The sequence below is a fragment of the Schistocerca piceifrons genome, chromosome 3 (genome assembly GCF_021461385.2).
Source record: "Schistocerca piceifrons isolate TAMUIC-IGC-003096 chromosome 3, iqSchPice1.1, whole genome shotgun sequence".
Taxonomy (NCBI): Eukaryota; Metazoa; Arthropoda; class Insecta; order Orthoptera; family Acrididae; genus Schistocerca; species Schistocerca piceifrons.
The window spans coordinates 59,116,289-59,188,377 of NC_060140.1; the positions used below are offsets into that span (position 1 = coordinate 59,116,289).

The 72,089-nt window shown below is 44.8% G+C and overlaps 1 protein-coding gene across 1 annotated transcript; it reads left to right on the forward strand.

The window, feature by feature from the left end:
- The first annotated feature begins 6,912 nt into the window (after window positions 1-6,912).
- LOC124788386 (caldesmon-like) lies at window positions 6,913-37,409 on the forward strand. Its single transcript, XM_047255652.1, has 5 exons — window positions 6,913-7,223; window positions 17,495-17,565; window positions 17,671-17,723; window positions 17,802-17,843; window positions 37,002-37,409. Exons 1-5 carry the CDS (start codon window positions 6,913-6,915, stop codon window positions 37,407-37,409), a joined length of 885 nt encoding a protein of 294 aa, XP_047111608.1.
- Window positions 37,410-72,089: the final 34,680 nt, after the last annotated feature.

The following is a 72,089-nucleotide window of genomic DNA, read 5'->3' on the forward strand; positions in this document are numbered from 1 at the left end:
GCTGAACATTTCCGTAATTTGGAGTGTTTGTTTAAAGTGTTGTCCCAGGCAGGCCTCCGTTGCAACATCGATAAATGTACATTTTTCCTTACGGAGCTGGAGTATCTGGGACATGTTATTAATGCTCAAGGCATTCATCCCTCCCAGTCACATTTAGTAGCTATTCGTGATTTGCCCGCCCCTCGCAATCTGAATGAATTGCAAGCAGTTCTTGGCAAATTGACATATTATATTAGGTTTATACCTAATGCATCACAGATTGCTGCACCGTTGCATCGTCTGCGCCGTAAGAATGTTCCGTTTGTGTGGTCAGCTGATTGCCAATCAGCCTTTCAGCAGCTTAAAGAGGCTTTATTGAATGATCGTTGTCTGGTCCATTACGACCCTAACAAGCCTCTGGTGTTAGCTTGTGATGCCTCTTCTTTCGGCCTCGGTTCTGTGTTGTCTCACCGAGTCGGTAACACCGAACGTCCTATTGCGTTCGCATCCAAATTGCTAAACAAAGCTCAGTGTAATTATAGCCAATTGGACAAGGAAGCGTTGGCTATTGTGTTCGGTGTCACAAAATTCCATCACTACCTCTATGGTAGATTATTCTATTTAGTAACAGATCACAAGCCCCTGACGTCACTGTTTCATCCGTCTAAACCAGTTCCTCAGCGGACAGCTCAGAGACTACAACGTTGGGCTCTTTTGTTATCACAATACCAGTATGAGATACTGTATCGCCCTACAGCTCAGCATGCAAACGCTGACGCGCTTTCTCGATTGCCGATTGCTGCGGATGATGTCTTCGATTCCTCTGAAGACTCTTGCCATCAGATTGACGCCGATGAGCATCAATCCCTCCGGGATTTTCCGATTGATTATCGTCAGGTGGCACGTGAGACAGCTACGGATCCTCATCTGAGTTTACTATTACGTTTTGTTCAACGTGGTTGGCCGTCCAAGGCAAAGGACATATCGGATCCTGTGGTTCGTCGCTATTATCCGCAACGTCATCTGTTGTCTGTTTCGCACGGAGTTTTGCTGTTACGCACCGAGAATGACCAGCTTCGTGTAGTGGTTCCCCAAGTGCTCCAATCCAAGGTCCTCGACTTGTTGCATCAAGGTCATTGGGGAGTGGTCCGCACCAAGCAGCTTGCCCGCCGTCATTGTACATGGATCGGCATTGATAAGCAGATTACGCAGATGTCTACAGATTGTTCGACGTGTGCCGAACACCAAGCTGCTCCGCCTCAACGCTATTTTGAGTGGGCACGCCCTGCCGGTCCCTGGCAGCGAGTACATATTGATTTCGCTGGCCCATATTGGAATTCTCGTTGGCTCATCGTGATAGATGCATTTAGTAATTTTCCGTTTGTTGTGCCCATGCAGACTACAACGTCTGCACACACTATACAGGCGTTGACTTCAATTTTTTGTATTGAGGGTTTTCCAGAAGTTTTAGTGTCTGACAATGGTCCACAATTTACCTCTGCTGAATTTGAAAGTTTTTGTTCTGCCAATGGCATTCGCCATGTTCTTACTCCGCCGGTCCACCCTCAATCGAATGGTGCAGCGGAACGTTTTGTACGCACATTCAAGGATCACATGGACCGCCTTCGTGCTACGCACTCTCGTCAGCAGGCCCTCATCACGTTCCTGTCGTCGTACCGGACCACGCCACGTGACGACCCTTCGCCTGCGGAGCTTCTCCACGGCCGTCGTCATCGCACCCTACTACGGTTGTTGCACCCCCCGGATCGACCCGCCGCTTCTGAGCATCGCACGCGTTTTCAGCGCGACGACGCCGTTTTTTTCAGAGATTATCACGGTCGCCGTCGTTGGGAACGTGGTACCGTGATAAGTGTCCAGGGTCGCGGTTTTTATACTGTTCAAGGTGCTACTGGGGTGCACAGGAGGCATCAGAACCAGTTGCGCCGCGCTGGCCGCCCGGATTCTGCCGCTCGTTCTTTGTCCACAGATTTGGTCCGCGGCGGGTTCCAGCCGCGCCTTCCGACTTCGCTGCCACCCCCAGGGCAGCAGCAGCAGCCGTCGCCGCTACCACGCCGACAGCCCGTCCCGTTGATGCCTCCCGCGCAGCTTCATCCGGGAGCGCCCCAGGTGGTCGCTAGGGCGCCTGCGGTCCCTCTTCAGTCGCCACCGCCTTCGGAGCTGATGGACGTCGACCCCTCAGCCGGGCCGCCGTCCCAAGCGGTGGCTGTGCAGCCGGTCCTGCAGCCGCTTTCCTTGGGCACCCCCAAGGAGTCTGACACCGCAGCGCCTTGTCCGGCGCCCACTCAGCAGCCGTCGACGCAGCGTCAGGAGACGCTGCCTCTCTCCGTGGGTCCCGACGCCCCGTCGCGTCCAGTACCAGAAGCTGCGCCCGTGGTCACAGGCGTGCGCCCTGACCTCGGTTTTCAGTCGATGTTTCCCGAGGCCCCTCGCAGCCAATGCTGGGGTGCGGACCGGGGACTGCCACCGACAACAGTCTCCGCCCCGGTCTCTTCTGCTACGCCTGCGGCCAGACCCCTCCCCCGCCGTCGACGCTCGCCACGTCATTATTCAACGACGGTGCGGCGATTTGGGGGGGAGGAGTGTTATGTCCTAGCCAGTAATGCCACCCGAGCCCGCTGCCAAATGGTTGGCAGCATCAAAGTTCGGACGCCGTCCGCATAAGCAGCGCCAGCGATACAGGAAATCGCCGCAAGTCTGCGCGCGCCACCGCTGGCTTCTGGCTTCTTAAGCGCTGGAGTCGCGAGCGCTAGGACAGTTCTGTATTCGCCGCTCAGTTGTATACTCGCCACCGAATTGTGTACTTGCTATTCAGTTGTGTGTTCATCGCAGCAGAGTTGTTGTTTGTTGTCAGCCGACGCTGACCTATCCGCTTCGACTCGAACTAGACAGATTTCCGTAGACACGGAGTTCACGACCTTGTTTCTGTATCTCGTGAATAAAGATAAGTACCGACTTTTATTTAATCTGAGTGTTTGGGCTTTCATCTTTCTGTTCACTGTTCCAGCGGACCGGTCGGCCTGCTATTAAAAGTGTGGCGGTGACTTCGTAAGCCATTTCTACAGCCAAGTGTTTGTCGCTACGAACACCGCCACAAAAGTACTGAGAGTCTGCCAGCTGCATTTAACATTGTCCAGTGTTCATAGTTTTCTGCTTTACGGTGTTGTGCACATCAGTGTCTGACTAAATACAACCCTTATTCCATAGTGTCAAAAAGTAAAACCGTACTATAAGTTAGGTAAGTATCTTATATTTGTAAACTAAAATGACTATCAATATGTTACAGCGACACTTTTGCAATACAATGATGTGGAGCAGTGTAATGCATATCAGTTTGATTATGGGGTTACTATGTTTTGTCTTAGGCCATTTATTACGATTCATGAGACAGGAACACAGTTCCCTGTGGACACTATTCACTGATGACATGGACAAAAGAAAAGCAAAATGTAACCACTATACAACATCAATAATTATTGCAGAAGGCTCTAATGGATATTAAATCCGGCATATGAAAACGAAACGCGCTTTGATCACAATAACGACTGAAAGAGAACCTCCGATAAGTTATGTAAACACACTTCAATCAAATCAAACGGTATCTGTGTCGAAGAATATTATTTCGGTAACAGATTCCCAACAATCATTGAACCAATACATTTGAACACCACCACCGGACCGGAAGGTTCAAGAATTACACTGATCACCGAGAACATTATGACAACCTGCCCAACAGCCGGTGTGCCCACCTTTGGCACGGAGAACTGCAGCAACGCGTCGTGGAGTGAAAGCAATGAGGCCTCGGTAGGTTGCTGGAGGGAGTTGGGACCACATCTCCATACACACAATTCACCAAATTCCCGGAAATTCCGGGGAGGGGGGCCATGAGCTCTGACGCCATATTCAATCACATCCCCGACGTTCTCCAAAGGGCTCAGATCTGGTGTGTTGTGGGGCCAGAACTTCAGTTGGGACTCGCCACTGTGTTCCTTGAACCACTCCATTCCACTCTTGGTTTTTTGACATGGCGCATTATCTTACTGAAAAACACCAGTGCCGTCATGATCGCCACGAAGGGGTTTACGTGGTCTGCTGCCAGTGTACGATACTCCTTGGTTGTCATGGTGCCACGCACGAGCTACACTGGACTCATGGATGCTCATGTTAGCGTCCATCAGAGCATAATGGAGCCACCGACAGCTCGTCTCCACCGCGCAGCAGAGTTGTTAAAGAGCTGTTCTCCTGGAAGACGACGTATTGACTCACTCCCAGCAGAAGGTGGTGGGATTCGTCACACCATGCAACGCTCTGCCACTGTGCCAACGTCCAGTGCCGATGTTCACGTGCCCATTTCAGTCGTAGTTGTCGATGTTGTGGTGTTAACACTCGCTGCGGAGGCCCATCGTTACCAGTGTTCGGTTCACTGTCTGTTCGGACACTCCTGTATTCTGCCCAGCATTGATGTTAGTTCCGACACAATCCGCCGCCTGTTGGTTGGTTGGTTGATTTGGGGAAGGAAACCAGACAGCGAGGTCATCGGTCTCATCGGATTAGGGAAGGACGGGGAAGGAAGTCGGCCGTGCCCTTTCAAAGGAACCATCCCGGCATTTGCCTGGAGCGATATAGGGAAATCACGGAAAACCTAAATCAGGATGGCCGGACGCGGGATTGAACCGTCGTCCTCCCGAATGCGAGTCATGTGACTAACCACTGCGCCACCCCGCTCGGTCCTGTTCCGTTTTACCAGTCTGTCCAGCATTCGACGTTCGACATCTGCATTGAGGGGTGGCCACCCAGCCCCACGCCGTCTGGAAGTGGTTTCACCTTGGTTTCGCCGCGTGTTGAAGAACTCACCACAGCACTCCTCGAACACTCCACAAGTCGGGAGTTTCAGAAATGCTAGTGCCGAGCCTCCGGGCCATCACATTCCGCCGTCGGTCAAACTCAGATAGAACGCGCGCCTTCCCGATTCTACACACGGACAGCACGCTGATCGATACTAAAAGCGCCGTACGTGTGTCTGACTAGCAGAAATTCTTTGACGCTGCTGTCGCCTGAACGAGTTTATCAATGCACACAGACAGCTTATCAAGATTATCGCTTAAGGGCATCACGCTCTACGAATAATGAAAAAATAAGGTTTTCAAAAACATGTAGAACAATTTTGTCGTTGCCCACGCTACAAACTTCAGTCAAGAAAAACTCTGCCAGAAAATTTAATGTCAAGCGTTCACAAAGAGATAGTGGATGAAGAACAAAACAAGATGCAAGCTGAATCTGCGTTATCTTTCAGTACTGATGGTTGGATGTGTAGGAATAAATAAAGCTCTATAGCTTTTCTAGCCCACTTTATAGATGAGGAGACTTAACTTCAGTAGGCATTACTTGATTGTAAATATTATAATGAGCGGCATACCAGCCAAAAGTTATGCAATTAAATGAAAGACGTTACAGCAGAGTGGCATATTTCGCAATAAGTTGCTGCCGTTGGAAGGGTCCTGTAGCCACTTTTCATTAGTCCTGTAGCCCATTTTCATTACCTTTTCTCTTTCTTTTACTTGTTTCTCTATTCTCTTTACTCTCATAGTAGTGTGATTGAAAGAATGTGGTTGTGTGTCACGTTGCTAGACGGTGGCGTAGTGTGCTGCAGAAAGTCTGCGATAGTCGTACAGATTCAGCAGCAGTTGCACAGAATAGCCAACTCTCGTAGTGGTCATGTCGGCAAAGAGGTTTCCGCTACTTGTGAGAAATCCACCTGCGTTAGGTTGGTGGCGGAAATGGCATCTTGGGGTTTTCCGGTCCACGCGGAGCGTGGAAGAGGCTGGAGAAGCGGGAGGCAGTCTGCCGCCGGTACGGGAAGCGTCCACAGCTGTGCTCCTGTCGAAGAAGGGTGAGTTAGACTGACCGCGTGGCGCGTTGTTACTTGGCGAGGGGAGAGCTGTTAGCCTTTGGTCTCGCTTTTCAAATCTGGAAGATTGCTTTGCCTTGTCGCAGCAAAGAATGCAAAACTTTGGCAGATTTTTCTTTTAACAAATTTCTGTAGCAGACTTGGATCCGCCGGAAGAGCGCCACACAAAGGTGTCGATAAGAAGTGCGCACTCGCTTCTGTATGAATGTCTGTTTGCCTTCAGCTGTGCCTGTATAAGCTTTCACCTTTCTAAATATTTAGAGCCTTGCCTTCTCGTAAGTTTTCCTTACTTTCCGTGTCTTTCGTCCGTGGGGAGCCAACCACGTGGTAGAACATTATAGTTTTTGGGCTACCGGCATCACTAACTGTCCGATCGCATGTTTGTTATAGAAAATGTTAACATGATTGTGTGATGTGATATTGTTGCAACTTGCCCACGATACCTCACGAATAGTTACTTATGGCTTACCCTGCAAGAAATTTCGGTAAACCAGAGATCTTCTGATGCGCAGTGAGGATTAGTTATTTTCGGTTGGATGTGCTAATTGGTATATTGTCTTTCTGTGATACAGAGTTTACGTGAATTTATGATATAGGTGTGTATTTTCTTACATGTTTTATCTTGTATATGTATTGCTGTATAGATATTGTGATTTAGTATTCAATTGTGTTACAAGTGTGGGTTGATTCTTGTCCTGTGGCGTGTATTGATGTCATATAGTAAATCTTGGGTGCTTTGTGGGGACTTTGAGTCCATTAGGAGATATTGGCATTATTCTTGTTCTATTTTGGAGCACGGAGTGACTATCCTTATGATGGAGACGCGTAGCTGTTCAGGGAGCCGCGATCGGAAAAACCTGCCAGACAATAACCCTGAACAAGGACGAGGTCAAAACGTCGAGTCCGACCAGGAACGAAACGCGGAAAACGCAAGTACAAGTGTTGTCCATCCAGAGCCCGCTGTAGTGATTTCGAATCATTCGATGGATGCAAATTCATTACAGACTATGCTACGACAGTTACTAGACAGTAATAGGAGACATATCGAGGAAGTGAATAAAAAGCAAGCGGAAGAAAATAGGAGACATAGCGAGGAAGTGAATAAAAAACAAGCGGAAGAAAACAGGAGACATATCGAGGAAGTGAATAAAATACAAGCAGAAGAAAATAGGAGGCATATCGAGGAAGCAAATAAAAGACTGACTAGTGAAATAGTACAGGGTGTTGGGGAGAAACTGGCGATCATTGACCAACGCATCTCTGCCTTAGAAGAGGGGCAGCAAGTCATTAGCAAGCAGGTGATGGAGCAAGAAGAAAGGTTCGCTGGGAATATACGTATGCTAGCAGAACAATGCCAGAGTGAACAAGCGGCTCTTGAGTCCCCAGTCGGACAAAATTCCGCCAGGGATCCCGCGCGTTAGCAGAACAATGCCAGAGTGACCACGCGGCTCTTGTGTCCCGAATAGAGGACACTGCGGCTAAGTGTTCGGTCCACCTTACCACGCAGGTAGAAACCCTCAGCCAGGCGATAATAGCTCTCGAGCGAGAGCAAGGGCTTATGCAAACACTACAAGACACGGCCCACCGAGAGATGCGAGAAGAAATAGCCAGGATCTCAGACGCAGTGGCGTGTAAGTCTGACAATAATAGGGAAACGATTACCTCGTCATCAGTGGATGGAGACGAAATACGGTCGATAACGAAATGTCCGCGTGGACAGTGTGAAATAAAAATACCACAAAGAGGGGTTACCGAGGGAATATGTGAGCGCATTGCCCGTTTAGAACTTCACCTAAAAGGGTTAAAGGCCCATGAAGTTGAAAGAAATGAACGAAAGGGCCATTATTCCGACGATGATTCCGGGAACGACGGCGAATTTGATCATCGTCATGATCACGGATCTCGTACCAGGTGGGAACGGCGCGGATCCCCTCAGGAACGTTCGCCAAGGGAAACTCACGGATTTGACTTTAAACATTTTCTGACGGTGAGGAAGTTTGAAGTCTTCCGTAACTCGGCTACGGGGATTCACCCGCGGGCCTGGTTACAGCAGTTCGAGTTCTCCCTTCCTCCTACGTGGCCCAGTGCGCACAAGATGGAGTATATGTGCGGCTACCTCGAAGGTGAGCCAGCGGCGCGGATGAGGTCAATTGCACGCAATTGCTACACTGTTGGGGAGTTTCGGCAACACTTCCTGTCGATCTATTGGTCAGTGGCAGCGCAAAGTCGTGTAAAATACGGACTCATTATGCTACCAGAGTTAAACAGGTCAAAATTCTCCAGCCCTGTGCAGATGTTCGAGCACATACTGCAGGCGAATGAACATCTTGACGATCCTCATGGACCTGCGGAAATTATTCGTATTTGCCTGGGAAAGTTTCCATTGCAGTTGCGGCACGTTATCCTTGCAGGGCGATGTAAGGATGACGTAGAGGGGTTTCGCAATTTCCCTTTAGAGCTTGAGTGCGATGCGAATGGCACCACGCAGAATTACGGTCAGAGCGCCTACGAGCAGCGGCCGCGCGAGCGAAGCCGCAGCCGTAGAGACAGGTGGCACTCCAGACGTAACAGGTCGCCTCAGAGTTACAGGGCGCACGAGCGTTGGCAGCGTCGCGACTCCTCACGGAACGCGGGCAGAACGAACGATGCCAATCGTCATCATTCGCCGAGAGTAAATCAAAGACACCCCCGGGAGTTTAGAAGATATGGTAATGAGCAGAGATATTGGAGTAATTATAGCGGACCTAGGAACGGTAGTCGTGACCGACCACAGAATAATTATCGAACAAACAACAACAGGGGGTGCTGTAAACAGTACGGGTGGTCCGCCAGTGGGTGTTGAAATTCGTCCCGCAAACCCACGGCACAATCCGACAAATGCCCCTAATCAAAGGGATCAATGACTATTGGATGACTCGGTTGGCGCAACTTAATGAGGACCCGTGCTATTGAAGATATTGACGTGCATTTGATAAAGGAAGACGTTATTATGGAAGATTTGTTGAGGGAGGGCCACAGTATTGGTGTGTCTGCGGTAAACCCAGTCGCATCTGTTTCGTAAAATTACAGTGCGTATTTTTCAATGTTTTGATTCACTCTGGTGTGATTAAAATTAACTTGTATATTTTCTATGAATTGTAAAGGGTCCCCCAATATGTGTGTAGTTATTTCTTCTTGTCAGCAGAAAGGAGCAGTGTTGTGCAGCTTCAAATCATCTGAATGTGAATGATTATGAGGCTCATATGAAGCGTTTCCTATTACAGTAAGATGGCTTTCGTTCTTCGATGACTAAAAAGGTATCGGGTGTGTTGGCGTGGCGAGTCAATGGTCGTAAGGTAATTCTTGATGATAAATTACAGTTTTAGTGTCCTTATTCCCCTTAGGTGAGCATGATTCAGTGAGATTTTTCAAATGTACTGCGATTTTAATGAAGCAACTTGGTGACTTGTAGGTGAAGGACTTGTGTATGAAGGGAGATTAATAGTGTTTGATATTCAGAGTTGCCATCTTATAAGATATTTGGAAAGTGTAACTTGCCGTCACATACTACTAGGTACGGTTGAGGACACCAGGATGTGAAACCCCAGAAGATGTATATGGAAACAGCTTATAAACTCAAGCAGCTTGATATTTAATAGAGAATCAATGCGACTACCTCCGAGCTAAAATAACATGACGGTAGGTGAGGACCCCTGGGGACATGTGGTGAGTAAGTGTGTAATCATTAGGAGTATCTTATGATAGCAGTAAGTTGGGTACTCATGGCCCTGGACAATGGATTTCTTTTGACAGTATTTTTTTATGTACATATAGGACGAAGTGTTTATGTGTTTGCTAATAGGATAGGATGATTTTTATTTCCATTTTTATGCTCACTGATCTTTTGCATTAGTCTGATGAATAGATGTTGAAACATTTACCATTCCAGATGTGACTTGAATGAACCTTCTGTGTCTCATTAATCGTAACTTTTATTATGCAATGTCCACAGAAAAGAAGTCTCGGAAATTTTTCACAGATCAGCAAACATGTTCTGCAAACCTTGGAGGAGCAGTCAATGAACAACGATATGGGTATTGGTGTTGAAAGGAATATTTTGTTTATATGTGGGAATTGTAGTCGGGCTATATGGTGATGGTGACTAGTACGAGCTGTGTAGATTGTGTGTGAGAGCGTAGTTAGGAGTAGGTAGAGTTTTGTGTCTTTAGCTAGCAGCGGCGCCAAATCCTATCCAAATCCTGACCAAACGTTGTACAAGATCTACCCTGAATGATTGACAGCAGATGTAATGCTGGAACTATATTTTATAAAAAGGATTTTTCGTTTGTTTGAATATTGGTTATTTAATTTTGTTCATTGTTTTTCTTATTAGTAATGTTAAGAAGGCCCTTTTTGTCAAGTTAATTTTGGGCACTATTCCATGTATTGATCAGGAGTGAGAAACTCCGAAGATTTTGTGGTAATCTTTACACATGATATTTTGTAACGATCTCTGTGAGCGCAGTTCTTAGGTGGGTGCAAGGCCGCCTAGGGAGCCTTCGCATCAGAAAGCACAGGGTTTGGTCCACCGGCAGGCGCTGCAGAACCCTGGTATCAACGGCGAAGCAGTGGTGCGGCGAGCGGTCACAGCTGTTTCCCCATCAGAGGGGAGGGGATGCTGGTCTTCCCCCAGGCGCAGGCTCAAACCGCAGGCGTGTCACCACAGCAGCGCCAGCTGATGGCCGGCGTTCCACCCCATGCGCTAGTCATCTGACAAGCGAAAGGGAAAGTATGACGCACACCAGGCGAGGCCGCCGATCCCCGAGCGCCGCTAGTCCAGACGGCTGCTGCGGTGAGGTAACGCCCACTGCCCGGAGGGACACGGGTCCCACCACTGACGCATCAGCTGAGACGGTGCAAAGAGGTGATAAGCGGGTCTCAAGCCCGACACCCGCACGAGTTTACGTCGACCTCGATGCGACGCAGAAGAGCGCGTGTCTCCCCATTGACTCGACAGGAGACGGGGGCGTGTGTCGGTAAAACACATTCCTCCACAACACACGGACGACGACCGCCAAGCCGCCGTCTCGCTGATGAGGCAGGGCCCACAAGCAGCGATGTCCTGCAAATCTGCAACGCCGAACCATCCCACAGTATGGACGCAGAGGGTGGAAACGGGCACGAGGCAACGTCGCAGGGTGCTGTCTGCGATGAACAACCTGGGTTACAACGGACGTTACAATCAACGCCGCTGCAAACTCCCCAGTTCAGTGTTGTGGTCCCCTAGTAGCTTATTCTCCAAGTCGCCTTTAGAAGAGACGCCCACCCCAGCACCTAAAGAGAATACCCAGTGAAAATACCATGTGACGAAACTGCAAAATGACAGCGTGTCAACGAGCTGGTTTCTGGGTGTGTTTTTGTACTCATGTCTTATTTTCCATAGGTGGTTATTTACCAGCTGTCATTCCATTGGGTTCCTTAATGATTTTGTATCACTGTATTTGTTGTGAAAATTGTATTTTGCACTTTCACTTACATGTTTTTATTTATGTCAGCACCAGCGGATACTGCTTTGGTTCGTGATAATGATTTTGCAACATTGAATTTGTTTATATATGTATATAATTTGTGTACCTGTTCATCTATGTCTCTATGTTAACTTTTGATAATAGGTTTAAGCAATTTTAAGATAATATCTCATGTTTGTTGTCGTTGTAGGTCAGATGACATGATGTTTGCGTACAGTATCACACTTAATTTAATTTGTTTTGTTAGCCTTGCGGACCGCATGAGGTCACAATTATTGACTAAGGTCAGATAGAGCTCACTTGGAAATAAGAGATCAATCAATTCTTTTGTGCTGCTGTTTGCCTGTTGCAATTGTTGCTCGTTAGGGTATGTTTGTTTTGAAGACTGTTGGCGAATCTCCTAGCATGGCGAGAAAATTCGCGGCACAGTCTTCTCCGGGACGTTTGGGGTGATGAAAGGGACCTGTAGCCACCTTTCATTAGTCCGGTAGCCCATTTTCATTACCATTTCTCTTTCTTTTCCTTGTTTCTCTGTTCTCTTTACTCTCATAGTAGTGTGATTGAATGAATGTGGTTGTGTGTCACGTTGCTAGACGGTGGCGTAGTCTGCTGCAGAAAGCCTGCGATAGTCGTACAGATTCAGCAGCAGTTGCACAGAATAGCCAACTCTCGTAGTGGTCAAGTCGGCAAAGAGGTTTCCGCTACTTGTGAGAAATCCACCTGCGTTAGGTTGGTGGCGGAAATGGCGTCTTAGGGTTTTCTGGTCCACGCGGAGCGTGGAAGAGGCTGGAGAAGCGGGAGGCAGTCTGCCGCCGGTACGGGAAGCGTCCACAGCTGTGCTCCTGTCGAAGAAGGGTGAGTTAGACTGACCGCGTGGCGCGTTGTTACTTGGCGAGGGGAGAGCTGTTAGCCTTTGGTCTCGCTTTTCAAATCTGGAAGATTGCTTTGCCTTGTCGCAGCAAAGAATGCAAAACTTTGGCAGATTTTCTTTTAGCAAATTTCTGTAGCAGACTTGGATCCGCCGGAAGAGCGCCACACAAAGGTGTCGATAAGAAGTGAGCACTCGCTTCTGTATGAATGTCTGTTTGCCTTCAGCTGTGCTTGTATAAGCTTTCACCTTTCTAAATATTTAGAGCCTTGCCTTCTCGTAAATTTTCCTTACTTTCCGTGTCTTTCGTCCGTGGGGAGCCAACCACGTGGTAGAACATTATAGTTGTTGGGCTACCGGCATCACTAACTGTCCGATCGCATGTTTGTTTTAGAAAACGTTAAAATGATTGTATAATGTGATATTGTTGGAATTTTGCACTATACCTAGAAATTGTGCTCCACAAACCACGTGTTATCAGGAATCGTGTACATGCCTCACATCCTTAGTTTAGGAATAAATGATTTTAGCTACAATTTTCTCTTGTGTTCCGAGATTACGTTTTTGCACCTAAGCCACTCACCTCGTAGCTTTCCCATTAGCACATCCAATGCGTTTCCTTATGCACAGGTCCAGTGATTAGTCTCCTCTTGTATTTTATAACAAATGCTTTAAATTAAGTCATATTTTCAGGTGTGTTGCTGGGAGCTGATCTTATGCAGTGTTCATGCGTTTTCTATTTTATTTTAAATGTTTGATTGTCGTGAACAGCGCACGGGCAATACTATTAATTACATCGTATCCGCTGTGAGCGACCTCACAACGTATGCATTTTTGTGAGTTTTTGGTCTGTGATCAAATTAATTTATTTTCCGACTCGACCAAATCTTTGATTAGTTGTATGGTTTGAGTCGGTGGCGACCCTATTCTTCTCACGTTCATTTCATAAGCAATAAGTATTTCCATTCCTGATAATAAGGAATAGCCCGTAGTAACGTGGTTAGTTACACCGTTGTAAGCGATAAAGCTGCAAATGTCTTATCTGCTGTCAGACATGTTGAATGGCGGTGAGTCTCATGTTTCATCCACATTCTAAATCTTGTACAAGAAGTTACGAATGAAATATCTAACATTTAAGTGCAATTAATAATACTGTCTAATTTTTCAATCGTAGAGAAAAGGACAAAAAAAATGCAGCTACACAACAGCAAATAAATTTGCCTGTCATGAGCTCAAACAGGATGTCCAGGCCCACTGTAATTCTGCTTCTGACATGCTCCACCGAATAGTGCCGATAGAAGATGCAGTGATGGCTGCATTGCACTTCAGCTCTCTGACCCAACTATCGAAAAAGGTGACTGGGAAATAATAGAAGTTTTATATTCCTTTAGACCATTATACGAAATAAGTGCGACTTTTCAAAAGCTAGTGTGTTTTGTAACTTGCATAATGATTTTCTGCAAAAAACTGCTTCCAACAATAAAAAGCAATTCCTGTACAATCAGTGCTGAGGGAAGGCATAAAAGACTGTTTAAAAGATACAGAGCTATATGCTGTATGTGCCTTTCTGGACCTCCTATTTAGATAGAGAGGATTTTTAAGGCAAAGCGCTTGTGAAGTTCAGTACATCGTCTCAGAAATATATTCGGCAGAGTCTAATTACTTCAGAGGGCGTGAAGTTCTAGTAGTAGCAGTAATGAAAGTGGAATGTATTTTCTGTGAGCAGATAACCAATTTGCTGCTGCTATTAGTGAACTCGATAAATACCTGCGTGAAGAGTATATAGAGCGAAATAAAATCCGCTTGATTTGTGGCACGAGCATCGTCAATTATATTCTCATGCTTATGTATATGTGTCACAGATACCTTGCATAATAGCAACATTAGTACCCTGTGAACGCGTTTTTTCAACGATGGGACAAATTCTAAATGAACAAAGAAAACTGTTACCAACGCACAAAGTATCGAAATTAATATTCGTACATAATACTACGTACAATTTTGTATCTAACTTGATAATTAGAAGACTAATTTTAGTAGTAGGTCAAAAAGAGTCCTGTTGCACTTTTGATATCAATTTTATTTCAATTCAACCACCCCCACTCTCCCTTATCCTGCTGTCCTCTTATGTGATTTGTGGCTCTCTGGGGGCTGATTTATGATCATCTGGAATAATATGCCTTTCTGAGAAACCTCCTTTTATCATCTGGGAAAAGGATCACTTTTTCTATTCTGAGACACCTGTCCCCCTCCTGGGAAATAATACAGCTCTCCTCCCTTCCCCCACTTTCCCCATCCCCTCCTCAATCTGGAAATTAGAGGAAAAATTACTCAGTCTGTGCTAGAGAGGAAGGATCTCATGACACAAAACTCAAATCAGTATCAACAATATATTGTTGCATCGTCTTTATTTAATCAGTTTGTGGAAGGCAAGGCGCCTTCCTGGTGTAAATAACTCAGTTGCTGTACCTCCACTTTTATGATGTAATCTCACATCCTACTGGTAGATACTGTGGCATTTAGGTCAAAATCCTTACAGCATCGAACCCACAATCCATCGATTCTCCAAAGATATTGACGCACTTTTGTTTGATCACCTGTATATTTGGCGGGATGTACTCATCACAACGACTGACTTTGTGGAATACTGCAATTTGCCAGTAAACCACTCGTCACATATCGAAGGTCTTGTATGCACTAACACATGCTTACACGAGCACCATCCTGCACCTACAGTACCCATACTCTGACAAAAAGCTTCTGATCGTATCCTTACACCTATCGCAAGGCAGACTTGGTGGGAACCACAGCTGTGTCAGCCACCTTCCGTATTCCCACACATTCAAATCAGGAGGCAGGCCTGCGCACAGGGCTGGCTCATATGCTGTGCAGAGGGAGGTCATGCAAATCTCCGAAGAAAGCATTAGGTGACGGCAACCATTTGCATGGTTGTGTAACAGGTGAGAGGTGATAGGAAGCAACAACTTCCAGCTGCCACAGATATCAGATGTGATGTCATACTCCGATTACAGTGCTGAAGATTGGTGGTGGGAATAACATATCACTAATAAAACGTCACTAATGAGGACCTAAACATTCCACAAAGATCACAGATAAAGCCCGCCTAACATACATACCACAAATAAACTCTACAAATCACCTACTCCCGGTAATAGCTCTAAGCAGATGCACAGCAGTAGAAAAATATCTCCTTTATTGCACTCCGCCAGCACAATCAAGATGGTATACGTCAGTAAGAATTCACTGGTTCAATCTTCACAATAGTTTAGTTAATTTACAAATAAAAGTTCCTTGTAGGCACAGAATTCAGCATTTATTTCTCTTCAAAGTATGGGTGTTCCTTTAGCTTCTACTTTTGACACCATACTGGAGCAGTATGCATGCCTACTATAGGGACAAAGGTAGTTCACAATGTCATTATACAGAGTTTGAACACGTGGCAGCCCATACTTCAGTATTTCCAAACCCAAGGATAGCACCATCTGTAGGCTCAACAGTTCTGTAATGGTGGAGTGTTTCAGTTAACTGGACTGACCTCCAGATCTCACCATGAGTGTCACGTCATCATGCAGTGATTTTATAAATTGCATCAGGCCACCACAGTAAATGTCTGGAGATGGAGAATGCTTGCCAGCCGAGGTGGCCGAGTGATTCTAGGCGCTACAGGCTGGAACCACGCGACCGCTACAGTCGGAGGTTCGAGTCCTGCCTCGGGCATGGATGTGTGTGATGTCCTTAGATTAGTTAGGTTTAAATAGTTCTAAGTGTAGGGGACTGATGACCTCAGAAGTTAAGTTCCACAGTGCTCAGAGCAATTTCAACCATTTATTTGTTAAATTATAAGTGAAAAACATTAGAGCACTGAGAGAAATAAGCAGTTTCTCATCCGAAGTATCAGCACTCTGGTCTTGCAGTAACATCTGAATGTTCTGGGGTGGTGCGTATGTCGGACGTGCACCATGTGATATAGGGCCCCCAGCACAGTTCTTCTGACACTTTGGGGCTGGCTGAATGTCTTTATCAACGAGGGGATTGATAATAGCAGCTCGTTGTCCTTCTCGAACATGATGGTCATGTTCACTATAGGATCCCATGGTGCTGCTGCCACTGCTGGCTGTAACAGGCCGGAGGTCACTACTGCTGGTGGTGGCTGCTTCTGGCCCAGAGACATGGGAGGTCGCCGCAAGTCTGTACACACTGGAGGGTGCTGCCAGTCAGGAAACGCTGTAAGCTATTGAACAAAGAAGAAGAACCAACACATCTGCTTCCCACGGCGTCTGGAAGCTTTGTGCCCAGGCCCACGGGCAACTCCCTAGTTGATCCCATCACCCGATGCTACATCGGAGGGAACTTCTGACTGGCGATGACAGTAGAAAGAGCAATGTCATCCATCCCCCCATCCATACACATATGAAAGCAAATCAGGTAATTAAATTTCGAAAACACTCGCCATATATCGGGGGTACTGTATACAGAGCCATTTGAGAACACAGGCAGCTTCCTCAACAAGTTGCCTATAATCTGTGTGTTTACGAAGGGAGCAAAATGTGTATTGAGCAGTAGTTTGCTATTCACAGACCCGACGGCGCCTGTGACTGCGGATCAGCAGTCAGCGTCCTTTGACATTTATTACCTGGGAAACAACCTCAGCTCTTCCTCAATTGGGAACCAAAGTGTTCAAACACGCAGATGGAGGTTTTCATCCCTCCTCACAATACTGCAATCCTATTGGCTAACACTAATTCAGTGGAGGTATACGAAGTCTACCCCTTCCACTTTCATTCTCATTCTGCTGTCGTTCACAGTTGGGGTAGTTTAATCGCCAGTTTGCCTGTTTCCATGTTATTTTCTTGCAAGACGAAGTGTTTTTCAAGCAGCACCAGCAGCAGCACCGGTGGCAGTGCCAAACTGCCGAGGCAAGGTGAACTAACAGGTAAGCACATATTTAATTTCATAGAATGAGATCGTATCTCCTACTGTATATTCATGTAAAAGAGTGTAGCATTTCGGTATTGTAGTATTTGTTCAGATTTAGATTTCATACATGGAGGTCGTATTTCGCAGAGCATATTTTCGTAAAACTATGTTGTAGTATCAAAACCCCGTGCGTTCAGATTTCGAAGTTAAAAAATTTTGTAGCATTTGTTCAGATTTCACTGCATTTGTTCAGAATTTTATTTCTTGTTGTTTCAGCTTACATCCACTAAACTGTGGATCAGCTGGAATTGAGAACAATCAACAGCAGCAGCAGCAGTATCAATACCGTAAGCAAATATGTTCTTCATAGACCAGTGTATATGTAATACGTTGCTGTTCATCTTACACATAATATGATGTTCTCTGAGGTATATTCCTTGCTGTTGTTGTAGGTGATTCCGAGGAGCAGGAGCAGGAAAGGGCACAGGTCCCGTTGAGCTATAATGTAAGTGTATATTCTAAAAAAAATTCTTATTTTTGAGTGTTTGTACTTTTTTATTGAATCAGTATGTTTCTGTTGTAGGCGATGAAGGGAAGCTGGATCGATGGAACCATGGTGATGCAGGTAAGGAGATGCCCGAGTAGCTGAACGGAATGGAGAGGGAGCTGCGTCACCGTGAGGAAATGCCAGGTGACCTCAAGAACATCGCAAGGACCCAGAAAGGTACAGTTAATTAATACTCAATCTGCTTATAAATAACCAGTGTTCTTTCTCTCATTGCAGCAGCTGGCGATGTCTGGAACGATGTACTTATTTCTCATTTTTATTTCTCTACAGCAACACCAACCATGCAGTAAGCAGTGGCTCAGGTACTGTGTCGGTGAAGATAGAACCTTGTGTAGAAGGTCCTCTGCTGCAAGCTCCGCCATGTAAGACGCCACTTGTCGCTGCGTGGGAAGCCACAGCCGCGCAAGGAGCCGCAGTTTCCGCCCCCCCCCCCCCCCGCCCCCTCACCAGCTTCTACCTAGTGTCTATCAGTCAGCCTCCCTCTGGTAACCCACTCAGAGTTGTGGGATCAGGAACCATCTTTTCAGCAGCAGCCACAACCTGGCTAGTCACACTGGGGCAACGCAGGATCTCCTTCCCCACGTTTTCGCGCGAACTACCAACACAAGAAAGGTACTTGCACCTCCCTGCTTCTCGTCGCAGCCGGCGGCAGCAGCATCTTCGTCAACTGGCTGTAGTTACAATAATAGAAGTAATTATCCTGTTTCTAGAGACAGTTCCCTTCCCCATCCTTCTAGGGAAGGTTATCGGGTTAGTTAACACCAAAGCGCAATTAGGATACTCGATAATTAGGGACACTTTTCAGGAGCGAATAACTTTCGGTGGGATCTAGAATCCAGCGGAAGGGTACCGTGACCCTGTAGGATTTCTGAAAGCGTGCCTCCCTGTTCCGAAAACGGAGCTCCTCAAGGTCACTGATGATCCGTGATATCCCGCCATTAAATTCAGCGCTGTGCTTTCCACTGTACTGTCGCACTCCCCCAATCAGGGAGGGAAAATGTCGCGATATCGCGGAGCACATCAATCGCCGAGTGGTCTCGTGTGTCCACCTTCAGTGCTAAACTGAACCAGTTTCCCGAGATGGAAGCTAGAGGGTCAACTAAAGCACTTTGCCGAATACTAAACCTCTACATCCATATGTAAGATCTAGTAAATGGAGGATCCAGCTATAACCAGCTTCCTAAGGATATAGCTGATAAGAAGGCGTGTAGTAATGTCAACAACAAAACCGACTAGGCTTGTTTTTGATGATCAATGCTGGCTTGCGAAAGAAATTACACGAAAGGTCGGCAGCGCACATCTCGATACGGCATAAGCACTGACGTTCGTAAGTGTTATAAATTTGATGACCCAGAGCATACCTAAATTTGAGGTGCAGAATATTGGAATATCGGTTCATGTTTGTGACCTGGAGAAACGCAAGTCAGAAGAGCAGGACCAGTAGGATAAACGTACAACCGTCGGACCATTCCATTCATCAAATTTTGCCGGTGAGCATAACATGTATGTAAACTTGCTCCTACTCTCCAATGAGGAAAATAAGACATGTTCCGACTCGTTCCATTCCAGCTGAGTATACACAAAAAGCACATTTAGCTTAAGGTGCCTCAATGGTTGTTCCTCAGACAAGTTATTAGCAAAGCATCTAGAAGAGTGCTCCTCCAAGAGCTCCGTGCGTGTTATTATGCCTAATGAGGAAACAAATTCATAATGTTTAATACCGCTCAGCGCCAGGAGCGATGCCCGTGCGTGGTGTATGCCGACTCTGAATGCCTTCTCGCTCCTGTGACCCGCTGTGATTGTGATTCTACAGCCTCAAAAAATATCTTCACAGATAAACACGTACTATATGCGGCACCGTACCAAGTTGCATCATCCCATGGTTCGAGTCTTAACCGATACGCGTCTTACGTTAGAGGGGTAGGCCGGTTTGGCTTCTTACTGAGCTTGAAAAAATTTCATGGGAGATTGATAAGCCTTACATCGACATCTTTCACGTGACGAAATCGAAGGAGAATGAAGACCTGTACACTAACACGGTTGATGGCCATATTTGTGGTTTTCCGTTAGATATAAAAGCGGAAATTCTCGTAGGGACCATTGCCATCATGCGGGGAAACTCGGTGGCGGAGCTTACAGTAAATGCAGTTTAACATTTACCGCAACAAATATCCGTTTCCTTTCATAATTTAAGCGAGTGTGATGCTCACTTTCGTGTTGAACGGTTGGATGATTTCGGCTGGGAGAAAAAAACAGGTTAGTATCCTGCTTGAGATTGTTGACAAATGTGTTTCCTCTCCAAACGAATTCCACTCCCTCGGCTCGCTCCGTTTTATGCAGGCACCATTCCACAAAATTGTTGAATTTTTGCATGAGGAAGATATGCTCATCACTGGAGTTCTGTTTCCTGACAAGGAAATGTTTCCAGAATGAGATTTTCACTCTGCAGCGGAGTGTGCGCTGATATGAAACTTCCTGGCAGATTAAAACTGTGTGCCCGACCGAGACTCGAACTCGGGACCTTTGTCTTTCGCGGGCAAGTGCTCTACCATCTGAGCTACCGAAGCACGACTCACGCCCGGTCCTCACAGCTTTACTTCTGCCAGTATCTCGTCTCCTACCTTCCAAAACGCAGGAGAGCTTCTGTAAAGTTTGGAAGGTAGGAGATGAGATACTGGCAGAAGTAAAGCTGTGAGGACCGGGCGTGAGTCGTGCTTCGGTAGCTCAGATGGCAGAGCACTTGCCCGCGAAAGGCAAAGGTCCCGAGTTCGAGTCTCGGTCGGGCACACAGTTTTTATCTTCCAGGAATTTTGACAAGGAAATGTTTCAACTCGTGACTAGAAAAGGGTTTCTCCCATACGAATATGTGGACAGTATGTAAAAACTCAACGAAATCATTCTACCCAACATAACTGCCCCCTCCAGCAACCCTACAGGCGAAGCTATAATGGATGCAGAGTACGAGCATGCTGTGAACGTCTCCACTTTAAGAGAGTAAATACAGCTTTACATAGACATAGACATGCCCTTGCTTGTGGACGCTTCCGGAATAATTCCAGAGTCTATGTATGACGACATATTCCCTGGATCCCACATATTGTTACACACCATATGGGTTGTATTGGGGTGCTGCGCTCAAGGTAATGAAGAGAAGCATCGAACTATTGACCAATGCAGACATGCTTCTTTTCTTTGGGCGAGGGATCTGTGGAGGACTTTGTCAATGTGTCCACAGGCATGCCAAGGCAAACAACCTATGTATGGGTGAGAGGTTCAACGCATCCTTTGATTAGAGTTACATCATACACTTGGATGTCAAAGCCTTATATAGGCACGCCATGCAGCAGCCACTGCCGACTGAGAAGTTTCGATGAGTGCCGAAATACTAATGCGAGGGATTAGGTGGAAAAATTGAGTGTGAAGACGGCTGATTCTCATATGCGGTATGTGGTGGAGCCAGAACTCACATACCCTGTCAATTTGCGTGATGCGCACGCCAATTTGCTGCTGTGTCCAGAAAAACTAGTTCTGCGACGAGGCTCCTCCACAAAACTAATCATAGTGCTGGGGTACAAGTGGAGACAGGCTATTCACTATCTTAATCTCCAGTAATTTCTCAGATTTGGCATGAAACTGGTCATAATCAACCATACTATCTCATTGAAGCAATCCCTATCGATGAAAGAGTATATTGAATTGAATAAGATACTGAGGGCTTCTGGAATGTGTGACATCAAGAAAAAAATTTGTAACTTAATAAATAATGCCGTTTTTGGTAAAAGAATTCGAATTTAAGAGGATGTCATGTAATTTTGTTTAGAACCGAATGGGATTGGCGCTATGGCATAAGAAAATGCATCGGCAGACTAAATTTTAAGCGGGTCACAATATCCAATGTGAATTCGGTTGCTGTGGAGATGGCAAAGTTTGCAGTATAGCTCACGAACCTACCTATGTCGGGACTTGCATAACAGACCAATCCTAACTCCACATTTATCGCTTTCATTATGTGTTTCAGAAAACTTATTTTGCTGATCCTAAATTACATTACATGGATACAGATAGCTTCATCTACTGGGTGAACAAAGAGGTCCCTCAGTGAAGAATTCGACACGTCTACATACACAGCCAATAATTCTTACAGAACTTTATTGGCCTAAAAAAAGACGAGGCGAATGGGTCACTGAATGTGGAGTTTGTAGGTCTACAAGCAAATATGTATTCATATAGCACACTGGAGTGTACCACCCAGACGTTGCTTAAAGGTGTGAACTGGATGGCATCGATGGACCTCTGTATCGAAGACTATCTGCTGTGTGTGCTCAGTGGTGTTCACGGTGCTCCAGTGAAGACGCAGCATATGGTGCAACAAAGTTGACTAAGAGCACCCATGGGCTACACTGTGCTCCAATTGGAGCATCACCTCATGACAACATAAGAGTCATCTGTGATGACAGGGGTGAAATTCTTCTGTACTCACTGTGTTCACTTGTTGAGAAATGGGTTGGTGGACCGGACTATGACTGAGTGAGCAGGAGAGAATGAGACTGGGTGTAAAAATTACAGAATAGTATAACGCTTTTGTCATGGTATAAGTAACTATGTGTGTGTGTGTGTGTGTGTGTGTGTGTGTGATGTACTTATTTATTTATGTCTGCCGTGTGTGTGACGAATGTGTACTGTTTACGCTTGTGAATATGTACACATTTTGTAACAAAAAATCTACACACCATGTTCATCCACAAGAACTGTAAAATATCTGTGTACCAATAGCATCAACAATAGCTGAACTTGTGATGAAATATCTTCACAATGTGTATCACCAAAAAAGTGTGTGCCAGAAATACTTATAATAACCTTGCATGTCGTATGAATAGGACACCTTTTTTTTAAGTTTCACCTGCTGCTAGGCATCCAACTCTGATCAGTTTTTAAGTGTAGGTATATACACTCCTGGAAATGGAAAAAAGAACACATTGACACCGGTGTGTCAGACCCACCATACTTGCTCCGGACACTGCGAGAGGGCTGTACAAGCAATGATCACACGCACGGCACAGCGGACACACCAGGAACTGCGGTGTTGGCCCTCGAATGGCGTTAGCTGCGCAGCATTTGTGCACCGCCGCCGTCAGTGTCAGCCAGTTTGCCGTGGCATACGGTGCTCCATCGCAGTCTTTAACACTGGTAGCATGCCGCGACAGCGTGGACGTGAACTGTATGTGCAGTTGACGGACTTTGAGCGAGGGCGTATAGTGGGCATGCGGGAGGCCGGGTGGACGTACCGCCGAATTGTTCAACACGTGGGGCGTGAGGTCTCCACAGTACATCGATGTTGTCGCCAGTGGTCGGCGGAAGGTGCACGTGGCCGTCGACCTGGGACTGGACCGCAGCGACGCACGGATGCACGCCAAGACCGTAGGATCCTACGCAGTGCCGTAGGGGACCGCACCGCCACTTCCCAGCAAATTAGGGACACTGTTGCTCCTGGGGTATCGGCGAGGACCATTCGCAACCGTCTCCATGAAGCTGGGCTACGGTCCCGCACACCGTTAGGCCGTCTTCCGCTCACGCCCCAACGTCGTGCAGCCCGCTTCCAGTGGTGTCGCGACAGGCGTGAATGGAGGGACGAATGGAGACGTGTCGTCTTCAGCGATGAGAGTCGCTTCTGCCTTGGTGCCAATGATGGTCGTATGCGTGTTTGGCGCCGTGCAGGTGAGCGCCACAATCAGGACTGCATACGACCGAGGCACACAGGGCCAACACCCGGCATCATGGTGTGGGGAGCGATCTCCTACACTGGCCGTACACCACTGGTGATCGTCGAGGGGACACTGAATAGTGCACGGTACATCCAAACCGTCATCGAACCCATCGTTCTACCATTCCTAGACCGGCAAGGGAACTTGCTGTTCCAACAGGACAATGCACGTCCGCATGTATCCCGTGCCACCCAACGTGCTCTAGAAGGTGTAAGTCAACTACCCTGGCCAGCAAGATCTCCGGATCTGTCCCCCATTGAGCATGTTTGGGACTGGATGAAGCGTCGTCTCACGCTGTCTGCACGTCCAGCACGAGCGCTGGTCCAACTGAGGCGCCAGGTGGAAATAACATGGCAAGCCGTTCCACAGCACTACATCCAGCATCTCTACGATCGTCTCCATGGGAGAATAGCAGCCTGCATTGCTGCGAAAGGTGGATATACACTGTACTAGTGCCGACATTGTGCATGCTCTGTTGCCTGTGTCTATGTGCCTGTGGTTCTGTCAGTGTGATCATGTGATGTATCTGACCCCAGGAATGTGTCAATAAAGTTTCCCCTTCCTGGGAAAATGAATTCACAGTGTTCTTATTTCAATTTCCAGGAGTGTATGTGCATAGTTCACAGTCCATCAAACCTGTTGTTGTGTAACAACCACATAATTGCTAAAATAGGGACACTTGTAAGAAGATAAGTATCTCCACATTAGTCTTAGCATAGATTTATACTTCTGAAAGCTGTGCATATATCAACTGGTGAACTTATTTTTTCTTATTGTGTGGGAGAAACTATCTTTGTATTGAATATAACAACCAAATAGTACCTCAAAAATCAAATTGTAATTTTACGTCACACACACACACACACACACACACACACACACACACACACACAAACACACACATACGCAATTACTTATACCATAACACCAAAAAAGAGCTACACTAATATTCCTGGTATCTCAACTGCAGATTTCTCAGCGTTTATTTAACTTTAGGACTGTACCTCAGAATGAACAAAAATGGACTTTTACCGCTATTGCAATGAGTCCTTCATATGATCTGATGTAGTGTTCCATTGATCCTATTGGCTCCAATCAGTTTTCGGGTGGAGGAGAGTTTGAATCCTATGTTCCTGTTTATTCTTGAGAGAAGTGACGAGGGGGAAAACATAACCGTTTCAAGTGAACTCTGTGGCAGTTTTGTGAAATAGCTCGGTCAAGGCCCATACAAGCTGAAACCTCTGGTTCATTCTGCCTGGAGTAGTGGAACAGGATGAAGCTGTCTCCTGCAATGTGGACCAGCCCTGTGTACAAGCCTGCCCCTTGATGTGCGTGTTTCGGAACATCCAAGGTGGCCAGTGTGGCTCCGGGTTCGTACCATGTCTGTACTGTGGTCAGTGGAAAGACTCGATTAGAAGGCTTTTTTTCACTGAATATGGGTTTGGTGATGGAGGAGGGTGCTTTTGTAATCACACATCAGTGCATACAAGATCTCAGATGTGCGATGACTGTTTCTCCAGTATATTGCAATATTCCACACAGTCAGTCAATTTGATGAGATATTTCCCGAAAAAGTTACAAGCGATCAGTCAACAGAGCCTCAATGTTTCAGGAGAACTCTGGGTTTTGTGACTGACACAGGATTTTGACCTGCCTGCAGCAGTATCCACCATCAGGACATGGGCTGATGTCACACGAGTGGAAGGAACGCAGTTGAGTTGCTTCCCAGTACGAAAGAGCCTTGTATCCTGCAAACTGATTAAATACAGACTTACTCGCAATGGCTGATTATCCTCAGGGGGTCATAAATCAATTAGCAGGACAATAGTGTAAGGGGGAGTGGGATGGTTTAATTTATCAATTTCATTAATTAGAATATCAGTTTGGTACCAAAAGTGCAACGGAACTCTCTTTGCCCTACAACTAATGTTTAAAGAATGATAACGAAGTACAAAAAATATGATTTGGAATATGATCTGACTTTTTGGAAATGAAATTACACAACGTATATACAGCCACTTCGGCTGCACCAAATTTTGTCAGTTGACCTCGGTTTCGATTGAAGTCTTTATTAGAATAAAAGATTACATACGATAAATACATGTAATCAAACTATGGTTTAAGACATTGGAGCATGTATTCCATGTAACCTTTTATTCTGATGAAGACTGCCTTAGTACAGTCGAAACCGTGGTCAATTGACAAAATTTTGTGCAATTGAAGTGGCTGTATATACAATCTGTAATTAATATCGTACAGTTGCTGTTTAAAATTTCTTTGGTAATGGTTGTTTTTTCTATGTACAGTAGTTAAATTATAAATTACAAATGACATGTTTCTTTCGTCAGTAATATATGTATTATTGTATGTGCCATAAAGCACTCAACCTGTATCTAATAGTAGAAGCATTTTTTTATTATTCCTAAAGCTTTATAAAGATTAAAAGTGGATTGTTTATGAAAGGGTATTTTTATTCACCAAAATAACCACACTTAGCATATTTTGTAAGTAGATTTCTGCAAACAACTAATAAATAAACGAATAAATAAATTAAGAAATCCATTTAATAATTAAAATACAACGAGTACGCTGTATGTAAAATAGTTGAATATCCCATTTACCTGTTTGTGTAAATAACTACTTTATTTGCCCATTTGATCTATAATTATCTAAACTACAGCTAATTACACAGTCATTGGCCACACTGATCAATGTAGAAAAGGCTATCGACAGAAAAATAGCGTGTGCAGTAGCGGTAGCAGGCGAACTAACGATCCATGTTACTGGAAATCAAGGTGAGAGTTAACGAACTAAAAGAGCGACCTAGTTGGCCACAAACTGCATACTAAACTGAACGCTAACAGTCATGAACCATTACGCGCAACAGACTCTGCACTGATTCATGATTGCCCCAGTGTTATCCTGTGTCCGTACACATACCGACCTTGGACAACTACGTTCACGCTGCGGCGCCATCCATCCCTCCCGAATCCTCTTGCGGGCGCACCGAGCAATGAGCTGGCTCTCTGCTCGAGCACCCCACTCCTGCGTTCAGCTATCCGACCAAGCCTCTCGCAATGTCACAACACCATGCATCATCAGTGGTATTCCATTCATTTACTGAAGTAACGTTTCGCAGGAAAGACAGGTTCTTTGTGCTGGAAGAATAAAATTCAGAGCTTTCTTCTTGTGAAGTAGACGACTGGATGCAATTAACGAAAATATTCTATCAAATCTTCGATGGCTGTTCCTATCCACACTAAACAAAATATTTTATGTTTCTGTAGAGACGACTACTGTACGACCTGTATCGAGTCAATGACTCCCCTCTCCGTCCGTCTCTCACTCCCTCTCTGTCTCCGCAACATTTATTTTTGAATCATCAGTCTTCTGACTGGTTTGATGCTGCCTGCCACGAATTCCCCTCGTGCGCCAATCTCTTTATCTCGGAGCAGCACTTGCAACCTACATCCTCAATTATTTGCTGGATGAATTCCAATCTCTGTCTTTCTCTACCGTTTTTTTTCCCTCTACAGCTCCTTCTAGTACCATAGATGCCATTCAGTGGTGCCTTAAGAGATGATCTCTCATCCTGTCTCTTCTCCATGTCAGTGTTTTCCACATATTCCTTTCCTCTCCGATTCTGCGCAAAACCTCCTGGTTTTTTCCGATATCAGTCTACCTAATTTTCGCCTGTAGCACCACATCTTAAGCGTTTCGATTCTTTTCTGTTCCGGTTTTCCCACAATCCATGTTTCACTACCGTACAATGCTGTGCTTTAAACATACATTCTCACAAACTTCTTCCTCAAATTAAGGTATATGTTTGATGCTAGTAGACTTCTCTTGGCCAGAAATCTGCTTTTCTCCCATGCTAGTCTGCTTCTGATGTCCTCCTTGCTCAGCCCGTCATAGGTTATTTTGCTGCTTAGGTCACAGAATTCCTTAACTTCAACTATTTCATGATCAACAATCCTGATGTTAAGTATCTCGCTGTTCTCATTTCTGCTTCTTCTCATTATTTCCGTCGTTCTTCGATTTATTCTCAGTCAACATTCTGTACTCATTAGACTGTTTATTCCATTCAGCAGATCATGTAATTCTCCACCACTTTCACTGAGGATAACAATGTTATCACCGAATTGTATCACTAATAGTCTCTCACCTTGAAATTTAAATCCACTCCTGAACCTCTCTTTTATTTCCATCATTGCTTCTATGATTTAGATTGAACAGTTAGGGTGAAAGACTACAGCCCTGTCTAACACTCTTTTTAATCCCAGCACTTCGTGTTGAGTTGTCCACTATCATTATTGGCTCTTGTCCCTTGTACATGTTGTATATTAACCGTCTTTCCCTGTAGCTTGCCCCTTTTCTCTCAGAATTTCGAAGATCTTCCACCATTTTACAAAGTCTAATGCTTTTTCTAGGTCGACAAATCCTATGAACGTGTCATGATTTTTCTTTAGTCGTATTTCCATTATCAAACATAACTTTAGAATTGCCTCTCTTGTGCCTTTACCTTTTCTAAAGCGAAACTGATCGTTATTTAACACATTCTCAATTTTCTTTCTCATTAGTCTGTACATTGTTCTTGTCAGTGTCACCAACTTGGATGCATGAGTTGTTAAGCTGATTATACGATAATTCTCGCACCTGCCAACCCCTCCAGTCTTCGGATTTGGATATTTTTCCGAAAGTCAGATGGTATGACGCCAGACTCATACATTCTACACACCAACATGAATAGTCGTTTTGTGGCCTCTTCATCCAATCATTTTAGAAATTCTGTTGGAATATTATCGATCCATTCTGCCTTATTTGATCTTAAGTCCTCCAAACCTTTCTATAATTCTGAATCTAATCCTGGATCCCATGTCTCTTCTAAATCGACAACAGATTCTTCTTAAATCACATCCGACAAATCTTCCCTCTAGTAGAGGCCATCAGTGTACTCTTTCCACCTATCCGCTCTCTCTCTCTTCTACTCTTAGTGATGGGATTCCCATTGAAGTCTTAATCTTACCACCCTTGCTTTTAATCTTTCCGAAGTCCTTCCTACAACCATTTCTTCTTCAATTTCTTCACATTTTTCATGCAGTTATTTCATGTTAGCTTCCTTGCACTTCCTATTTCTTTCAGTGCTCACTGACTGTATTTCAGTATTCTTGAATTTCCTGGAATGTTTTGTGCTTCCTTCTTTCATCTATTAACTGCAGTATTTCTACTGTTACCTATGTTTTCTTCCCAGTTACATTCTTTTCACCTAGTTTTTCTTTCCAGCTTCTGTTATTGCCCTTTTTAGAGATGTCCATTCTTCTTCAACTGTGCTGCCTACTGAGCTATTCCTTATTACTGTATCTATAGCCTTAGAGAACTTCATGCGTACCTCGTCATGCCTTAGTACTTCCGTATCCCACTTCATTGCTTATTGATTCTTCCTGACTAATCTCTTAAACTTCAGCCTGCTCTTTATCACTACTACATTGTGATCTGAGTCTATATCTGCTCCTTGGTACTCCTTACAATTTTGGAATCTCTGTCTGACAATGTAGTAATCTAACTGGTATCTTTCTGTATCACACGGCATTTTCCAAGTATACCTCCTCCTCTTCTGATTCTTGTACAGAGTATTCGCTATTACTAGCTGAAATTTATTACAGAGCTTAATTAATCTATTTCCTCTCTCATTAATTTTGTGGAGCCCAAATCGGTACCATTTTTCCGATGGGCAGTACCAAGCTATTTCATGGATGTCTTACTACGATGCTCCCGGAAGCATCCACCATATGAGCACCAACAGTGTGGTCACATTCAAATTCATTTAGCTCCTACATAACGCTCGCATAGCTACGAAGAACACTGATGACTGACACTCATAGCGTACTGACTATATTGTTCGTCGTCAAATACCACATTGCGGCGTGTAGGCTTATCTAGCATCTCCGTCTACGTTCGCGATGTTTCCGTATTTTTGCCGAAACCCTGTACATTCCACACATTAATTTGGAACAGTCTAATAATTTAAAGTAACGTTTTGCAGGAAGGCCAGTGGTCTCCAGTTTCTTCATGGAGTATTTCGAAGGACAGGTGATGGACTTGGCACCTTGTAAACCTAAGATGCGCTACGGTTATATCGACAAGTCATGTGCAGTTTCAATACCAACACAAGATTTTGTATGGGGGTAGAAAAGGGCTACCAGTTACACTTCCTAGAGGTGTGCGTTACCAGGAACTGAGGACCTGTGCCACAGCGTGCCTAGAGAACCAACTTACACGGACTGATACCTGCACGAACTGTCAGATCGTCACCTTAGCCAGAAAAGAGGAATGATCAGCACGATCGTAAAGCATAGAAGACGAACATCTGAGTCGCAGCACGTCGGACGCGATATGCAGTTCCTAGAACGAGTTGTGAGGAGCAGTAAGTACTCCACAATTGCAAAAGAAATGTCGCGAAATACACCACTTAGCGAAGTGATACGACGGAAGAATGGTCAGTATAGTCTCTCCGCTATACATCCTCAGATTGACAGAGAGATACGGCCATATTTTGAAAAATAAGGGCGACAAGACTATTTTGTAAACCAACCAAGTCGGTCAAAGAGTGCTTCAGATCGGGAAAGGGCAAAAAGAACTCACTGACAATGCCGGCATCTTTTTCTTAGGATGACTGTACGATGATCCATCTATACCAAGATCATCGAATATAAACGATATTGCAGGCTGGGTTGTTGGAGATATAGTGCGTAGTGGAGCACGTGTTGTGTGCGACCGATCACATAACAAAACGCGGCGACAATTAGGTTCTCCGATTGCTCAGAGAAGCAAGAGAAACTCACAAGCATGAAATCAGCGTCAACGAGAAAGAGAAAAGCCTCATGGTAATCGAATTCTTCATCCCCGTGCCGCTACGATTGACTGTTGCAGGTAGCAAGGGGAGAAGCACAGCAGTAATGACCAACTAAAAGCATTCAGACGTCGGTGCGACGGGAATATATACCATTGTATTAAAGGTAGCCGGACAGCCCTATTTAATGCGGAATTGGCTACTATATATCGCAAGAATCGGACCAGCCAGTATAAAAGGACGCTTGGAGTATTCTGGCCTCAGCAGGGAAGGAGTACCAGCAGAATGGTTCGATCAGGAGTGCACAGTGACTTCGAATTTGCGCGAATGGTTGGATGACACATGAGTAGGATATGTATTAGAGACATTTCAACCCATCCAGGGCTGCCCAAGCCGGCCTTTGGTCATGTGATTGTGAAGTGGAAACGCGAAAGGAAAGCCGCAGCTAAAAGAAATTAGGTAGGCATAGTGTGCTGGCGGAAACAAACTGAGGAGCACGGCGGAGGTTTTATTTTTTTTTTGTTCATCAGTCTACTGACTGGTTTGATGCGGCCTGCCACGAATTCCTTTCCTGTGCTAACCTCTTCATCTCAGTGTAGCTCTTGCAACCTACGTCCTCAATTATTTGCTTGACGTATTCCAATCTCTGTCTTCCTCTACAGTTTTTGCCCTCTACAGCTCCCTCTAGTACCATGGAAGTCATTCCCTCATGTCTTAGCAGATGTCCTATCATCCTTTCCCTTCTCCTTATCAGTGTTTTCCACATATTCCTTTCCTCTCCGAATCTGCGTAGAACCTCCTCATTCCTTACCTTATCAGTCCACCTAATTTTCAACATTCGTCTATAGCACCACATCTCAAATGCTTCGATTCTCTTCTGTTCCGGTTTTCCCACAGTCCATGTTTCACTACCATACAATGCTGTGCTCCAGACGTACATCCTCAGAAATTTCTCCCTCAAATCAAGGCCGGTATTTGATATTAGTAGACTTCTCTTGGCCAGAACTGCCATTTTTGCCATAGCGAGTCTGCTTTTGATGGCCTCCTTGCTCCGTCCGTCATTGGTTATTTTACTGCCTAGGTAGCAGAATTCCTTAACTTCATTGACTTCGTGACCATCAATCCTGATGTTAAGTTTCTCGCTGTTCTCATTTCTACTACTTCTCATTACCTTCGTCTTTCTCCGATTTACTCTCCAACCATACTGTGTACTCATTATACTGTTCATTCCGTTCAGCAGATCATTTAATTCTTCTTCACTTTCACTCAGGATAGCAATGTCATCAGCGAATCGTATCATTGATATCCTTTCACCTTGTATTTTAATTCCACTCTTGAACCTTTCTTTTATTTCCATCATTGCTTGCTCGATGTACAGATTGAAGAGTAGGGGCGAAAGGCTACAGCCTTGTCTTACACCCTTCTTAATACGTTCTTGATCGTCCACTCTTATTATTCCCTCTTGGTTGTTGTACATATTGTATATGACCCGTCGCTCCCTGTAGCTTAGCCCTACTTCTTTCAGAATCTCGAACAGCTTGCACCATTATATATTGTCGAACGCTTTTTCCAGTTCGACAGATCTTATGAAAGTGTCTTGATATTTCTTTAGCCTTGCTTCCATTATTAGCCGTAACGTAGGAATTGCCTCTCTCGTCCCTTTACTTTTCCTAAAGCCAAACTGATCGCCACCTAGCGCATTCTCAAGTTTCTTTCCCATTCTTCTGTATATTATTCTTGTAAGCAGCTTCGATGCATGAGCTGTAAAGCTGACTGTGCGATAATTCTCACACTTGTCAGCTCTTGCCGTCTTCGGAATTGTGTGGGTAATGCTTTCCGAAAGTCAGAAGGTATATCACCAGACTCATATATTCTACACACCAACGTGAATAGTCGTTTTGTTGCCACTTCCCCCAATGATTTTAGAAATTCTGATGGAATGTTATCTATCCCTTCTGCCTTATATGACCGTGAGTCCTCCAAAGCTCTTTTAAATTCCGATTCTAATACTGGATCCCCTATCTCTTCTAAATCGACTCCTGTTTCTTCTTCTATCACATCAGACAAATTTTCACCCTCATAGAGGCTTTCAATGTATTCTTTCTACCTATCTGCTCTCTCCTCTGCATTTAACAATGGAATTCCCGTTGCACTCTTAATGTTACCACCGTTGCTTTTAATGGCACCAAAGGTTGTTTTGACTTTCCTGTATGCCGAGTCTGTCCTTCCGACAATCATATCTTTTTCGATGTCTTCACATTTTTCCTGCAGCCATTTCGTCTTAGCTTCCCTGCACTTCCTATTTATTTCATTTCTCAGCGGCTTGTATTTCTGTATTCCTGATTTTCCCGGAACATGTTTGTACTTCCTCCTTTCATCAATCAACTGAAGTATTTCTTCTGTTACCCATGGTTTCTTCGCAGCTACCTTCTTTGTACCTATGTTTTCCTTCCCAACTTCTGTGATGGTCCTTTTTAGAGATTTACATTCTTCTTCAACTGTACTGCCTACTGTGCTATTCCTTATTGCTGTATCTATAGCGTAGGAGGACTCCAAACGTATCTCGTCATTCCTTAGTACTTCCGTATCCCACTTCTTTGCGTATTGATTCTTCCTGACTAATGTCTTGAACATCAGCCTACTCTTCATCACTACTATATTGTGATCTGAGTCTATATCTGCTCCTGGGTACGCCTTACAATCCACTATCTGATTTCGGAATCTCTGTCTGACCATGATGTAATCTAATTGAAATCTTCCCGTATCTCCCGGCCTTTTCCAAGTATACCTCCTCCTCTTGTGATTCTTGAACAGGGTATTCGCTATTACTAGCTGAAACTTGTTACAAAACTCAATTAGTCTTTCTCCTCTTTCATTCCTTGTCCGAAGCCCATATTTCCCTGTAACCTTTTCTTCTACTCCTTCCCCTACAACTACATTCCATTCGCCCATGACTATTAGGTTTTCGTCCCCCATTACATACTGCATTACCATTTCAATATCCTCATACACTTTGCTTGCGACGTCGGCATGTATACCTGAACTATCGTTGTCGGTGTTCGGCTGCTGTCGATTCTGATTAGAACAACCCGGTCACTGAACTGTTCACAGTAACACACCCTGTACCCTACCTTCCTATTCATAACGAATCCTACACCTGTTATACCATTTTTTGCTGCTGTTGATAAAACCCTTGTCTTCCTTCCACTTCACTTCACTGACCCCTACTATATCTAGATTGAGCCTTTGCATTTCCCTTTTCAGATTTTCTAGTTTCCCTACCACGTTCAAGCTTCTGACATTCTACGCCCCGTCTCGTAGAACGTTATTCAATCTTTTTCTCATGGTAACCTCCCCCTTGGCAGTCTCCTCCAGGAGATCCGAATGGGGGACTAATCCCGAATCATTTGCCAATGGAGATATCATCATGACATTTCTTCAATTACAGGCCACATGACCTGTGGATACACGTTACGTGTCTTTAATGCAGTGGTTTCCATTGCCTTCTGCATCCTCATGTCGTTGATCATTGCTGATTCTTCCGCCTTTAGGGGCAATTTCCCACCACTAGGGCAAGGGAGTGCCCTGAACCTCTATCCGCTTCTCCGGCTTCTTTGACAAGGCCGTTGGCAGAATGAGGCTGACTTCTTATGCCGGAAGTCTTCGGCCGCCAATGCTGATTATTTATCAAAATTTAGGCAGTGGCGGGTATCAAACCCGGGACCAAAGAGGATTTGATTATGAATCAAAGACGCTACCCCTAGACCACCAGGGTAGCTGTTAAAAATCGCATGAAATCAGCGGCAGGAATCACTCATGAGTTTCAAACCGCTAACACAATTCCAATTAGGACAATGACTGTGTGTCAGCCGCAGGGATTTAAAGTGATTAAGGTACAATAGTTGAATCGCTTCTCATAAGGGTGCGATGCTTGAGATGGGGTAAAGAGTAACGCCAGTAGACAGTGGATAAGTGAAAAAGAGTAATTTGGAGTGATGAATCACTCTATACGCTGTGGTAATTCTATGGAAGGGTGTGGGTGGAGTGAATGCCTTGAAAATATTACCTGCCCTCGTGCCACAGCGAACTACGTAGGTAGTGGTGTTACGATATGGGAGAGTTTTTCGTTGTTAGGTTATGGTCCCCTTATTACGCTCAAGAAAACGCAAAATGTGTAACGAAGGATACGAAAACATTTTACAGAACTATGTACTGTGTATAGTACACAAACAGTTTGGAGAAGGTTTCCTGCCCTTTCCCGACCTGAACCCGAATCTAACATCTTCGGATGAGCTACAACATCGACATCGCTACAAACCCCAACGTCCAGCAACACTGCCATCTCTGGTTTCGGCTCTTACACAGACCCTCAGACACATCATTGAAAATGTCCTCAGCAGAGTTCAGTTCCGTAGTAAAAGCGGAGGATGGACACATACTATCTAAATGTCCACTAATACGTATCCCGATACTTTGAACAAATAGTACATAATCTCCAGTCACATGCTCGACTCCAGTAAGTCACTAGGAATAGAGGATGAAGCTTTGACAATGCCAGCCAATCATGCTGGTGGAACGTCAGGAAAGCAGTCAGACAATCGTCGGTTGAAGAGCCAGATACAGAGGCCGACAGGCAGTAGGTTAGTAAATGCCCACGAAAGCCTCAACAATTTTGTAGTACTGTTACTGTTCAGCCTGAAATGTTTTTGAAAGAATGACGGAGCTTTAAATGTAGTAATGTGGTGTGATTTGATATATTTAAGCTACTTTCAGAAACACTGCCCTTACAAAGCAGGAGGCAGGCAAAACTAATTGTTTCAACGCGCTCTTTCAGCGTATCGCAAGCGGTCACGACTTGAGCGCAGTAAATTTCCTAGTCGGTACTGTCGTTCCCTGTGCTTTCAGAACATGTGAATATTTCTGTGAATGTGAATATTTCTGTTTGCTGTCAAGCTGACGCTCCACCAGATTAGTGAACGTTCTAAATATGGCAGCGATGAGAGATTTTCTTCTTATGTCGAGTCTGCTGTCTGTGGTAGACACTTAAGCGTATTGTGGTAAACGCTTATGTCCATAGCTTCCCATAGTAACAGAGTGAAGTTACGTTATGTCTGACTGATAAACATTTCAGAAGGTAAGTATTAACAAACATTTGTTTCTCTGTTGGGCTTTTGTGGAAACTCCCTCAGGTATTAAATCTGTAAACGCATATAAAACTCTCACCCTTTCATGTGAAGGTTCGTTTGATGCGCAGAAGGCAGATACATGTGTTGCAATCAACGAAAACCACTGACATAAACCGACAACTTAATATACACTGACAGGCCAAAACATCATGCCCATCGCGAAGTTGGATGCCGCCTAAGTGAGGTTGCGGGCACCCGACGCGGCAGCAAAAGTATGTAAGCGCAACAGACACAGACGGGGGTTCACCCTAGCGAAGATACAGAGAGCAGATGGGGAAATTTAATGTGATAAGCGTCTTCCACAAAGGATAGACTATTATTACACAGAACCTGTGAAATACTATCTCCGAAACGGCGAAGCTGTTCGAATGTTCACATGTTGCTGCCGTGAGAGTCTACGGAAAGGGGTAGAAGTTCAGTTAAACTATCACTAAGCGCTAAGTGGTTGGACGTCCACCATTCTTCAGAGAACGTGGGGTTCGGAGACTTGTCCGCTCTGTCAAGTGGTGTAGATGGCAATCTGTAGCATCTCTGCCGGGAAAGAACAATGCTGATCCACGCACACCGTTCATCGTACATTGTTGAACACAGACCACCGCACCAGACCACGCCTACATGTTCACATGTTGACACAACGACACCTTCAAGTTTCGAACGCTTCGCGTATTTTTTGATTTAACTAAGGCATTTGATTGTGTTGATCATAAAATATTTCTCCAGAAGTTGGACCATTACGGAATACGGGGAGTAGCTCATAATTGGATCACCTCTTACATTAGCAACAGGCAGCAAAAGTTCTTTATTCACAATGTTGATAACGGCTGTGATGTGGGATCTGAGTGGGGTACAGTCAAGTGGTGGATGCCCCAGGGATCAGAGTTGGGGCCCCTTCTATTCCTCATTCATATAAATGATATTCCCTCTAGTATTACAGGTAACTCTAAAATATTTCTGTTTGCTGATGACACTAGCTTGATAGTAAAGGATGTTGTGTGCAACATTGGCTCGGTTTCAAATAGTGCAGTACATGAACTCAGTTCAGGGCTTGTAGAAAATAAACAAACGTTAAATCACAGTAAGGCTCAGTTTTTACAGTTTCTAACACAATTCAACAAAACCTGACGGTTTAATTTCACAGAATGGGCATATGATTAGTGAAACTGAACAGCTCAGATTTATAGGTGTTCAGATTGATAGTAAGCTGTTGTGGAAAACCTATGTTCAGGCTCTTGTCCAAAGACTTAATACTGCCATGTTTACTATTCGAACGGTATCAGAGGTGAGTGATACTTCGACACAAAAATTAGTCGACTTTGCTTATTTTCATTCGTTTGTGTAGTATGGTATTATATTTAGGAGTAACTCTTCCCCATGTCAAAGTGAAATACGAGTAATCAAGAACAAATGGTGGCAACAGAAAGCCACAGAACTCCAAAATCTTTCTGATGCAAGGAACCTGCGTGGCTTTTACGCTGGTATTAAAGAGCTGTATGGACCTATCCGCTCCTCATCAGGAGCACTGAAAGCTGCTGACAACTCCACCATTCTTACTGAAAGTCAGGACATCTTAAATCGTTGGAAAGAGTACTTCAGCTCACTGTTAAAAAGCCCTTCTACTGCCGCTGGAGATTTTCTCAAAAATGCCCCACAGCACCCTCCAAAATCCTGGCTGGCTGATCCTCCAACTTTTCAAGAATTTTGCAAGGCACTCAAGAGTGTGAAACCTGGGAAGGCTCCTGGACCTGACAGCATCCCGATGGAGCTTATTGAGGGTGGCGGCTTGCCTCTAAAAACTAGACTCTTCTCACTTATTATATTAATGTGAGAAACCCGCAAGGTACCAGCTGACTTGAAGAACTCCACAATTGTCACCATCTTCAAAAAGGGCGACAGAAGCGTCTGTGGTAACTACCGGGGAATATCTCTACTCTCTGTCACTGGAAAAATTTTTGCAAGAATCCTTTTAAATCGCCTCCAGACACTTTCAGAGACTATACTACCTGAGTCTCAATACGGGTTTCGACCTTCAAGAGGGACAATTGACATGATCTTCTGTGCACGACAACTACAGGAGAAGTGCAGAGAACAGCAAAAGCCTTTACTACTTGTTTTCTACGATCTAGAAAAGGCCGTTGATGCAGTTCCCAGAGAAGCCATGTGGATGGTCTTAAAACGCTTCGGCTGCCCTGAGCATTTTGTTGACCTGATTGAAGCTCTCCACGTTGATATGACTGCACAGGTCCTCTGCCAGAATGAAATGACTGGTGAATTCCCAATAACAAGTGGGCTTAAACAAGGATGCGTTCTTGCACCAACATTATTTGCATTGTATCTGGCAGCTATGCTTTACGAGACAACCGTAAACAATGCAGGAATAGAACTAAAGTACAGGTTTGATGGAGGATTATTCAACCAGTCCAGACTCCATTCAAAAAGGTTCACCAGTACCACTCGTGTGACAGAGCTGCAGTATGCTGATGACAATCCCTCTCCAGCTCATTCACCTGCAGAGTTGCAGCTGTCAGTTGATTCCTTCAGCAGGACGTACGAACGATTTGGTCTCTCCATCAATATTCCAAAGACAAAGGTGATGGCGCAGCCAACTCCTGGCTCCTCCGTTCCTGACTTCAGCATATCCATCTATGATACACGCTTGGAACAAGTGGACCATTTCCTCTACCTGGGAAGCATACTGTCATCCAACTGCTCATCTGTAAAAGATGTGGAGAATAGATTACGTGCTGCACATAAAGCATTTGGTCGTCTTACAAAGCGTGTCTTCCTGAATAAAAACCTAACACTGTACACCAAACTGATGGTGTACAAAGCTGTAGTCATTTCCACCCTGCTATATGGTTGCGAAACCTGGAAGTTATATCGCTGCGATCTGAAGAAACTAGAACGCTTCAACCAACAGAAGCTAAGACATATCATGAACCTGAAATGGGATGACTTCATATCCAACACGGCTGTTCTAGAGAAAGCAAAAATGCATAGCATGGAAGCTCTTATCATTGGGCATCAACTCAGATGGGTCGGACATGTCCAGCGGATGAAAAATGACAGACTTCCACGCCAAATGCTGTACAGCGAAGTGAGCATAGGTAAAAGGCCACGAGGTGCCCCTCTCAAACGTTATAAGGATCGGTACAAGAAAACTCTGAAAAACTTGAACATCGATCCGAGTAACTGGTCCACAATAGCAGAAGACCGAAGTCGCTGGCGCTCAGTTACCTCAAATGCTCTTCAAAACTTTGAGCTGGAACGTCGAAGAATGGAGAATGACAAACGCCAGAGACGTAAACTCCTCCAGGCTCAGCCACGTCCTCCACCTTCCATCAGCTGTAATGTCTGTGGCCGCCTGTTCCACGCTAGGATTGGATTGCTAAGCCATCAACGACACTTCCATGCCTGAACCGTGATAAAGGAAATCTCAGGAGAGAAATGAAAACTCGGATACGAGTATCAGCCGACGACGACGACGACGAACTCTTCCCATTCTACACTCCTGGAAATTGAAATAAGAACACCGTGAATTCATTGTCCCAGGAAGGGGAAACTTTATTGACACATTCCTGGGGTCAGATACATCACATGATCACAACGACAGAACCACAGGCGCATAGACATAGGCAACAGAGCATGCACAATGTCGGCGCTAGTACAGTGTATATCCACCTTTCGCAGCAATGCAGGCTGCTATTCTCCCATGGAGACGATCGTAGAGATGCTGGATGTAGTCCTGTGGAACGGCTTGCCATGCCATTTCCACCTGGCGCCTCAGTTGGACCAGCGTTCGTGCTGGACGTGCAGACCGCGTGAGACGACGCTTCATCCAGTCCCAAACATGCTCTATGGGGGACAGATCCGGAGATCTTGCTGGCCAGGGTAGTTGACTTACACCTTCCAGAGCACGTTGGGTGTCACGGGACACATGCGGACGTGCATTGTCCTGTTGGAACAGCAAGTTCCCTTGCCGGTCTAGGAATGGTAGAACGATGGGTTCGATGACGGTTTGGATGTACCGTGCACTATTCAGTGTCCCCTCGACGATCACCAGTGGTGTACGGCCAGTGTAGGAGATCGCTCCCCACACCATGATGCCGGGTGTTGGCCCTGTGTGCCTCGGTCGTATGCAGTCCTGATTGTGGCGCTCACCTGCACGGCGCCAAACACGCATACGACCATCTTTGGCACCAAGGCAGAAGCTACTCTCATCGCTGAAGACGACACGTCTCCATTCGTCCCTCCATTCACGCCTGTCGCGACACCACTGGAGGCGGGCGGCACGATGTTGGGGAGTGAGCGGAAGACGGCCTAACGGTGTGCGGGACCGTAGCCCAGCTTCATGGAGACGGTTGCGAATGGTCCTCGCCGATACCCCAGGAGCAACAGTGTCCCTAATTTGCTGGGAAGTGGCGGTGCGGTCCCCTACGGGACTGTGTAGTATCCTACGGTCTTGGCGTGCATCCGTGCGTCGCTGCGGTCCGGTCCCAGGTTGACGGGCACGTGCACCTTCCGCCGACCACTGACGACAACATCGATGTACCGTGGAGACCTCACGCCCCACGTGTTGAGCAATTCGGCGGTACGTCCACCCGGCCTCCCGCATGCCCACTATACGCCCTCGCTCAAAGTCCGTCAACTGCACATACGGTTCACGTCCACGCTGTCGCAGCATGCTACGAGTGTTAAAAGACTGCGATGGAGCTCCGTATGCCACGGCAAACTGGCTGACACTGACGGCGGCGGTGCACAAATGCTGCGCAGCTAGCGCCATTCGACGGCCAACACCGCGGTTCCTGGTGTGTCCGCTGTGCCGTGCGTGTGATCATTGCTTGTACAGCCCTCTCGCAGTGTCCGGAGCAAGTATGGTGGGTCTGACACACCGGTGTCAATGTGTTCTTTTTTCCATTTCCAGGAGTGTATAAGGACATTTATGGCTCAGAAACGGGCGGTTCGCGCAATAAGTGGTGTGAGTTCACTAACCTCTTGTCGACCTCTGTTGACGAGTTTGGGTATTTTGACATTGGCCTCTCAATATGTATATTCCATATTGCCGTTTCATGTTACCATTATCAGTTTATTCCCAAGAAAAAGCAGCTTTCACTCAGTTAATACTCGGCAGAAATCGATCCTGCATTTGGATCGGACTTCCTGAACTCTCGTACAAAAAGGTGTGCAGTATACTGCAGCATCCACTTTCAATAAGCTGCCACTCGAATTCAAAAATCTTAGCAGCAATCCACGCGCTTTCAAATTGACACTGAAGGGTTTCCTCGTAGGTCATTCCTTCTATTCTGTCGAGGAGCTTCTTGAAAAATTAAGCTGATTCTTATTGTATTACTGATAGCGTTTACTTAAACTTACGGACTGACGTTTTTCTGGTTAATGAAATTTATGTTTATCAGTTATCACTTTTATGTTGTAATTTCATGTACTGACACGTTCCGTGACCTTGGAGAGTTGCTCCTCAATTTGGTCCTACGGAACTTGACGTGTAAATAAATGGGTTGGCTCTGAGCACTATGGGACTCAACATCTTAGGTCATAAGTCCCCTAGAACTTAGAACTACTTAAACCTAACTAACCTAAGGACATCACATACACCCATGCCCGAGGCAGGATTCGAACCTGCGACCGTAGCAGTCCCGCGGTTCCGGACTGCAGCGCCAGAACCGCATGGCCACCGCGGCCGGCCTTGTACATAAATAAATTACAATTGCACTGGGCACGAGGCCATCAGGATACGTCCCTCGGGTAATGGTAACGTGTCGGCTCTTCGGGAGAATCAAATTTTTGCTACACTAGGCCTCTCATCGTCTCCAAAAACGCCGTCATCGAGGTAAAAGGCGACTCTAAATGTGCAGCGCGCCACAGACGCAGGCTGGTAGCAGTAGTATTATTTTATGGTAGACATTCTCCACCGATTACATGGGACCTGTGGCAGTAATTGAAGACTCGCTGGCACCTGTGAATGACCTGTATCCAATCATGCTTGAAGTTTTTGAATGTCAATCCTTGTCTTCCCCGACAGCGATGTCACCTTTAAACAGTGTAATTGTTCGTGTCTGTGTGCCAGAACAGTGCAACAATGATTTGAGGAGCATTACAATCAACTAACGTTGATGTCTCGGCGGCCAAATTCGCCTGATTTAAATCCTATGGAGCCTATCTGGGGCGCTATCGGACGGTTATTTTCGGGAGTTGCTTGACCTGTGCTTAGGCATCCAATGATACATACTTCCACAAATATACCAACAAAGTGTCCTATCCCTGATACGTAGATTTCGTACCAAAGGCAGAGAAGCAAGCTATTAAGCAGGTGGGCACAATGTTTTCGCTCATGATTGTATATGTCCTCTCCAGAAGGGACTGAAATTTGACCCAGGAAACGAGTGAGCCTTTTGGCTCAACTATCCGAAGCATCTCCTCCACTGCATTCCTAGTATTCATACACTTACCGTTATTAGCAGGCTGTAACTGCCTGCAAAAGTATTATCAACGAAATGGACTAACAAGGGGAAGGCATCAGAAACGGCCAACCGATTCGGCTCAAATTTGGCAGATCGCTTGTGTACAACCTAAAACGAAGGAATCTAAGGTATTTTGGGCCAACACACCCGCGTTTGAGAAAATCGCCCCTAAAGGTTATGACGAGCAACCGACTCAAAATTGGCGGGATCGATAGATAATTGTAAAGAGAGCATTTTTCATCATCAGGCATGGGGTCCGAAAACACATACTTTTCCAAAAATCGAGGTAAGAAACTTTTACAACTGCCGCTTCTGTACCCACATGGTAAACGCTTTTCGCCGACAGCACCGATAGCGCAGCGGCTAAGGTAACTGACTGGGCAGAGGAAAACGTGGTATCGAAACTCAAAGAATCCTAGCGGATGTTCTTTTCTTTTGTATTTTGCCATATCTCAGATGGTAAGGATAGGAGGGTTAATAAGGTAAGTAAATCAATAAGGAATGATAGTAATAAGGTGGGCAAATAAATTTCTCAAACCTCTTGGGATAGTAAACAACTAAAATGCTACTCCAGGTCACTTTACAATGGCTCTTCCAGTCACTGTTTCGTGTCCTCACTTTTCTCACAAATAGGTGGATGGTACTTGTCATATAAACATTCGAAACAAATGTACTCACGGCACCAAGAACATCTAATGAATGCTATCTTTCGACAGCTACACTGCTCCTTCCGAAGAGTAGGCGGAAAACAAACTTCGATTCCATTTAAAAATATGTCTTTTTCGGAAATTAATTTTGATGCATACAACGCATACGATATCATTGCCTAAAAAATCGGTGTTGAAAGTTAGTTATGAATTATTCTGTGAATAGTTATTGCATCCGTGCGAGTGTGCAATTCTCGCTAGGTTTCCAGAAGGACACTGCAATTCTGAAGCCTGGAAATAAAGTTTTTAACCTGGCGATAGAAATAAACATCACACGACTGGCACACAGATATGCAGTTTGGCGGTATTACTTTTACTGTGCACGTCGTTTGACCCTCGCCATCTATAAACATTGTGTCATATACTCTAGTATTAATTTGTCCACTCCAAGAATCCAATATTAGATAAAACATGTTATCAGAAACGTATGGTTTAAAACATTCTCAAGAAATGTTCTGCAAATCGCATTCGTCAGTTTCCCGGATTTGGAGCAGGTAATGTAAACATTCTTCATCGAGTCGGTTAAACGATTGACCTCTTCTATAACCCGAGGACCAAATATAACATTCGTTTCTTGTAAACACAGGAAAACCTTAGGTAACACTTTTCCAGGGGCTGTGATGGCATATGGCGCCGTGTAGGCATGTGTTAGTTTGTTTTTATTACCAGCTACGACAAGGGTTCGTTTTTCTCCCTTATGCGATAACGTGCGTCGAATGTTCACCCGATATTCGCATCCTGTTTCATCGGAGTTGATCACGTAATCACAATTAAAACCGGTGATAAGTGAAACCGTTTACGTGCTGAAAAGAGCCGCCACTTTCTGTATATCTTCTGTACTTTGTACATCCTTATGACGCAAGTATTTAGTGACGTGCCGTTGACGAATTTTACGCTCCGATTTGAAATTTCTTGCCCAAGATAATGATGCAGCAAACGTAAAATCCTTATTGGCCGTATATTGAAGCGCTGCATCTGCAGCCCACTCCTTAAGTATTCTCGTTGTTGCATTCTCATTACGTCAACGAGATTAGACAAATCGGTCGTACGTCCACTTATTTATCGCCTGGTATTTGTCGGTTCTTGTCCCTCCTTTAACGATCTCACTTTCCCACAATTTCAAGTCCTTCTTCCTTTACAGCGCTGTTGTTGCTTTCATTTGTTTTCGGTTTTTGTAAGTTCCAACTTGGATGATTCCTGGCTAGCGCTACCGCCTTTACTTTTACTTCAAGGGGTATAGCGCCGTTGTTCAATCGTTTAGTAACCGGTTCGTAATACTCATTGGGAACAGATGAAGCAGATATTCCCAGTGACGTGGAGATTTCCAAAGTGTTATGGCCATTTTGCGATTCACTAGTCGGGATATCTTCCACTGAATCACCTTCTGCTTCGTCTTCATGGTATAGTACTTCATTATCAACTAAAGTCATTTCGTTCGTCAGCTCCAAAAATCGCTCGACGATAGCCGCTCCTATCAAACTGGAACGCCAAGAAACAGAGCTGCCTGCTTCCGGTAGTGCATTGATAATGCATCTGTCTTGCAACACTTTTACAAACCAATACACAGCGTCGGTAACTTCCCGCTTGCCATCGCCTGTGACAGGCTCCCAACTACATATTACAGCGCTAGTCGAAGGGTGTACATCCTTCATTATTCAGATTATGCACCTGAAAGATATGACATGACAAACAATAGCTAGTTACAACGGCATAAACAGACGAGCTAATTACTACAAACTACATAATACTTGTCATGTTACTTACGGAAGAACGTTGTATTCATACACAAAACGTATTTCATTCGGCGCATTAACGATGGAAAAATCACTACATGTGTCGGCGAAGTTCGCGGCAGCCTAATGACGGAAAACAACTCTTTCCGATTGACTTCTTTAAGGCTCGTGCTGGACATCTTCACTCTTCCAGGTTCACAAGTATGATATGACGAAGTGGCAACCGGGACAAAATAACTCTCTCCGCGTGCGTTCCGCCCCGTGTCTCGCTGTAAACAAGCGTCGCGCGGTTGGCTATCTGGCATTTGGAAAATTAGTTTGCCTACCTTATTATTATCGTTCCTTATTGATTTACTTACCTTATTAACCCTCCTATCCCTATCAATTGAGATATGGAAAAATACAAACGAAGAGAATAACAGCCGCTGGATTTATTCGAGATCCGTACGCGGTTTTTCCGATTCCCAGCCAGTTACCTAGACCGTTGCGGTGTCGTCGCTGTCGACGAAAAGCGTTTACCATGCGGGTACAGAAGCGGCAGCTGTAAAAGTCTCTTTCCTCGATTTCTGGAAATGTTTGAGTTTTCGGACCCCATACCTGACGAAGAAATATGCTCAACTTACAATTATCAATCGATCCATCCGATTTCGTGTTGATTGCTCGTCATAACATTTAGGGGTGATTTTCTCAAAAACGCTGGGGTGTTGACCCAAAATATCTTAGATTCCTCCGTTTTAGGTTGTACACAAGAGACCTGACAAATCTGAGCCGAATCGGTGGGCCGTGTCTGAGGCCTTCCCCTTGTAAGATGACATTATAATGTCTTGGAATGTGGAGTCCTTGGCGCGTTGTGTTAGAGGAAAGGTGCGTTACAGAGGAAACATCTAAACGCTCTAAAACAAATTTGTCAATAAAATCAGCTTCATGGAAGGGTCACCACTGAAATACATACCAGAATGAGAATATGCTCTGCAATAAACACATTTTATGAGATGAGCATTAATGAAATTTTACATTACATAAATAATCATGACTGTACAGCAAAGACACTCTTAAACTGGAAAAAAGGTTTATTGAACATGCTAAAGGTGGTACTTATTAGCATACTATGTCGTTTAATGAAAACACATCCAGACATAAAAAAACCATCAGCATTTACATTCCAAAAATAACTATCTCAGAGCCAATAATTTACCCTTTGTCATCAGCATGAAGCTCATCGTTTTTCATCCAGAGCAGCAAGCCCAGTGATCCTTCCTGCGGTTCAAAAGCCTCCTTCTTCGTTTCCAAAGAACTGGTCAATCACGGGCTTCTATTCCTCCACCAAAACATTTAACTACTGTTTGCTTTTAACTGTTATTTTCAGTATTTAGTTGAGGCACTTGCTATAAGTTCTGGGTTTAGCTTTGCAGCCTTTGTACACGATCCTTTCTCCTTAATAACGTTTTTTTTCTGACTTGTTCTATAGCAACCGCCACGAATTCTTCTCTTGTGCAAACTCTTCATCTCAAAGTATAACTTGCAGTCTTCATTCGCGATTTTTTGTTTTATAAATGGTGTAACTGAATTCCCTTTACGGTCCTTACGGACAGGTTCCTTATACCAAAACAACAAAAAAGTCTAGTAATCATGGGCTCTAAAATTCATTCCTTAAGAGCAACACGTACCTTTTCATCTTCAATACAATGAAACACATCTCTTCTACTGCAGGCTCTTTGCTTTCCATACTTTGGGAGGAGGTAGTAGGGGTCAAAACAAGAAAAAACATGTAGTAAAGCTGGGCTCTAAAATGCATACATTGATATCTGTAAGAACTTACTCATCTTTGTTACTGTCAAGCGCATTTTATTCTATTGAAAAACTGCTCACAGGCTTCCCGGAATGCATTTCAGCGACCGTCCTTAATGGACATTTTTTCTTTATTTTGGTCCGTACTGCATCCTCCAAAAATACACAACACAAAGAGCTTGTAGTAGAAGTGTTCTCAAAGTAAGATGAGAGAATGCTCGTAGCTCCTAAGGCAGGCATATTAGACTCACCGGTTTATTAGACATTGTTCTTGTTTTGGGGTATGGGACTTGTTCTCAAAGTCTGTAAAGGAAATTTAGTTACACACTGTATATTCCATGAAAGATCTTGCTTGACGTCGTAATGGATGTCCTATTATCCTGGTACTTCTTGTTTTCCGTATGTTCTTTTCTTCCCCCATTATGAGGAGAACATCCTCAACATTCGTCTGTAGCACCACATCACAAACGCTTCGATTGATGTAAATTTCTGTCTTCCCAGAGTCCATGATTCACTACTATAGAATTCTGTGCACTTAGCATGCATTCTGGAGAAAATTTATTCCACGGATTAAATTCTATATTTGATAGCAGCAGACTTCTCTTGGGCGGAAATGCTGTAACTGTCTGTGCTAATCTACTTTTCTATTCTCCTCGCTTGATCCGTAATATGCTATTTTGCTTCCAAGGTAGCAGAATACCTTCGCTTCCTTTGTAGTCCCCAGATATAATGTTAAGTTTCATGTTAATCTCATTCCTTTTTCTAGGCAATGTTTCGTCTTTCTTCGATGTACTCTCAATCCATATTCTTAGCTAATCAGAATGTTCGTTCCATTCAACTCGTCCTGTAATTCTTCTTCATTTTCACTGCGGGTAGCAGTGTCATTGGCGAATGTTATCATTGATATCTTTTGACTCTGAATTTTGATCCCATTCTTAAACCTTTCTTTTGTTTCCTTCATTGCTTCTTCGATGTATAGATCGAAGAGTAGAGTTGGAACGCGAGATCGCTGGTTTAGACCATTTTTAATCTGAGCACTTCGTTGTTTGTCCTCCATTGTTATTGTTCCCTACTTCACCTATAGGTAACTTTCATTTTTATCAGAATTTCGACCACCCTGCACTGTTTTAAATTCTAGATTGCTTTTTACTGGTCGACCAGTTCAATGAACGTGTGATGATTTTTCTTAACTTTCTCATCTATTATCAAGGTCCATGACAGAACCAACTGTCTGATGCCAGTACTGTTCCGAAAGCCAAACTGATCGTTCTCTAACCAAAATTTTCTTTATCGTTCTTCTGTATACCGATGATTGAATTACAGTTTTGCTCATAATACCGTATCGAAAAACAGGTCATAGAAGGCAGTAGCATATATGGCATTCCCCAGTGGCTGATGTGGTGTCACCGCCAGACACCACACTTGCCAGGTGGTAGCCTTTAAATCGGCCGCGGTCCGTTAGTATACGTCGGACCAGCGTGTCGCCACTATCAGTGACTGCAGACCGAGCGCCGCCACACGGCAGTTCTAGAGAGACTTCCTAGCACTCGCCCCAGTTGTACAGCCGACTTTGCTAGCGATGGTTCACTGACAAATTACGCTCTCATTTGCCGAGACGATAGTTAGCATAGCCTTCAGCTACGTCATTTGCTACGACCTAGCAGGGCGCCATTAGCAGTTACTATTGATTCTGTAAAACATGTACCGTCAAGAGCGATGTTCACCAATTATGGATTAAAGTTAAGTATCCCGGCAGCTACGTACGTTCTTTGCTACTACAACTTCCTTGTCCTGTTCCAGACCTCGCGCCAGCCTGCGTGAGCTTAAACGCGTGCCTTTCGGCTTCCTCATAGTGGCTTGGCTGTCTTGCCAAGCCACAACAGCTGACCTCCCACATCGGTTGTAAAGATCACCCGCGCTGCAGTAGGGTACCGTCAACTCTGTGGTGCACCGATTCCAATGCAGTGGGCGACTGTCAGCGGCCACTTATTTGTCGTTTTCAGTCTGTCCTGAGTCTGAAAAAGTACGCAGGGCACAGTACTCATAGGGAGTGCCGAGTGCAGTCGATTTCGTGCATTTGCAGCCAGAGAACTGAAAAGGCCGAAGTAGCGATCATTCAGAGCCGTCCGCCACTGTGTACACGGCGCAGCACAAGGTTCTGGGTCCCAAAAACGACCGACGGATCGCAGCGGTCCGTTGCAAGTGCGACTGATGGCTTCGCAGATCCGAGATGTGTGGGCAACTCTCAGTGATCGGTCACTGATAGCTGATCCCATGGAAATCGCACGCAGTCTGACGGGTTGCACAGGCGATTCGGTCCTGTAGTGTGGCTGCTTGGGCCGCACCGTTTGATCATACAACGTAAGCTTTCACGGCTGGTAGCGACGTCACTTAAGAGTTCAGGGCTAACGGGCTATGATCGACGTATAAAACTCTCTTCTAACGTTTCCTCTCAGACTGCAGAGGTAAAGTGGCGAACTGGAACAGGAACTCGAGGCAGCGGCGAGTACATGGGCAGTGTAGAGGGCAGCACAGTGCACAACGTGAGGTCGGCTACGAGATTATCTCTGGTAGTGCCATTCTCGACTGAAAGTAATCGATCGTCATTCTTGAGTTGCAATGTCGACATCCAAATTTTATCTAATTTAACACCTTCCCCTTTACTGTTAAAATCATTAAGTTGTTTATAAACCTCAATTGCCTCTCTATACATATGGGCAAGGACGTCGTATATCTTTTGCCAATTTTAAAAAACCTTTTATGCTCCTGGTGGGTCTGAAGTTAGTTTCTGCACCATATTTGTTCAACACTCTCCAAATGCGATCTGTAATCGTATTGATGAACGGGAGGAAACCTGTCCCTCTGGGCGGCCGCCGTTCGCCGTCGATCCTGATTCTCTCCCCACGGCGAAGTTCTCTATCTCCGTGTTAGAGTGACCATTCTTCTCGAATGTCTACTGTAGATTTTCGAGCTCACCTTTTAAATAATTGGTTCAGAAATATTGTGTGCCCTGTTCACCAAGGTTTTAGTCACATATTGTTTTGTCTGGGCCGTGGTTAGATCTTTGTGCAGATAACGATCCGTATGGTTGGGTCTTCTGAATACCCTATGGCCCAACGTCCCGTCCTCTCGCTTGATAACAGACACTTCCAATAATTTTAGATGGCCATTATTCCCCGTCTCCGTAGAAATTGTATTTCAAGATTGATACTGTTGAAATGTACCAGGATGGCATCCAGTTCCTCTCCACCGTGAGGGAACGGTAGGAGAAAACTTTATGCACTCATGTTCAGAAAAAAAAAAAAAAACAGAGCGCATTCACCGACCAGAGATAGGACGTTCATACTCACAGGACACATACAGTAGCGTGTTCTCCAGAAATCATTAGCATATCAATCACCTCGGTTCAGCATGTGTCCTGTTGCCGACTAGGCACAAGGTCCGCCATGGCCCCTGATAACCTGATCCATGTGTGACGGTATCGACGCGTATAACGCGCGAATAGCGTCCTGTGGTATAGCAACCCATTGTGCAGTCACCTGGTTCCGTAGCTCATTTGTGGTGCTTGGCACAGTGCTGCACTTGTCGTTTCAGCATATCCCACACTTTTTCCATTGGCAGCAAGTCTGGTGATCTGGCTGGACCAGGGAAAAAGGCTTACATCCTGTGACACCAAGAAGGCACGCGTTCATGCAGTAACGCATGGTCGTGCATTGTTTCTAAAAGATGGCGTCTGGGATGTTGTGCAGAAAGGGTGTGGCTATAAGTCTCAGGATGTCGTTCACGTAGGTCGCACTGGTCACAGTGTTCTGGAGGGCACCAACTGTGGATTCAGACCATTTTGATGCCGTTCCCCCGTCTGTGGCGAACGAAAATGCTGTCACCGTCTTCAATCAGACAGAACCTGGATTGTCCGAAAACAATGATGCCATTCCTGACGCTAGCGACATCATTCCATACATCATTCCCGTGTACCATGTTTCTGAACATCCCTCAAAGGTAGACGGAGAAGTGGACGACGCGCACGTAACCCGTGCCATGATATACTGCAACATACTGTCACCCTTGATAGTATGCGACGTGTTTCACTGTTTCTCTGTTGTGCCAGAGCCGAGGAGGACGCAGGTCTGTCCTGCAGTGCCATTTGGATGGCGTGTCAGTCTTCTCGTGAGATGGACTGGGTAGTGCGACCTGGCGCACCTCATCGTCACCTTCCGCCTTCCGTGAACCATTCTGCACACATCGGTTGCATTGCCGAAACACTTTGTCCAACAATTTTCCAGATGGATGCATCAAATTCTCTCTTGCCAGTAATGCGCCGCCTTTCAATCTCACTGATTTGACGCTACGGTTTGCGCATACGTCTGCGAGGTATCTTACACGTCTGCTCAAATGACACTGACTCTTTGCTTTCGGTTTACAGCGACAACGAGAGGTGCAGTCGGGAGACACAGAGAGAATGCAAGTAACTGTTGAGTAGAAAGAAAGCAATCGCCAAAATGAGAGGAAACGCGCAACAAAGAGCAGCGTGCAGCCGAATTAGCAGCGAGTATCTCTGGCTTGGGGCACGCTGTCCGTTTCCCTTCCCTGATGAGCCACATGTGAACCTAGGAGGAAAAGTGCTTGTGGTTAGCGGCCTGCTGTCTTCGGTTGTATCCTTTACTGAGGGTGTATCTCTATAAAAATTTGCTTCGTCCAACAGGGCAGAACCTGTTCCCTTAACCTTAATCTGTCACTGGGTAGGTTCGCAGTAGTGCTGCACATCGCACAGGCAGAGCCTGTTATGCATGACAACCAAACGAGATCAAATTAAGCTCAGCTGGAGTCGTTAGAGAGAAGAAATTCGGCACGGTGACCTTCAAGAAGAGGATTACTGTTAAACTGCTCCATGACGCATTAACGTTCAGAGATTGTAATTTATTTTGCTTCTGTCATGTTGGAAGTAGTAGTTTATTGTAAGATAAAAAATGGTTCAAATGGCTCTGAGCACTATGGGACATAACTGCTGTGGTCATCAGTCCCCTAGAACATAGAACGCGGTCACGCGGTTCCAAACTGTAGCGCCTAGAACCGCACTGCCATATTGTAAGATAGGTGAGGACACTACTAGGGCTAAGCTTTACAACAACAGATTATAGTCATTTCTGAACTATAGTATCTGTTGGGTACATAATAGTTGTACATTACTAGCCACACATAGTAAATGTATGAATGCTGTTATTATTACATGTTAATATTACCTATCATGGCTGACGTGTTGGGGTAGCAAAAAAAAAAAACATTAAATGTTTCGCTGCTGTTGAAGTACTTCTCTTCTGTACTCCGAAGGCAAGCTGAGGAATTCAGAGTTGGCTAACTGAACTTAAATTCTGTAGTGCGTGAGGTTAAATGCACGACCGGGTTAATGTACGCCTGTTTCTCAAAAAACTAACGCGGAAGTAGCATAATTCAGTAGCATTTGGTACAGTTACTTGCTAATTGAACTGGTTAAGAGCTCAGATGAGACAGACAATTTGATTGTCGTACTACCTGATCTATTTTGGACTACTTACAGAACTGTTTAATGTGCGAAGATCGTGTAAAGGTAATGAAGTTTGTCTTTCAAGGGTTTTGAAATGCTCCGAGGAGCGGAGTGTAAATTTTAATTTATCCGTTGTGTACAAATTTCGTCATCAGCTACTACTGATCATGTCGGAACACTCAGCATGCACCGTACCCTAGCTCTGCGCTTCGACGTTCCAATCGGTCCCACGACAAATTGAGATTTGATATGAATGAAAATGAATAAAAGTGATATTATCTGATTCGTCAACATCATGTGACTAACTGAAATAACTTGTTAAGTACTCAGAGGTATAAAGGTCACCAGAAATTTGCTTACGAAAATAAAATTATGGACTATTACTGACAACCGATGATGTTTCCCTACCATATTTCTAATGAAAACAAATGGTTTGCGTTTGTGCACACGTTCAGATCGACGTCGTGTGAATCGTACAGGTTGGCTACGTGTGGTAAAGATTTTTGCATCGAGCTTTTTGAACTGTTCCGAGAACAAAACGCTTTGTGGACGCTAATTTCGAAAAGGTACTATGGCAAAACAAAAATACAAAAGTGCTGGGAGCTGTTGTTGAATAGAATCAAGTAAGTGGATGCATCACCCACAGAAGATGATGACTGTGGCGGTAGCACTGCTGAAAATTCAAGCTCTGCGTAAGATGTCACATTTGCTAAGAACCTCAAAGCAGCCGTGAGTGCACACTGACTGCATTATATTTGTACCTATTTTTTGCATTTCCTGTGTAAATTTTTTTTACTAAATGCAGATAAATACTTTCAGTCAAACGCATGTAACTGTGCCAAGCTTTCGGATGAAATCGTAATTTCTTCGGTAAATTAGATAACTTTTCTCTCTTTAAAAGCCGTTTTTATTTGTCAAGTTCTTCTTTTACGAATATTAACAGACTTGTGCAGGGCAATTACGGCCACTGCAAAAAACCCGGCTGTTCAGTTTCCTCCGCTGCAACACACTGCACCACACCGTGGTGCTTGTAACTCTGGTTGAGATTACATGGCAACGCTCGTGTGTGGCACAGACGGGCGTGCGACAAACCGCTTGCGATATCGCATACGACAGGTCGCTGCGATCCGTCACTCGTATGTTGGGTCCTGTAGCAACGTCAATGAGGCCACTGACCTCTCTCCACTTTGTGACACAGTCGGACATTGCTTCTACAGCACCTGCCACCTTCGCAGGTCAACTATGACAGAATGCAGTCTGCGGTACTGCGAACGTGCCCTCTTACGTTCAATTATTGTGTAATACGTCACAACCTACAGTGTTCTGATATTTAGATGTCATCATGTAAGCTTGGGCACGACGCACAACGCATTTTGCACAACCCGTGTCTCAGACTGAATCGGACACACACTCGTGAGTAACATCAAGAAGTTGGCATAAGTTCCGACCCTCTGCTAGGACGTCATTACCGACAGAAAATTAAAGAAAAACAAGGGACAAAATAGAACGGAGCAGCCAGGAAAATTTAATTTTCTTGCGACTCTTCCCCGAGGCCGTCCGACGCAGTTACGCTTGAAATGAGAGTGTTTATTCGCCACAGGGGCAGACTTTTCCACAAAAGGAGGTAACGGCACTGTGGGAAACGACGGCCGGCAGGTTATGAGCAGAAATAAACCTGGCGACGAACGACGGCGTGGACCCTTGTCTCCTACTCCCCACACCTCGGGCGTAAGTTTGATCCGGGTGTAGTACCGTTCCCGTAGAAAATGCACGCGGCTACATATATTCTCCGCAGTTTTCTGCTCATTTGTGGTGTAGTAACTATAATTATGTTTGAAGCACTTCACAGTTTGTATAGGATTTTGGTCATAATTCTTTGTTGACGATGGACATACCCATACTTTTGAGCCAAAATAATACGACCACTGGCCATTGAGCCGACCGATGTGGCCGAGCGGTTCTAGGTGCTTCAGCCTGGAACTGCGCGACCGCTACGGTCGCAGGTTCGAATCCTGCCTCGGGCGTGGTTGTGCGTGATGTCCTTGGGTTGGTTAGGTACAAGTAGTTCTAAGTCCTAGGAGACTGATGACGTCAGATGTTAAGTCACATAGTGCTCAGAGCCATTTGAAGCACTGTCCAGTGAAAGATAGAACGCTGCCTGGTAGGACATCGGGTTGATGACGCGATAAGGCAAGTGAATCGACGAAAGAAGGGGTGAATGAGGAATCATTCTACGGACAGTGGAGGCAGCAGATAGGGAAATTCATAGAAAAGACGAGATAGAGAAGGGTACATACTCTAGCCTTCATTCGATACCACCGAAACCCTGCATTGCAGCAGTATAATGCACGACCGCATGTTGCAGGTTCTGTAAGGGCCTTTCTGGATACAGAAAATGTTCGACTGCTCCCCTGGCCAGCACATTCTCCAGATCTCTCACCAATGGTGGCCGAGCAACTGGCACGTCACAATACACCAGTCACTACTATTGATGAACTGTGGTATCGTGTTGAAGCTGCATGGGCAGCTGTACCTGTACATGCCATGCAAGCTCTGTTTGACTCGATGCCTAGGCGTATTAAGGCTGTGTTCAGAGTACACTGTTCGTTGTATGTTGCTGAACATGTGATTCTTCAGCAGCCAACGCCTATGAGTTCTTGTGGTGACACAACGACGATTCCAAACACGATTCCTGTGGATACGGAGGCACCGAAATTGGACCACGGATCAATGGGAATCTCTCGCCCGTTCGGATGTTCTCGTTACACCAAGTGGATGGCCGTATCCGCATATGCCGTCATACAGCCGAACAGATTCTCGAAACATTCGCGGCACCAATTAAGTAGGCTGGTGAGGGCAGTGTTAAGCTGTGGGAGCTATTCACGTGAGCTTCCATGTGACTTGTGGTAGTAATCGAAGGCACAGAGGCAGCTGTAGACAGCGTGAAGATAATTCCAGACCACGTGCACCCCATTCATGCTTGATATGTTTCGCACCAGCCATCATCTTCAAACAGCATAATTCTCCACATCACGAAGACAGAAGTCAGACATGTAGTACAGTGATTTGAAGAGCATGGTATTGAGCTCATGTTGAGATAACAGGTATCAAATTCGCCAGATGGAAAAGATTTGGAAAGCAACTGGGCACTTATTCGACACCCATGAACCACCTGACGGTAATTTTCGGGAGCTGCGTGACCTATTTGTAGATTCCTGACGCCACGTGCCTCCAGAAACCTACTGTAGCGCCGCCACTATTTTGGGACGCTATGGAGTAAAATACAAGCTTTGCCAAGGCCGCTGTGAAATGGCCGCGGTAGCCGATGAGCACAGAACTGGCTGAAACACCGTTACGTCCGATGCAGCAACACCATGAGCCTGTTCCAATTCGGACTGTGTGCAAGCGGCTCCATTCGCGACGACGCAGCGGAAAGTCAAAGCGACTACGGCAGTAGCGGATGGAAGTGCTGCCTTTTCACAACAATTAGGCACCAAATATGTATAAGTAATCATCGTTTTTAATGAAAAATATCTCAGTCTGATAGCACCATCTGCTAGCGGAGGACTGTGTGGACTCCACCGATGATGATCCCTCATCTGCTTCCAAGCCCACTCCGATGGACTTAGCACCTTCCAGGTGGTGGGTCTCCTTCAGATGCACTTCGGCCACAGCCAGCATTCTGCCACGTAGGGGCAAGCGTTCCTCTAACTGCACTTGTACAGTTAAACTGCGTGACTTCATTTGCGATGAAGACTTGGGTTTCACCATCGATGATCCTACATCTGCTTCTAAGTCCCATGAACTTGGCACCTTCGACATGGTGAAACACTTTCAGGTGCACTTCTGTCAGTTTCAATTCTGCCACAGCCACCATTCTGCCGTTTGGGGCAGCCAGTCGTGATTGGGGAGATGAAAACCTTCCATCGGCTGCTCTTGTACGGGCAAACTGGATGCCACAGGTGGGGCCATCTTCCGCTCCAAGGATAATAGTCGGTTCCCCAATCTGCCAGCACACTTTGCACTGACTTCCAAAGTCATCCCAAGACCTTGCAAGTGCTGCACAGATACCACGTATCAACTACAATCATGCCCTTGACCACCTGTTGGCCGCCAGGGTGGCCGAGCGGTTCTAGGCGCTACAGTCTGGAACCGCGTGCCCACTACGGTCGCAGGTTCGAATCCTGCCTCGGGCATGGACGTGTGTGATGTCCTTAGGTTAGTTAGGTTTAAGTAGTTTTAAGTTCTAGGGGTCCCATAGTGCTCAGAGCCATTTGAACCATTTGAACCACCTGTTGCATCAGCACAAGCCACTATGCACCGACGCTACGACCGCTGTAGCCTGTTTTCTAATAAAATTTCCGATAATTAATGAAGCATGAGCCACCGTGGGTCAACATCTTGCCGCAACAAACTTCCTCAAGTCAACCAAAACTGCCCACGCTGGCCTCTAGGTTCTGGTGTCAGAAACAAGATGGGTATCGGCAGCTAGACATAGCATCAAGTTGCTGCTACAGCGGTTAACATCGTGAGTTACAATGTGGTGAGGGGACGAGCTTCTCTGGTTTTCTTTCCCGAATCATGTGTGCATGGGAGATGAATTCAAGGCGAAACTGTCATCTTAAATTTAACATATATGAAGCCGGGGGAGCCAGCTGATTTGTCGCAGCCCCTGAACCCTTCTTCTATGGAGCACTATTTGCAACCAGTAATGTACTTGAATTGCAATCTGTTAGCACAAAATGTACCCCTTGATGATTGGATATCAGTGCATTATTTCATATACAAACGTTATGGCAGTTTTGCTATACAGTGTGCCGAGTCCAAGCGGCTCGTGATTAAATGTAAGATGTAAATAGTAATCCGTGATTATGGGTGCTTATTGTCCTGGTATTATTAGCCTTGTTTTCTTAGTGTCCTTGTTTGTGTTGGGGGTAAAGTTTCCATAGCGTCAGAGTTGTGGGACGCAGTGTGTTTCCAGTGGTTGCTATGAAAGACCATAGGTTATCACATCCAATTTACCTACTCCATTCGTAGATCGTACCTACGCTAGTTTGATTACTCCATTTTCTGGCAAACCAACTGAGGGTGTAGTGTCCTTCCCCAGTGATGTTAAAGCAGCAACAGCGACTGGGTTATGGTCGGACGCTCAGCTGTTTCAAATGGCTACGTAGCAACTGACAGTGAAGGTAAAATCATTTCCGAGATATAATGATGAGTTGGCCGGCCGGTGTAGCCGAGCGATTCTAGGATCTTCAGTCTGGAACCGCGTGACCGCTACGGTCGCAGGTTCGAATCCTGCCTCGGGCATGGATATGTGTGATGTCCTTAGGTTAGTTAGGTTTAAGTATTTCTAAGTTCTAGAGAACTGATGACCTCAGATGTTATGTCCCATAGTGCTCAGAGCCATTTTTTAAATGATGAGTTGAGGAACGCATTAACATCTGAGTAATTACGGCAAGGGCTCCAGCAACTCTATAAGAAACGGAATAGCGTGAGGTTTTTCCGGTAGCAATCTAATGGATTGTGGCAGAAGCGCAATAACTCGGGAGAGAGTTTCAGTGATCAGCAAGGAAACTCAACGGACATACGTGCGAGTTTACGAGAGGTGATGAAGCAATTAAGGTTCTTCTACAAGAAACCGAGCTTTCCTGAGAGGTGTGCCACCCCATACGCCTAGGATTTTTCAAGTAGGTGTCCCAAAATACCGGAACGCTGCCCTTACGGTAGCTACCGAGCAAGAGGAAACAGATAAAGCAGCATGGAGTGCAATAGGCGAGGTGTTTGGTCTGCTAATGCGTGGCTTTATGCATATAGACGAACAGGGCACGTCCAGAGGCAGTGTCATCAGCCGCACTGAGAGAAGTGTGTGGTTGGGCATCAGCAGTGTGGTTGTGGAAGGATGGGGCGGGATCGACAGGGCATGAAACACAAACGGCATGCCCTACAGCGCTGGGCGGGGTTCCCATCAAATTTCAGTGTTACGAAAATACATGCAGAGGCGGAGTGTGGTGTAATAAGAATACAAAGAGGGTACGAAGCATACTGTTGGACACAGGGCCGCATGTGTCAGTGGCAAGATTGGGCCTCGCAGGTAGTTCAAATGGTTCAAATGACTCTGAGCACTATGGGACTGAACATCTGTGGTCATCAGTCCCCTAGAACGTACAACTACATAAACCTAACTAACCTAAGGACATCACACACATCCATGCCCGAGGCAGGATTTGAACCTGCGACCGTAGCAGTCGTGCGGCTCCGGACTGAGCGCCGCGGCCGGCTCGCTGGTAGTAAACGGTTCCAATTACTACGCGAAGTCACTCCGTTCAGCTATGTTATGCTTTTAGGTAGGGATGGAACAATTTCTGGAGTGTGTAGATGTGGTGCCTCACGTAAGTGAAGGCTAGTGCACAGCCAATGGGGAGTAGAGTTTCTGTCCAGCATCTCGCCAAAGTTAACCTTTGGCGATGTATGGTCGAACTCAGGAGGACACTGTTTCAACTCGGAAAGCTACCTACCTCGGGGGAAAAACCATGTTAAATTGCAGACAAAGTCGCTGAGCCTTTGAAACGATGTAGTGCCAGAAGGCACCGGAAAGCTTCTTTGGGATAATGTGCGCCAGAACATATCAAAATGTTTTGTGGTTGAAGTAGCTACTCGAACAAAATGATGTACTGGATGTTTTCTTTAGAGCATAATTATAAACATGCAAGAGATGGACAAGGTGAGTGTGGTACCCGTCAGTTTAGATAAATCTGGCGCTGATAGGATGACGATAACCAACATATTGTTGGTACTGAGTTTAGACGTTTTGGACTCAGGTGATTTGGGCACATCACGTATGGTCCATAATCATACTCATGCTTCCACCACAACAGCATCATGCGCGAAGGCAACACAGAGACTGGAATTAAGAGAATTATTACTGGATTTAGAGGATCTATTCAATCTTCTTGGCCCACTGTCAGTGACAACCGTAAAGCAACATAGAATTACACCGGGGAAAGAGGCACATATTTATTCGAAACAGTAACACTTTCGTTGGCATTTACAGCTAGTTATGGATGTCTTCGTTAATCAAACCTCAGTGGTAGCATAATAGAGGAATGTAGTAGCCCATGGGGAGTATCCGTCCTTGTTGATCCTAAAAAATATAAGAATGGAACAAAAAAGTATGAATTTTGTTGTGACTAACAGCATCTGAATGGTAGAACAATAACAGATGTATACATGATAGCCAACTTTACAGAAACCCTTGAGCGCTTAGGGCAGCGCCACGCTGTCTCTACTACAGAAACCGTGCGGGGTAGCCGAGCTGTCTAGGACGCCTTGTCGCAGATAGCGCGGCAGCCCCCCGTCGGAGTTTCGACTCCTCCCTCGGGCATGGGTGTGTCTGTTGTCCTTGGTGTAAGTTAGTTTAAGTTAAATTAAGTACTGTATAAGCCTACGGACCGATGATCTCAGTAGTTTCCTCCCACTGAACTACTAGAGATCTGACGAGCGCATATTGTCAATTAGAAGTGCTTCCGGATAACCGGCCACAAACATCGTTCTTTGCCAGTCACATGGAATCATTACCAGTATCGGCGAATGCTATTCGGGTTCGAAAATGCACCATCCACTTTGCAGGGTTTGTTGGACGAAGTACCGAGGGGTCTGAAACACTGACAATGTACGGTGTCCCTCGACAAAATAATCGTGTTTTTAAGGGATATGAGGAAACATATGCAGTGGTTGAGGAAAGCGATTAAGTGACTACATGCTGCGTGGCTTACACTAAGTACGGAAATATTCCTTCTGTGTCGCTTCAACACAAATCAGTAATGTATTGGCTGTTACTGGAATTATTTGCGAACGATGGCATTACTACCGTGGATTTTGTGCGGATGTCTGTTGCGCACTTTCGATCTTGGGTTTGTGTAATTACATGATGGAAGACCCCCAGGATATCGTAAAATTAAGATTTATTTAAAAAAATTGAAACACTGATCAATTATGAGCATTAGCAAAGACGTTAATTATGAATACACGGTGAGACGCATCCAAATGAAAGATAAAACATTCAATTATTTGTGCAGTTTTTTTTGTTTTTACTCACACTCTCTTGTATGTAGGACGATGAAGATGTGTGATTTTAAATATGAAGTATTAGGAGTTCTATGTACGGTATCACATGTGTGCCTGAATAATGGTATATTGAACAACAGTATCTAGTATTTTCATTTATTAAAGTGAAGACTATATAAGGTGGATTTTGTTGATTATGACGGCGCCGGTGTTCTCAGAGTCCGCTGCCTGGAACTAAAATTGAAATGTGAGAGAAATCCGATAGCCAAGAAAAATTCAGTATAAGCACAGAATATTTCTAATAACGTAATCATATTTTATCCAACAAAAACGTGTCGTCATATGCATATTCAACAATCTTTAGTAACAATAATTATTACTTTACTTACTTTTTATTTTTATATACAACACAGGTTCTCGCTTTATTTGTTCAGGACTACCAAAACGTAGTGTATCATTAGCAATCTTCTATCTGCTACGAAAGCTCTCGAAGCAATTGTAGATGTATTTTCTGATAATGGATTCAATTCCTCGGTCTCCAACATCACAAGAGCTTCTACCTCCGTGTTTGTGACTCTAATAAGAGGTAATGCCCATTAGTCAACCCATATAAATTGTTAAATTCATTTCTGCGCTTGTGAGGAATCTATACACTATTTTCGGTTTTCAAGCCGCATTATTTCCATTCACATTCACTAAATTTTGAGAGTTGCCACTTCCATGGTCTTCAACAGTTATTACTTAAACTCCACCATTTGTAGCTTCTCGTCATATATAAGTGATATTCGATACTGCTTTGGTGAAAAGATGCTCTTTGCTGATGGTACAGGCACCATAATCACGCACAGCAGAGGTGCCCCAATAGAGGGAGAAATAATTGTAATATTTAGAAGTGTTACTATTTGAACTTGTGTATCATAAAAAAGGAACGCTGCTAATTCAGCTCTGTATAAGACGAGGTCTAGCATCATAAATAGTAACACGATGCGGGGGAAATGAAATACGTAAGATGGATCCTTCAAAAGTCTTTCATATTCTCTTTGATAAGAAGTTGAACTAAAAAATTACATATTACAGAACTTCTCAACAGACGGTGTTCACCAACATTTTCTCTAAATGTATTGGCTGCTTGTGTTATGAAAGTGTTTGAAAATTAATTTACTTTGCTTGCATCCATTCACACATAAAAGAATTTTGTGGGGAAATCCCACACACACATAAAGAAGTATTCAACGGACAGGATCACGCAAAGAAGATATTAACTTCTCAGACTTCATGCAGGTAAAACTTTCAAAAGCTAGATATACTAACTCCAGTCGCACAAGACACTTATTCTGTATGAACTTTGTTACGAATAATGAGGTTGAATGAAGTCCAGTTCCTTAATAATTGTAACATTCGTAAATATAACACTTGAAACGAAAATAGCCTCCACTATTCAAGACATAAGCTTCATCTTGTACAAATAGTAGTAAAGCATGCAGCCACAATAATATTTCTCGACCTAACTTGTGAAGTGAAAACATAACTACAGGACAAATCGTTCGCTCAGTGGATGAATTTGCAAATAGATAGTATGTGTGTGGTAGAGCTACTTTTTGTCAAGATCTGAATAACAGTCCAACATACAAATGGAGACATGCTTTGACAGAGGAAGTGTATGTCATTTGTAGACCTGCTGACACGTTCCACATAGTGGCAAGTTGTCGCGAATGTATCTCACACAACTGTGCGCAATACTAAACGAAAGAGGGGCAAAGTGCAGAAGTGTCACGGAGTTTCCAGGGGTGGGCCGACAGTACACAGGCGCAAAGAAGCGGGTCACGTAACGCAGAGATATTCTCCTTCACCAATGGGACCGGTGACGCCACGATGCAATGAGGAGCAGCAATGCCCTCGATGCTATCACTCCGGTCAGCCTTCAAACGCTGATCCTCATTCAGTGGGTCGGTTCCCTGTGTCCTTGAGCCTGAGTGCTGCCCATAAGCGGTCTAAAGACCTCTAGTCTTCTCCATAACAATTGTAGTCAGCTTGTGACGACGATGGCTGTTGGAACTCCAAACAATTCATAGAGCTGATACATATTAAAAATGAAGTAGATATTATTCATGATTGCCGATACAGAATAGTCCAAGAAAAAACAACTAAACTCGGATTGTAGCACGCAAACAGTCGACAAGGCTCTGCAGGGAGGGAAGGGAGATTTTAATGTCCTGTCAATGGTGCTGTGATGAGACATGGAGTGCAGTCCCTGAATTTAGAATATTGGTAGAGGAAACATACCGTATCTTTTTGTTGACACACATTCTGGTATTCTTTTGAAGACATAAAAGGCTTTCGCTATGATCCTAGAATGCAGACCGATGATACTATTAGAATTTTTATTAAGTGAGATCGACAACGGTGGCTGTGTATGTGTTGAAAAAGATAATCAAGAGACCCATTTAGCAATTTTTAACTTGGAAAAGCATTCGATAAAATTAAAAGAGAAAAACTGTGGAGCGTAATGTTGAAAAGAGCATCATATATCCATTTTGAAAAGCATCTTAAGAAGAGTGTATCAAAATACAGGAATTGCATTACAGCTGGCAATAGCTCTGATCACCAACGTGGAGGTTCGGACAACGTCATAGCATTTCATCCATTATTTAGAAAATGTATGCTGGTAATATAGATAATTTTCTGCTTAAAGGGAAAACCAGTTTCATGCAGGTATTAGAGCAGACTAAACGACTACTCTCAGTTGTGTTCTACACCCAGACGATGACACAGTATGAACAGAGAAAGAGAATAACTTGCAAAAAGTAAATTCCCTTCTAAATAAAACAGCCAATGTTGAAGTATAATTGTACCCACAAAAAACTAAAACAATGGCTTTTCTAAGTCGGCGTCCCAAATGAACCAAAATAGTTAAGAACAGTAAAGTAATAGAACTAGTGAACGATTTTAATAACCTGAGTTAAAATATCACATGTAAGCGTGGTAATCATATCAAGAAGAAAGTTGAAAAATTGCGAAACACTTGCGTAACAATAAATAGGTTCTTTAGAAACAAGACAAAAAGTACTACGAATGACATTTTATAAAGTAATAGTAGTCCTCTCATTACTTTTTGGAATTGAGTAGTACATGTTTACAAGTGAAAAGAAAGTACGATCGAGGCAGATGAAATAAAATTGCTTGGACACCTAAAAGGATTACCAGAATGAATAAATAAATAAACAAACAGGGAAGGAATTGTACAGTCTAAGAAATAGAAAAAAAACTTACGACGATGAAGTTATAAAAATTTGTCACAAATTGATATTCATACACGTATCGCCGGAAAATGCAAAATTACCATATTTGGCAGGCGATGGATGAATGTGTGACTAAAACAGACAAACACTCCGGTCAGGACTTAAAGACGCAACGACGCCTATCGGCCGCCGTGTCATCCTCGTTGTCTGTTTTCGTGACCGGTGCCGCTATACCTGAGTCAAGCAGCTCCTATTTTGACCTCACAAGGGCTGAGCGCACCCGGCTTGCCAATAGCATTCGGCAGACCTGGACGATAACCCATCGAACTGCTAGCCAAGCCCGACATCGCTTAACATCGGTGATCTGACGACAACCGGTGTTACCACTACGGAAAAGGCGTTAGCATGAATGTGTAACACTCAGCACAGTCTCAACGCGGAGCTGTCAAGGATGGTAAACAGGGGACATGTCGATACCAGGGCAATCTGTGAATTTCATTTGGTGTACACGGTTCGACAGCAACAATGTGTCGCAGAGCGCAGTGCACGCATTCGTCAACCACGACCGAACACAGAGCCAAGAAAGAACCGGTCGAAATACAGAGATGCAGAATGTGAGGACCGAGCAACCGTGAGAGAGGCACTCAGAGCCTGGCTTCGTTATTATCATCGAACCGACGCGCTTTTGGTACTTCAGTGACCACAAACGTCTCACAGAAAGGGGGCTCAGCTCACAGCACTGATTGCGCCGAGTACAGTTGACCTTTGTACACGACCCAGACCGTTTGCAGCGGTGTCGGACACATTCGGGCTGCAGTCTCATTGACATGAGTAGTATTGTCTTCAGTGACGAGCCCCTGCGGCTAGCGGATAAGTGTTTGGAAACGCCCCACACAGTGGTGAGGTACCAACCTAACAGTCGCCCGTTGTATTGCCCGACAACCAGGAGTGATGTTCTGTGGCGCCATTTCAATTGGTAGCAGGACCTCTTTGGTTGGCATCAGTGGTACCCTTACAACACAGCGGTAACTCGACGATATTCTACGCCCCGTTTTATTGCCTCTCATCGCAGCCATAGTGAGCTTACATTTTAGCAAAGTTTATGCCCGCCCCCAAACGGCGAGAATATCTACTGCTTGTCTTCTTGATTGCCCAACAATACACTGAGCAGCAAGGTCACTATATATTTCCCCAATTGAGAACGTTTGGAGCATTATAGACAGGGTCCTCCAAACAGCTCAACATTTTGACGATATAACGCGCCAAGTGTACGGCAAGAAAGGAAGAATGAATTTATTGTTGGTGTTAGTAACGATCATCCTCCTTTACCTACTCTGCATTACTGCAGATGACGTGTCACTGAGCACATTTGTTCTGTGCATGCAGTACAAGTGAGGCGCCAAATTGTTTCCACTGCACTGCGTGGGATACGAAGGTTCTGTTATAGTTCACTAACCTGCAGTCTTCAAGTTGATGTTTCCATCGCAGAAAACAGCACGCAGGTCGTAGGTACCGTTTCTTGAGGCTGAAACCGACTTTTAGCGAGGTTCTGTTCTGAAATAATGTATCACTTCTTTGGAATGCCACTCGCGTACTTTAATATAGCCACATGAGAAGACTAAATGATCATAATACAACAGCTTCTCATACAGGAAAGTACATGATCAGACACAATGTTTACGAAAATGTATCTTTATACTATTTGTGGCACGTGTCTGTGCCTTATGACTACCAGAGTGAATCTTTTAATACTGAATACTGGCGGTCCTAGGCGCTGCAGTCTGGAACCGCGAGACCGCTACGGTCGCAAGTTCGAATCCTGCCTCGGGCATGGATGTGTGTGATGTCCTTAGGTTAGTTAGGTTTAACTAGTTCTAAGTTCTAGGGGACTAATGACCTCAGGTGGTAAGTCCCATAGTGCTCAGACCCATTTGAACCAATTTGAATACTGGCAAAAACATCCTGCCATAGACAGCATGACTGTACATCTCGACTGCCTAATCCAGAGTGACGAAAAGGAACTTAAACAAAAATTGGACACATCCTACGACTGTCAACATGTCTGTTCTTCTCGACTGCCTACTCCAGAGTGACGAACAGCCCGAAACACTTTGCGCACCATACGAGAAAAGACGTGACCCGAAGGCTTCCGAAGAGCTTCATCTGCAATTTCTTCAGTATTTTGTTTTTGATTTAAATTGTTTTTAATAATTCTAAAATGACTCATTGATAGTCAGCTGTTGAGAGATATTTATATTAAAAAGTGAACTCATTCCAGTGAGTACTTTAACTAATAATAATAACTATACTTTAACGTTTTGGCGCCCTTGCTCCGAACACAGCAGCCAATCACAGAGCAGTAGCATTATGCAGCCGGTCTTTCTCACGGTAATGCTACCTCACACCACATTTCGTCATCTATATACTTCTTGTCTCTCTACTGCTCTGGGAACAGCTTCTTGAAGCCTAATATGATGGCTGACTAAGCCAGAAATATTACACGTGGAGAGAATTTCGAACGATATCCCTCATGGAGACATCCAATAACGTTATCAAGCATTGGCAACCCGAGTAAGTCTTGCATTTGGCCTATACTGTAGCAACGCGTCAGTAACTTTCTGTATTTGTAAAGCTTTTTCTCTTGAATAAATCATCCAATTTTTTTCTAAAACTGAGATGATTTGTTTTTCTGTACATATAGATCTCATCTACTGATTTCCGTCCAATTCGAATAATTCCTTTGTAGTGCATCTTTTTCTTTGTCCAGAGTGTATTATATATGAGGAAGAAAACCGAAGATAACAGAACAAAACGGGGCGAACGTCAAGACAAAATGAATGTTGGCAGGCGATCTTACAAAGACTGAAACTATAATCCGGTAGACTTCACAAGTCTGAGAAGACCGAGAAAGAGACAGACACAGTAACAAACAAAGGTGCAGAAAAAGAAGACGGATATAAGGAAAGTACAGAAAATCTATTTCAGGATGGGAAGAAAGAGATTTCAAACCCAGTTCTGCATTTTTCACTAGAAGATTTAATTTCAATTCCCTGAGGAACCGCATTACTGTTTCAGCAATATTTCCTGTTATAGGCTAATTTGAGAATTCACCATCACTGTCGACGTAGGAGACATTCGGTACTCTCACTTTTGACCGAAGGTCATCTGAAAGGACCTGAGGAGTATCATACGTTGCATCTGTAATGCCTTATATTCATGAACTTCCGTCGAATAATTCTGATAATTCGTCATGTGATTCTGACAAAGATTCATCGCCATCGTCTGTCCCATGAGAAGAGTTATGTACTTCCCTATTCCTCAGTACCAGGCCTTTTCTCTATTAACACTCATGGTTCAAGTATCTATTTACCTGTTGCTAACCTAAGGCTGCATAGCGCTCTTTGGCACACTACATTGTGGCACTGAGTCATATTACACTCCTGGCGTTTTGAGAGAGACAGATTCAAGTCAGCCTATGGTAAAATTTAGGATGTTCTGGCTGTCTGTTATTGGATGCATGGCCCTTCCCCCCCCCCCCCCCCCCCCCACCAGATGCTGTGACGACTCGTGTTTTCCTTGCAGGTGGCACCCCACTGCAAGACGCATTGTTTACCTGCTGTGGAGTAACTACTGTGCTTGCTACTGCATACTGCTGTGTCGTCCATTTCATGATTTTAAATTACAGAAACATTTGTCAAAGTCCCTTTCACAGAGGCAGAGGAGACTCTGGAGGTTCAATACTGAGCAAAGTTCTGTGATTCATAAGGGGTGTTTCCTTGAGAGCGTGCTATAATATAACAGGACATGGATAATGCTCCACTGAACAATCTGTGGCAGGATACCTAAGGTTGGAGAAGCCAGCTAAAAAAAGAGAGCGAGCCTGATTAGTAGGAAGTCTACCTGGCCGTCTGGCTGGCCGTATGTACTTGAGGTTCGTGCAATGACTTCTGCCTGAGTTGTTGGAGAACCTACTTGGCTGCCCGTGAGAGGGTGTGGATACTACATGACGGAGCACCACCGCCTCACTTCAGTGCTGTATTTCCTGGTCGCTGAATTGGAAGGGCCTACAATTTGGCTTGAATGCTCTTGATTGTTTCCTATGGGGATATCTAAAGTCACTTGTGTATGAGAGTCCAGTGGATGCCGAGGTAGTATTAGTTGCCAGAATTGTAGCTGCATGATACCATTCGAAACACACCAGGGACATCTGTCAGGATGCATCAGAAACTTGTTTGCCGATATCATGCTTGCACTGATGTTGATGACCGTCAGATTGAGCACATTTGGTGAAGTACAGTACAAATGGTGCATTAATTGGACCAATGGTGGTACAGGTGACAGGCAAAACAATGTGAACAGTGGTAGTAATGGGATGGTTCTGCTTGACAGTCACCATCGCAGGTGTGGCACGTGTCGCGAAGGACTGTAAGTGTTCAGTACGTACTTGGCATCGGTGCAGGTTGTAATACGAGTAGTGCATTCAGAGGCCGAAGTCGACGTGCAATGAAAGATCTAACAGAGCTCCAAACAGGGCAGCAGATCGTGGGGGTCCGATTAGCTAGAGCATCAGTAATCAAGACAGCCAACTTATTGAACGTTTCAAGAGCAAGTGTTTCAACAGTCATGACAGTCTGCACAAAACATGGAAAGAAATCATCGTGTAAGACTAATAGTGGGCGTAAATCAAAACTAAACGACAGAGATCGTCGTACGCTAACACGAATCGTGTCAAACCAACACAAAAGTATGGCGGGTAAAGTGACTTCAGAGCTCAATATCCCCAACATCCATCGATACCTTTCGTGGAGAACTCCATAAAGCGAGTATTCGTGGACATGCAGCTTTACCGAAACTATTAGTGACGACGACCACCGCAAGGAAGCGTAAAACATGGTGTCAGGAGCATAGATCCCGGACGGCTGATGAGTGGAAACACATCATATTATCTGACGAGTCAAAGTTTTTGTTAATTCCAACATCGAGAAGGGTTTATGTCTGGAGAACGCCAAAATAAGCCTACAATCCTGATTGCTTGATTCCAACGGTAAAGCATGGAGGTAGAACTGTGATGGTGTGGGCAGCCACACCATGGTAGTCTGCTGGTCACATCATTACTCTCAATGGGTCTGTTACAGTCAACGATTACGTGAACATTTTGGTGATCAAGTGCACCCCATGATTCAAATGTTGTTCCCCAACAATGATGCCAGATTTCAGGACAGTACAGTCGTGGTATGAGGAAAATGCAGCGTCTTCCCCGGCCAGCACAGTCCCCAGACTTGAACCCTATCGAACTGTTGTGGCCGGTGTTGGAGCGCACACTCCGGAGCAGATTTCCGCCTCCCACCGTCACTACAAGAGTTAGAAGAGTGGCATAAAATTCCACTGGAGACGGTACAATCACTATATGCCAGTATTCCAGGGAGATTTACAGCTGTATTACGGGCAGCTTGGGGTCCCACCCGTTATTAATAAACCGTTCCCAAGTAAGTACAGGTGTTCACATTATTTTGCCTATCCCCTGTATTTGCAGTTAATTGTAACTAATGTAAATAAAAAAGTACACAGTCAACTTGATTTTATTCCTATTATCTCCTCCAGCTGGCTTCTCTCATCCCAGGTTCACTACATCAAATTATTCACTGTAATATCCTCTATGCCCTGTTAAATATTTGCACGCTCTTACGCAAACGCCCCGTATATAACATTAACCTTTAAACTGTTACTACCAGTAGTCACCGTACATCTGATCAAGAGACAAAGTTCATTGGGTAAAGTCACTGTTCTAACTACATTTTGTTAGCTTTCAACCCAATGCTTCACAGCCACACGCTCAAAATCATGTCCACAAGTGATGGCATTAGAACACTTCTACTTAGTATGAGCCGTGACTTGACACCTGGTTGTAACAGTTCAGCTGTACATGTGAGGGGTAAAGTTCCTTAGACATTTACTCTATAAAGTACACTTGGCTGTTCTTATATAGCTCCCACTTCACGTCTGCTAAGGGTGTTCTTCTCTCTGCGCAAAATAACACTCGGACGAGGCTCCATATATGAAGTGATGGTGCAATTCTTATTGGAATGTATAATGGTAGTGACACACCAAAATCACAATAGTAATCCGTTGTAGTTGCTACATATATTTTTACAATCAAAAGCATTATGTAAAATCAAAATCAAAATAATACAGGGGATTGCCTCAAAAGGCCAGATCACTTGGACAAATAACAAATAAATTCCTTGAACAGGAACAAGGCCCAAAAACTCGAAATTTGGATATGACTACGTAAATATACTTAAATTTTACTTAAATAGTACAAATGTCCATACAATTCACATCAAAACTCTCATTACTTCCAATCAGCTGGGGAACAGATTAAGGGTGAGAACACAGATCATTCAAGGTCTGGCTAGACATGTTTCCTAAGCAAGCTATACAAATGACTAAAACAATTAAGGAGGTGCTTAAATTTTGACCATGGCAACGGCCGTGCCGCAGTGGATACACCAGTTCCCGTGAGATCACTGAAGTTAAGCGCTGTCGGGTGTGGTCGTCCCGTGATGCCAATTGAGAAGCTACTCGACCGAATAGTAGCGGCTCCGGTCAAAGAAAACCATCATAACGACTGGGAGAGCGGTGTGCTGACCACACGCCCCTCCTATCCGCATCCTCATCTGAGGATGACACGGCGGTCGGATGGTCCCGATGGGCCACTTGTGGCCTGAACACAGAGTGCTATATGCTATATTTAATTTTGACCAAACCAATCTTCAAATTTATTTACTCAGTTGAGTAATCAACAATATTCTTAGAATGCTTACAACTAGAACAAGACCATATGACAATACCCCTAAAATGACATTGCTTCAATATTGCGTGTGAATTAGCGATAGACGCCAGCAGACCAACGATTCAAATCAATACGAGAGATCCGCGAGACAGGAAAAGACATAGAAATGTACTCAACTTTGCAACTGAGCTTCAGATGCTATAATTCTCCACCAGAAAGATGGAATTATGCCACAGTGACAACATAACACGAGATGTAAAGGAGAGGACAGGGCCTTAAATATCTCTCTGCACCCGTGGTGCTCTGCTCCCAATACGCTCGCGTCGACCGCTGCCAATTATCTGTAACACAACACACATCAATGGTAGACAATATTCTGAGACATAAGCTACACAACCTTATCTATAGAACAGGTGATCAATACAACTGAATAGAAACAAATTAGCCTCCGAGAGTTACTTGACCCTTAAACGTTGATTAATAAATTCGCTAAAAATCATGCCCTAAAGTTAAGATGACTAGAATTATCTCTGTGCACATTTACACACCAAACTACCAAATGAACTACAAAATAGAATAGAGGACGTATATCGGCGTGTCTTGAAATGCCAGAGCCGCACTTACTCACTACTCGTTGTGCTTCTAGTCTCTAACCGCGCTTCATGTCGGTTGGTTGGGCGTAGCCACACTCCCTCAACCGCGTCAAGACAATTACACGACACCAAGGTAAGGGATAAACAACTAAAACAATTCCAAAGTATTTTTAGTACACTGGCATACGCAACCCACCGAAGCAACTCGGTGGCCCCAATTCAATCGGCCGGCGTAGCTTATAACAAACTCGAAGAAGCTTGTCCTTCTGACCTCTAGGATAACCAAATCACCATGGGCGGTGGATCTCCACTCACGACTCAATACGCCGTAGCTGCTGGCCCCGCTCCTTCGTTGCCCCAGTAGTCCTCTTGCCGCCCTGCCTACGTACACAGTCCCCCGTAACTGTCACTCACCGCCGATCCCGACCCACCTCCCCTTAGAGCGCGCGCGCTGCCGTTAAATCCGCTCCACGAAGGATGATCAGAAGACAAATAAGCATCGAAGTCGACTAAAACATCAAAATGACGATCGATGGAAACTAGCGCCAGAAGTGCACCAGCTCACTTATGATCGTAGGAATATACAGATGGTGGTGGTGGTTAGTGTTTAACGTCCCGTCGACAACGAGGTCATTAGAGACGGAGCGCAAGCTCGGGTTAGGGAAGGATTGGGAAGGAAATCGGCCGTGCCCTTTCAAAGGAACCATCTCGGCATTCGCCTGAAACGATTTAGGAAAATCACGGAAAACCTAAATCAGGATTGCCGGAGACGGGATTGAACCGTCGTCCTCCCGAATGCGAGTCCAGTGTGCTAACCACTGCGCCACCTCGCTCGGTATAGGAATATACAGATGTATCTTTTAGTAAAGAGCACATCAAATTTTTTCGAAGAGGTACCTTTCTATTGAATGCAGTACGTCATAGCACAACACTGTTGACGTTACATACAAAGCTTTACACTGCATGTCACCCATGAAAACCACTAATTGCTACTCATAAACAATAATAACAGACTAATACATCTTTACACTCTTGATAATCATACGCCACCACACTCGATTCTGAGCTTTGCCTGAGGCTTTCTCATGAGAGGGTAAGAGAATTTTACAAAATACTGTGTATCTGGACTAGAGATAGACAAAAACGTTCGTTTATATTTCATTATCTATAAAGGTTTATAAATTTATTTGGCCAGCATTGAACAAACGTTTGTACAGTACACTGCAGTCACCGTTTGCATATCGACAGACATCGAAACGGTACTTCACTTCTCGCTACATGTTCATAAGTGTGACAGATGTTATGGCCTCTGCCGCAGTGTAGATCCATTGTCGCAGATGTACCAAGTATCGAATCTTTGTTCTGTAAACAGTGTCCCTGATAAACCCCCATGCACTGAAGTGTATCGGAGTCAGATCCGTAACATTCTTATGATAATGGTGGTAGGGGGTGGGAGGGGAGGGGGGGGGATCGCCACCATCCCGCCGAAAAATGACGTCGAGAGGCTTTTGTGGAACTGAATGGTCCGCCAACATGTCTAGACAGGAGTGCCCTGTCACTGTAGGCTCCACAGACAAAAATGGACACT

Coding starts and splice junctions, on each gene's coding strand:
- LOC124788386 (XM_047255652.1), top strand. CDS start 6,913: ATGCTACGACAGTTACTAGACAGTAATAGGAGACATATCGAGGAAGTG. Junction 7,224..17,494: donor GTGATGGAGCAAGAAGAAAG/GTTCGCTGGGAA, acceptor TTGTTGTTTCAG/CTTACATCCACTAAACTGTG. Junction 17,566..17,670: donor GCAGCAGCAGTATCAATACC/GTAAGCAAATAT, acceptor CTGTTGTTGTAG/GTGATTCCGAGGAGCAGGAG.